Source organism: Dendrobates tinctorius, unplaced genomic scaffold, assembly GCF_039654945.1.
Source record: "Dendrobates tinctorius isolate UK_male_01 unplaced genomic scaffold, ASM3965494v1 ptg000140l, whole genome shotgun sequence".
Classification (NCBI taxonomy): domain Eukaryota; kingdom Metazoa; phylum Chordata; class Amphibia; order Anura; family Dendrobatidae; genus Dendrobates; species Dendrobates tinctorius.
Genome location: NW_027361808.1, coordinates 15,560,862 through 15,632,950, shown reverse-complemented (window position 1 = coordinate 15,632,950; position 72,089 = coordinate 15,560,862).

Sequence of the window (72,089 nt, the reverse complement as noted above, 5' to 3'; positions counted from 1 at the left end):
CCTCCGCAGGTTTTGGGATCCTCAGCTTCAGAGTTGTTGGCCCCTCCTGTGGATGTTGGATAACTTGTAGTTTTAGAAACAACAGTTTAACAATCAGCACATTAAACATTCTCTAACAATCAGGGATGTCTTACAATGGCATGTGCACCTGTTTCAAAATTACCAAGGTAATAGGGACAAGTAAATATCTTCTAAGGGCGCAGACAGACTGCCTTATTACTCGAGCGAGGATTGCATTGCAATCCTTGGACTGGCTGTTGGCTCTCCTAATCTGATCATGACAGTTGCATACAAATATATGCTGTCACACTCTGGTCTGGAGAGCCAACAGCCATCCGAGAATTGCAATGCAATCTTCGCACGTGTAATACGGCAGTCTGACTGGACCCTAATTCTAAACAATGGAGTCTTCATTCTTGGAAAGTAGGCAATGATCTTGAAAATTGAGCAGAATTAAAACCAGGCCTGTGGAGTCGGAGTCGTGAAGTCGGAGCCAGTGTCCATTTTGGTGGAGTCGGAGTCAAAGTAGTAGTCGGTTTAAAATGGACCAAATCCAACTTCTAAAATATATAATAAATTGTGTACACTAGTACAATGCAAGATGTGCTGAACATTTTTTCATACAAACTTGGGAAAGTCATGAAATATTCTATAGTTGTCTGTTTTATTTCTGATCTAAGAAAATAGGCTTTTAGTTGAGATGACTCTGTTCTACAATTTATGTACATGCTCTGTAGTGAAGCATGTATGAGAGTGTCAGAGTTGGGGAAATTGAGGAGACTGGGTCAGAGTTGGCTTACTGACCCCTCAGCCCTGATTAAAACCCAACAGATAATTACAAGCTATATTCTAATATAAAAATCTGAATTTTACTCTATTTTTATTCAATGGTAATCAATTTTAAATTTAATTTCTATAGTATCAATAAATTCTACTTACACACGATTTGAAAACCTTTTACTACATAGTAGTAGTAAAGTTAAGTCCTTTCTCACTTTCTCATTTATCAGTGGATCATTGTATTTGATTTTCCTTCAATACTAATCTTCGTATATTCTACAACAGGTGTCTTTTCTGAGATATTATTACAGTGCATGTATATGGCATATTTGTTATGTATGGTTTGCTTTGGAAACCATTACTGTACATGAGACACAAGCTGCCTTAGGCACAACTGAATGCCAGTACAGTCTGCCAGTTCATGTTCTGAATTCATTAAATGTTTGAAATATAAATTGTGTGTAATCACAAAAAACCCTCTCTGATCTCCTTGTATCTTTACATTCCAGTGTAAATCATGGCTGTCTCTAATTGTGCTAAAGACTCAGCTGTTTTTTTCTCTTTTCATTGTTTCCATGTGCCTTCTAGAACTTTCCACAGCAATAAGGACCCCACCAACCATAAAAATGAAATATTTCCAATTTGCCACAGCTGTAACAGATCTGATTACGGTTGTTGTGTGTTGTGTGTTAGCACCAAATAGCTTACAATGATTTCTAGTTTAGTTTATTTTTCAGCATGAAGCACTAGTTACATAATTATGTTACTTTGTTTCATTTTTGTTAATATGTCATAGTGTCCAAAAGACTAAGATATCTTGATAGATTTTTAGTTTAAGGCTGTGTGCCCATGATGCGATTTTTAAGCGTTTTTGCTGCGATTTTCGGCGCAAAAACGTTTAAAAAACTTGTACAGAACGCACCCCATGCATTCCTATGGCATTCCGCACATGCTGTACTAATGCTGCACTTTTTTCCGTGGCGGAATCGCATTGCGGAAAAAATCGCAGCATGCTCATTCTTTTTGTGGAATTGCACAGAATTGCTGCGATTCCACACCCATAGGAATGCATGAGAACCGCTTACTTCCCGCATGTGGCTATGCCCACCATGCGCAAAGTTAAGCGTCTCATGTGTGGTTGGTACCCATGGTGTGGAGGAGAGGAGACTGTCCTCCAGGCCCTGGGTACCATACCCCTGTAAAAAAAAGAATAAAAAATAAAAAATCGGGGTATATTTATCTTCCGGTGTCACGCGCTGCATTCCCGGCCTCAGCATTCCCAGTAATGCCTTGCGGCAAGGACCTGTGATGATCTAGTCTCGCGTTACTCTAACGGTCTCGTGAGATCATTATAGCAACGCGAGACCAACGTCATCACAGGTCTCGCAAGGCATCGCTGGGAACGGGAGCGTCGCTGAGACTGCGCGGGACGTCGGAAGGTAAATATACCCCGATTTTTTAAATCATTTTTAACATTCTATCTTTTACTATTGATGCCGCATAGGCAGCCTCAATAGTAAAAAGCTGGTCACACTTGTCAAACACTATGTTTGACGAGTGTGACCAACCTGTCAATCACTTTCCAAGCGATGCTTCAAATCGCTTGGAAAGTGCTTGAATTTCGCACGCGAAAATCGCGAACATAATCGCGGTAAAATCGCGCGGGGAAAAAAACGCGAGATTTCTGGGAAGGAGTCCGGATTTGAGTGTCTGGTTTAAAACGCTACGTGGGCACATAGCCTTAAGGTTAAAAATAGATGCAAATCCATCAAGTTCAACCTATAACCTAATATTTTGATCCAGAGGAAGAGCAAAAAAAAAAACATGATGTATATGATAATAGCCCCAAATTAGGGGAAAAATCAGACTAGTTTCCTGGATCAACGTCCTATTTCCAGAATCTAATATACCCTGTTTTATTATATTTTTCAAGAAAGGTATCATGTGTGGCCCCCCTGAGGCTCAGTCGCCACAGAGGTACTTCACCTCCTCCTGAGGTATGGTACCCCACCAACCAGGTAAGGTGGAGACTCCCGACCACACTCCAACACCTGCACCCCACACCACAAAGTAGTGTAGCAAAGCACCTTCGGCAGCTCCCTGCTTGGAGTATAGCAAAGCACCCATTGGTGGCTCCCTGCTTGGAACACAAAACGTGCTGGGAGGTGGGTGGAGTTAGATTATATTACAAAGAGCGGGAAGAATTTAGGAATTCAGTCTTTTCAGGCAGTCATTCAGTCACTGGGAGTGAGTGAGGATGCAGAAGGACAGAGAGTGAGACAGAGAAGATCCCCGGGAGAGGGATGGATGAAAGAAGTGCTGCAGCAGGCCACAGTGACCTGGGTCTGCTGGCACAGGAAAGAGACATAGAAAGGAAACCTGATTGTTCAATAGAAAGAAAGGATTAGTACGGAACATGAGGAGTAAAGGAGAAGAGAGGACGTGGGTTAGAGGAGAACCCTTCCTAGAAGTTCTAAGCTCAAGGCCGGGGCCCGGTCCCCGAGGTTGTATGGATACTAATGATCCTGCAGCAGACACCTGAGGAGTAGAAGTTACCAAAACTTTATTACCACATCAGACTTCGGAGCACAACAGCATCAGAGAAGTGAGCCGGGACTAGGAAGCAAGGAGTCCCTGAAGCAGGCTACAGCTGTCTGCCGTACAAGGAAAGTTCATAAGAACATTGGACAGGAGGAACTCCAGTGTAACTCAGTACTAGGAGTACTTCATATATAGGTGCTGTAAGAGGAGACGTTCAGAAAGGCACATGTTGGCGGAGTGTTGGAAAGGAGTATTCCATCTGGCCTGGAGGTTGACTGAGTCCCTGACCCGGAGGACACGGCACGGAGGCAGGCACCTGTGTGCACAACAGACTGTGAGTAAAGATTTGGAACTACATGCTCTGGTGTCCTCCACTTATTCCTGCGCCAACACACCCGGCACTGCTACATCTTGGTGCCCGCCATTGCCTCACCTACACCTTCCCTTTGCCTCTACATCTACACTGCCCTGGGACTACAGCTCCTCTTGTGGGGAGCTATAACATCTTTGCTGCACCATACCATCAGTCCCAGAGGATCTGCATGCAGCGTCAGCTTAACACCTCCCTTGCCGAACACCACAGGTGGTGTCACAAACCATTCAGCAACTACATTCCACCATTGAATCCCCCTTTTTACATTGGGCGCCCAGGGCCACGGACCGGGTCACCGCTACTGTGACATTCCAATCTGAGAGACCGGTCCGGTACCGTGTACCCCACAGCCCTGGGAGGGCGACCCAAACTTGGCGTCACGAACAGGATAACGAGACCCGATGCCATTGGGTTCTGTGTGCCTAAGACTCAAAGTTTTTGAAAATGTGCAGAACACCCAATTTAATAGACTGTAAAATGAATGCTAAAAATGGCCGCTGGCGCGGTGAAGAAGGGCGTGACAACATGGGTGGTCCTAAGAAAAGACTGCAAACTGTCCTGGGCCTCCCCTGTCTGAACTTCTATGTGACAGCAACATGGCCCACCCCCGAGGGGTTCGTATACTGGCCTGGTATGGAGGAGTTGGAAGAAGACGCCGCCCCCAGAAGGAGGAGCGGAGGCCAGTGGCTGGAAAAGAGCCCAGGAAGGAAGAAGAACGCCAGAATGCCATCATGGAAGGAGAAGGGAGGAGGCCTGTGGAGCGCGTGGAGGTTGAGTTGAATCTCCCCGGCGCCATGGCTGAAGGCTCCAACCCTGTCTCCGGGATGAACCGCCAACAGCTGGAGGACGAGATAAACCAGCTGACGTGCCTCCTGCGACTGAGGCAGGAAGCGCTATGGACATTGAACCTGCAGCGCGCCCAGGAGGGGCCTACACCTGCGGTACCCGCAACACTGGTACCTGTCACCGCTACACTCGATCTCCCCCAGGAAGACCCTGTAGCACCTGAGACGGCTGCAATGACCCCGGCAGAATCTGTGGGCATCTCCCCGCCGCTCCATGCTGCCAAGGGAGCCGAAGCGGAGGAAGAGGACCTCCTGCCTGGACCTGACGCAGCTGCGCAGATCCCACCGGAGACCCCAGCAGTCCGGGAGCCGCCAGTTGTCCCACCGCCGTCTCTGGTATTTACCCGGGCAGCCATGACCATTGCCTCTGCCACCGGGAACCACATCGTGCCTGTACCGGACCCGAGACAACGCCACCGGGAGGCACCAGGTATAGATCCGGGCCCTCCTAACGGGCTACCCCCTGAATTTACATTATCGGAGGTTGGCCTGTGGGAACTTGAAATGGGGATGTTGGATGAGCCGTCCGGGAGCACCAGACTGTTGGAAATGGGGAGTGTTGTGAAATCATTTTCTGGTTTACCTCTGGCTTATGGTGAGGGTGGTGGAGCTGGCTGTGTTGACAGAGGAGTCGTGAGTTCTCCATCCGGGCTCCCTCTAGTGGTGACAATAGGTAATGAAGCTGATCTAAATGGCAGAGACCTGCCACCTGAGGAAGAGGACTGTGAAAGGACATCAGGAGTCTCTGACTGGATTTAAGACAGCCGACTCCCTAATTTTGTGCTGGTGATTTTTCCTGCCCTGAGGTTCTGGTTTCCAGTTCTGTTCCTGCTTTCTCAAGCTAAGTGTGCTCTGCTATTTTTTCACATGAGATCTGGTCTGGTTTACTCAGTTTTTGTGGTCAGCCAGCCCCTACTGGGGCTGTGCTGAATTTCCATTGTTATGTCTCTGTTTATGCCAGTTTGCTTTTTGTCCCTGATCAGATTGGTCTCTTTTTGCTCTGTCTTCAGAATATACCAGAGTGCTGATATAGGGAATTGAAGTCTAGTGACTTCAGGGTTTTTGTTATCGGAAAGTGTTGGGCATTTTTTGGCAGGGTTTTGTGCGTGATTGCAGACAGCATCTTTCCTTTCCTGTCCTTTCTAGTTAGTGTGGGCCCCATCGTTTGCTCAGCCTATTTTTCTATCTGTGTTTGTGTTTTCATCTTGTCTCACCGACAATACATGTTTGGGGGCTGTCTATTGCTTTGGGGTCTGCTCTGGGGCAGTTTAGATTTCCCCTTTTCTTGCTTTTGGCTTATTCAGTTCTCCAGCTGTGATGAGGCATCTAGGATCATCGTAGGTATGCTCCACATCTACTGCTAGTTGTGTGGATAGGATCAGGGGTCTGGAATCTGCTTAGTTACCAACCTCTCTGGTTTTCTGTGGCTTAGCTTGTTTTTGTTTTTCCTCCTCGGTGACTCATTCATAACAGAATCACCAGCCATACTGCAGATTCTAGGGTACTCAAAAGCAGGAAAAAAAAAGTGTCAGAATTTTTTTTATATATGTATTTTTTCCTCTGGGGCAGTAGGAGGATTTTTTCCTTAATGGAGATTAAGCAATTGTTTGATCGAGTGGAGCAGCTCGCTGCTGAAGTGTGGGGAATTTCCACCTATCTCGCTCAGTCACATGCTATTGAACCAAAAATCCCTACTCCTGATGTTTTCTGGGGATCGGTCTAAATTTTTGAATTTTAAGAATAATTGTAAATTATTTCTTGCCTTGAAGCCTAACTCATCGGGGAGCTCTGCGCAGCAGGTTAAAATTGTCATCTCCTTGCTGCGCGGTGATCCCCAGGATTGGGCGCTTTCTTTGACACCTGAAAATCCTATTCTGACTAATGTGGATGCATTTTTTCAAGCCTTGGGGTTGTTTATGATGGACCTAATGCTATTAATCAAGCTGAGAAAGCCCTATTGGCATTGAACCAGGGTCAAGAGTCTGCAGTTATACTGTCAAAAATTCCGAAAGTGAGCGGTCCTTACTACATGGAATGACGGTGCCTTAGCAGCTCTCTTTCGCAAGGGTTTATCAGAAACCGTAAAAGATATTATGGTGGGATTTTCTATTCCCCCTGTTCTTGATGATTTTATGTCATTGGCCATTCAAGTTGATCGGAGTTTTACATGAATGTAAAACTACACAAGAGGTGTTGCCACCTTTTCAACAAATGTCTGAACCTATGCAATGTGATAGTTTTGTCTACGGTGCAACGTCAGGAGTATAGAAGGCGTAATAAGTAGAGTTGAGCAAAACGGGTCGAAAAATTTCAAAAGTCGCCGACTTTTGGTAAAGTCGGGTTTCATGAAACGAAACCCGACCCTAGGGTGAGGTCGGCCACGAGCTCGGCAACTTTAGCGCCAAAGTCGCGTTTCAAAAGTTTGGTTTCCGCCCTTTTTCAGCCAATCAGGATCCACGGACACTGTGGGCAACGTGATGACATAGGCAGGGGTCACCACCATCTTTGAGAAGGGCATGCAAGTGATTGGCTTGCTTTGGGGGGTGTCACAGGGGGTATAAAAGGGCTTGCACGCCGACCGCCATGTTACTCATGCTGATCTCAGAATAGGGAGACCTGCTGCTGCTGATTCTGTAGGGAGAGCGTTAGGCAGGGAAGAAGACACCAAAAACTGCTTCTGCTGATAGCGATTTTGCCTGTACAACACACCAGTCACTGTGTGTGCAGTGCAAGTGGAGGCTATATTTTGCTGGATCAGCTGTGTTGGTTGTTAGGCTGCCTTATAAGGCTTCCTGATAGCTGCATTGCTGTTTTCCCACTGCTCTGCAAACTGCTTTTTTAAAAGCAATCCAAATTTTTTTTTTGTCCTGGTGAGGTACTGAGCGTGCATTTTTTCACACCATACAGCGGTGTACGCTCCTCTCTCAGTACCGTGTAACGGCTGTTATCACGGCCACAGTGAAGCTATCTGTGTGTGACTCTGTAAGAATAAGTCGAGGACATGTTCCGTTCTTACAGACCTCCACCTTCTAGTTTTGTCTGCTTTTCAAACAGTTAAGCATATTTGCTGTTTGATCACATTCAAAACTATAGAGAGACAGCGTGTGTCAGTCCGTATACTTAAAAAACACGGAGCTTGACAATTTTACGGACACCGGACAGCGGTGTACGTGCACGCTCCTCTCTCAGTACCGTGTAACGGCTGTTATCACAGCCACAGTGAAGCTATCTGTGTGTGACTCTGTAAGAATAAGTCGAGGACATGTTCCGTTCTTACAGACCTCCACCTTCTAGTTTTGTCTGCTTTTCAAACAGTTAAGTATATTTGCTGTTTGATCACATTCAAAACTATAGAGAGACAGCGTGTGTCAGTCCGTATACTTAAAAAACACGGAGCTTGACAATTTTACGGACACCGGACAGCGGTGTACGTGCACGCTCCTCTCTCAGTACCGTGTAACGGCTGTTATCACGGCCACAGCGAAGCTATCTGTGTGTCACTCTGTAAGAATAAGTCGAGGACATGTTCTGTTCTTACAGACCTACACTCTAGGGAGATTCCTATTCTGCCCAATTCTATATACACCTTGTAGTTTGTCATACACTAGCCAATTTCTGCCTGTGACATAGCGGTGTGATATTCACTGGTCCTCACACAATCCAACAGTGTCCACAAGTGTGTTCAGAAATTCTACATCTCCCCTGTCCTATAGTGACATTTTTCACACCTGTGACATTGAGCCTGTGACATAGCGGTGTGATATTAACTGGGCCTCACACTACAGTGTCCACAAGTGTGTTCAGAAATTCTACATCTCCCCTGTCCTATAGTGACATTTTTCACACCTGCGACATTGAGCCTGTGACATAGCGGTGTGATATTAACTGGGCCTCACACAATCCAACAGCGTCCACAAGTGTGTTCAGAAATTCTACATCTCCCCTGTCCTATAGTGACATTTTTCACACCTGCGACATTGAGCCTGTGACATAGTGGTGTGATATTAGCTGGGCCTCACACAATCCAACAGTGTCCACAAGTGTGTTCAGAAATTCTAAATCTCCCCTGTCTTATAGTGACATTTTTCACACCTGCGACATTGAGCCTGTGACATAGTGGTGTGATATTAACTGGGCCTCACACAACAGTGTCCACAAGTGTGTTCAGAAATTCTACATCTCTCCTGTCCTATAGTGACATTTTTCACACCTGCGACATTGAGCCTGTGACATAGCGGTGTGATATTAACTGGGCCTCACACAATCCAACAGTGTCCACAAGTGTGTTCAGAAATTCGACGTCTCCCCTGTCCTATATACAACTTGTACCTTGTTTTACATTACTATATAGTTTGTATGATTTTGTGTACATTTTTACCAAAAAATTAGGAAGGCTGGTGGAAGAGGCCGTGGAATTGGGCGGGGGTTGCCAGCTGGCAATGATGGTGTTGGTGGTGGATCTGATTGTAGTGGCAAATGCAAAATAGGACCGAATGCAGGATGTGTTGAGCCTGCATCATCGTCTGGCTCCACAAGGCCTCGAAGGCTTAGTTTTCTAGGAGTTGGCAAACCGCTTTTAGAGCCAGAGCATCAGGACAAAGTTTTGGCTTACATTGCTGACTCAGCCTCCAGCTCTATCGCCGCCTCTTCTGAAGTTGTAAAAAGTTCATGAACCACACCTTTCCTTGTGTCCTTCACCCCAACCAAGATTGAAGAATGACGCAGGCCATACAACTGATTACTCCATGGAGCTGTTTTCACATACCATGCCTGGATTATCAAGTCAAATGGTGAATTACCCAGGCCAAGATGAATCTGACATGGAGTGCACTGATGCACAGCCACTGATAGATGATTCTGCTGGTACATTCAGTCAGAGCACTACATTGTCCTTGCAGTGTAATGAGCCAGATTCTGACCCTGATGAGACTCAGGTGCCCCTTTCCGCATACTATACCACCATACACGGTGACACAGAGGAAGGTGCACATGACATTGAAGAGGAGGTGATGGATGACCCAGTTGTTGACCCAGATTGGCATCCATTGGGGGAAGAGGGTGCTGCTTCCAATAGCTCAGATGAGGAGGAGGAGCATCCACAGCAGACATCGACATCGCAACAGCTGTTATCTGACAGGCCCGGAGCACTCCAAAGACAGGTTCCAAAAATCAAAAGAGTTGCTAGACAGCTTGTCCAGATGGTCAAAATAGCACAGCGTGCTAGGCCGCAAAATGTCTTCCAAAGTAGGAAGAGTGCAGTGTGGCACTTTTTTGAACAAAATCCTCATGATCAGGCCAAGGTTATCTGTAAGAAGTGCGCAAAGACCTTTAGCCGAGGGAAAAATCTAAAAAATTTGAATACCAGTTGCATGCTTAGACATTTAACCAGCATGCACTTGCAAGCGTGGACACAACACCAAACCTCAAGTACCACTTGTGCAACTGATCACAAAGAAGGTAGTCAGCAACCCTACATTGTTTCCCCCACTGTAAGCCCACCGGTTAGCACAGCAGCAAATGTTGAGGTGTCGTTGCAAGGCCAAAGCAGTCGGGGAATCCCACTGTTATATCAATGAAAGACTGAATCTAGGCCATCAGAAAGAACACCAACTTCATCACCATCATCAACCCTCTCTCAGTCCGCCCTGTCCACCGCTAGTTCCACCATATATAAAACAAAACCATACGGAACCAAATGTATATCCCAGTAGAGTCGCCCACTATGTAGTGCCGTCTCAATGGGAAATGGACACTCCAGCATAACATATTAAACAGAGAAAAAAAGGGAGTACAAGTCCAATATCATAAAAATAAGCAAAGTTTATTAAACATGTAGTACTGACAGGTACATAAATGACAAAAGATATATAAAGGATCAGATAAGTATCTGCTGCTTGTTAGTCCTAAGAATTGACAAAATAAAGTGCTTAGTGCCTGTAACAAATATGGCACCTTGAAAAAGAGGCGAAACGCGCGTCGGTGGCGGCGCTGCTTGTGGTCCTTGGTAGAGTTCAATATGGGTAAGCACTATGGCTTGGGATAGTGATTTTTTCAGGATGCGCACCTGTTAGGATCTCTCTTACCTTTATATCCCTCAAGTATGGCCCATATTTGTTACAGGCACTAAGCACTTTATTTTGTCAATTCTTAGGACTAACAAGCAGCAGATACTTATCTGATCCTTTATATATCTTTTGTCATTTATGTAACTGTCAGTACTACATGTTTAATAAACTTTGCTTATTTTTATGATATTGGACTTGTACTCCCTTTTTTTCTCTGTTTAATATAGTTCCACCATATGCAGCTCTCAAGTCCAGCTCACCCTCCCAGAGACTATGAGTAGGTCAAGAAAGTACTCAGTCTCTCATCCGCGTACACTGGGTTTGAACGCCCACATTGCCAAACTAATCTCGTTAGAGATGATGCCCTATCGGTTGGTGGAAAGCGCAGCTTTGCGCAAATTCATGGCCTATGCAGTACCACGCTATGACCTACCCAGTCGCCACTTCTTCTCTCACAAAGCCATCCCAGCCCTCCACCATCATGTGAAAGACCGCATTGTCCATGCACTCAAGCAGTCAATGAGTGGAAAGGTGCACCTCACAACAGATGCATGGTCCAGTCGGCATGGCCAGGGCCGTTACGTGTCCATCACTGCGCACTGGGTTAATGTGGTGGATGCAGGGTCCACAGGGGACAGCGGTGGTGGGACAGTGCTGCCTAGCCCACGGTATAGGAAACAGTTGACTGTAGGCGTTCGACCCTCCTCCTCCTCCAGAAGCGAAAGCTCATCCACAGAGCGCAGTCGTACGAGCACTCCATCTGCAGCTGCCACTGTTGCACACGAGGTGTCCCCCTATCGAGCAGCTAGTGGAAAGCGTCAGCAGGCTGTGTTGCAGATGATGTGTTTGGGGGACAGACACACCGCGGAGGTGCTGGCCGAGTATTTTCAGCGACAAACTGAGTCATGGCTGGGCAGTATACATCTTGAGGCACGCAAGGTAGTTAGTGATAATGGCCGTAATTTTGTGGCAGCCATAGCCCTTTCAAAACTCAGCCACATATCTTGCTTGGCTCACACCTTGAATCTGGTGGTGCAGTGCTTCCTCAACAATTATCCGGAGTTAACAGCCCTGCTCCAGAAGGTGTGAAGACTGTGCGCGCACATCCGCCAGTCGCCTGTACACTCCATTCGTATGCAGAAGCTGCAGCGATTGCTCCACCTTCCCAACCACCGCCTCATTATCGACATAGCAAAAAGGTGGAACTCCACCCTGCACATGGCTGAGCGGCTGTGCGAACAGAGGCAGGCCATAATGCATTTGTGGGAGGATACACGGCCAGGCACTTTGAGAGCAGACATGGAGTTGACAGGTGTGCAGTGGTCGAAGCTGAAAGACCTCTGTGAAGTCCTTCAGTGTTTTGAGGAATGCACACGGCTGGTAAGCGCAGACGACGCCATCCTAAGCATGAGCATCCCAATTATGCGTCTGCTCATGCAAACTTTAACGCACCTTAAGGAGCAGGCGTCTGCAGCCAATGTTGACGAGGAGGAAGAGGAGGAGGGAATCCTTGATGACATTCAGCCATTGTCTGCTCAGGGACCTCTCCTGGATAAGGTGGAGGAAGAAGAGGAGGAGGAGGATGATGATGGGGATGATTACTTAGGGGAGGAGGATGCATCTCGTGGGGCAAGTGAAAATGTTGGCGTGGCAAGGTCTGGTACAGGGTTTGTGCGTGACTGGAGGGATGTGGATTTGCCAGAAAGTGCTCCTCCAACCAGCACTCGCAGTGCATCATTGACACCGGGAACATTGGCCCACATGTCAGATTATGCCTTGCAGATCCTAAAAAGGGACCACGCATTGCCAAAATGATGAACGATGACGACTACTGGTTGGCCAGCATCCTGGATCCACGCTATAAAGGCAAATTACAAAACATCATGCCACACGAGAACCTTGACCTAATATTGGCTAATAAACAAGCAACTCTGGTAAACCGGATGGTTGAGGCATTCCCAGCACACAGCAGCGGTGATGGTTCTCACACGAGCCGTACGGGCCGGGGGCAGCTTGGCAGAGGTGTTCGTGGTGCACACAGCAGAAGTGGCGTTGGAGACAGGGGTTTCATGACAATGTTGTGGACTGATTTTTCAAGTACTGCTCACACAACTGGTAATACTGCATCGATGGAAAGTGACAGGAGACAGCAGTTGTCAACTATGGTTACAAACTACTTTTCCTCCCATATCGATGTTCTCCCGCACAGGTCATTCCCATTTGACTATTGGGCCGCTAAACTGGACACCTGGCCTGAATTGGCACAATATGCCTTACAGGAGCTTGCTTGCCCAGCTGCAAGTGTGCTATCGGAATGAGTCTTCAGTGCAGCTGGATCAATCCTGACAGAAAAAAGGACCCGCCTGTCAACCCAAAATGTGGATGATCTAACCTTCATTAAAATGAACCATGCATGGGTTTCCAAGGATTTTGTCCCACGTTCCCCTGATGACACATAGGGTGACAGAAAAATGGCTTGCTTTGGTCCTTCTCTTCCTGGGACTTGAACAATTTTGCCTTTTGCATCAGCTGAATGTCCAACATCAACATATGCCACTTTCTAAAACTCCCTAACTGTGCTGCCTCTCCCCCCATGGTCGGGGTCACCACCTAGCGCACGAAACCGTGCGGGTGCCATTGCCCTGGACAGGTGGGTAGGCCGACTCTTCGGCGCGGGCACTGGCACAGGGTCCCTCATAGTGCAATCAAGTGTCTCTGACGGTGGTGGTGCACACCCGCCGTCAGACACACCGCCGTACTATGAGGGGCCCAGTGCCAGTACCGACGCCCACGAGTGGGCTCCCCTTGCTTGGGCAGGGCCCCAGCATTTGCAATCTTTACCTCTCCCTGCTCCTCCGCTGTGTAGTCTGGGCCGTCAAATCCATACTGGGCCTGACACCGTCTGAGCCTGCCTCCTGATCTATACAGTAGACATATATTTGTGTACACTATGCTATCCATACATGTTATCCAGGGATACGGTACCCTTTCTCACCTTTGTGCAATCACGTGTAATCCATACTGGGCCTGACACCATCTGAGCCTGCCTCCTGATCTATAGACATATATTTTGAATGTGTACACTATGCTATCCGTACATGTTATCCAGGGATACGGTACCCTTTCTCACCTTTGTGCAATCACGTGTAATCCATACTGGGCCTGACACTGTTTGAGCCTGCCTCCTGATCTATAGACATATATTTTGAATGTGTACACTATGCTACCATACGTGTTATCCGGGGACAGCGTCGGACTGGAACACCTTGGGCCCACCAGAGAAAATCATTCTTGGGGCCCACTATGTAGCTGCATAGAGTTAAATACCAGACCATCAATTGTGCGGTAAAACACGCTAATATCTATAATAATCTATTATATCTATAATATAAGGTTGTACATGTCTTAATTATGTAGCAGGAGTTGGGGTAGCCCCCTCATAGAATATAAAGCAGCCCCCTCATAGAATATAATGTAGACCCCTCATAGAATATAATGCAGCCATCTCATAGAATATAATGCAGCCATCTCATAGAATATAATGCAGCCATCTCATAGAATATAATACTGCCCCCCTCATAGGGTATAATGCACCCCCTCATAGGGTATAATGCACCCCCTCATAGGGTATAATACTGCCCCCTCATAGGGTATAATACTGCCCCCCTCATAGGGTATAATACTGCCCCCTCATAGGGTATAATGCACCCCCTCATAGGGTATAATGCACCCCCTCATAGGGTATAATGCACCCCCTCATAGGGTATAATACTGCCCCCCTCATAGGGTATAATACTGCCCCCCTCATAGGGAATAATGCACCCCCTCATAGGGTATAATACTGCCCCCCTCATAGGGTATAATACTGCCCCCCTCATAGGGTATAATACTGCCCCCCTCATAGGGTATAATACTGCCCCCCTCATAGGGTATAATGCACCCCCTCATAGGGTATAATACTGCCCCCCTCATAGGGAATAATGCACCCCCTCATAGGGTATAATACTGCCCCCCTCATAGTGTATAATACTGCCCCCCTCATAGGGTATAATGCACCCCCTCATAGGGTATAATACTGCCCCCCTCATAGGGAATAATGCACCCCCTCATAGGGTATAATACTGCCCCCCTCATAGGGTATAATACTGCCCCCCTCATAGGGTATAATGCACCCCCTCATAGGGTATAATACTGCCCCCTCATAGGGAATAATGCACCCCCTCATAGGGTATAATACTGCCCCCCTCATAGTGTATAATACTGCCCCCCTCATAGGGTATAATGCACCCCCTCATAGGGTATAATACTGCCCCCCTCATAGGGTATAATGCACCCCCTCATAGGGTATAATGTACCCCCTCATAGGGTATAATACTGCCCCCCTCATAGGGTATAATACTGCCCCCCTCATAGGGAATAATGCACCCCCTCATAGGGTATAATACTGCCCCCCTCATAGGGTATAATACTGCCCCCCTCATAGGGTATAATACTGCCCCCCTCATAGGGTATAATACTGCCCCCCTCATAGGGTATAATGCACCCCCTCATAGGGTATAATACTGCCCCCCTCATAGGGAATAATGCACCCCCTCATAGGGTATAATACTGCCCCCCTCATAGTGTATAATACTGCCCCCCTCATAGTGTATAATGCACCCCCTCATAGGGTATAATACTGCCCCCCTCATAGGGTATAATACTGCCCCCCTCATAGGGTATAATACTGCCCCCCTCATAGGGTATAATGCACCCCCTCATAGGGTATAATGCACCCCCTCATAGGGTATAATGCACCCCCTCATAGGGTATAATACTGCCCCCCTCATAGGGAATAATGCACCCCCTCATAGGGAATAATACTGCCCCCCTCATAGGGAATACTGCTATATAGATATATAGATATAGAGTTAGATAGATATAGATAGAAAGATAGATGTAGAAATAGATATAGAGATAGATAGTAGATAATGGATAGAAAGTAGATAATGGATAGATATAGATAGAAAGATTCATAGAGATAGATAGATAGAGATAGATAGAGATAGATAGAGATAGATATAAAGATAGATATAGAAAGAAATATAGATAGATAGATAGATAGATAGATAGATCGATAGATCGATAGGTAGATAGATATAGAGATAGATAGAAAATAGATAATGGATAGATAGATATAGAGATAGATAGCTATAGATAGAAAGATATAGAGATAGATAGATATATAGATAGAGATAGATAATAGATATAGATAGATAATAGATAGAGATATACAGATATAATAATAATATAGACATATATAGATAGATATAGAGATAAATATATATAGATGGCTATAAATAAAAATAGATATAGAGATATATATAGAGATAGATATAGAGATAGATAGATAGATATAGAGATAGATATAGAGACAGATAGATATAGAGAGATAGATATAGAGATAATAGCTAGATATAGAGATATGTATAGAGATAGATAGATATAGTTAGAAAGATAGATAGATAGATATAGAGAGAGATATAGAGATAGATAGAGATAGCTAGATAGATAGATGGATAAATAGATATAGATGATAGATATAATAGATAGATATAGAGATAGATATAGAGATAGATGGATAGATCAATAGATAGATAGATAAAGAGAGATAGAGATAGATAGATAATGAGATATAGAGATAGATATAGAGATATAGTGTTAGATAGAAAGATAGATATAGAGATAGATAGATATGGATATAGAGATAACAGATAGATATAGAGATAGATAGATAGATATAGAGATAGATAGATAGATAGATAGATAGATATAGAGATAATATATAGATAGCTATAGAGAGAGAGATATAGAGATAGATATAGAGAGAAACAGATATAGATATAGAGATAGATATAGAGATACAGTAGGTAGATAGATATAGAGATAATAGATATAGAGATAGATAGATATAGATATAAAGATAGATAGAGAGCGGTAGATAGAGAGAGATAGATATAGAGAGAGATAGATACAGAGATCGATAAATAGAGAGATAGATATAGATAATAGATAGAGATAGATAGATAAAGATAGATAATAAATATAGATATAACAGATAGATAGAAAGATATAGAGATAGGTAGATATAGATAATAGAGATAGCTAGATAGATAGACATAATAGATAGATATAGATAGATATAGAGATAGATAGATATAGAGATAGAAAGATAGATATAGAGATAGAGCGATAGATAGATAGAGATAGAGAAAGATAGATAGATATAGAGATAGATATAGAGATAGAAAGATAGATAGAAAAACAGAGAGATAGATATAGAGATAGAGATAAATAAATAGATAGATATAGAGAGAGATATAGAGAGAAATAGATATAGATATAGAGATAATAGATATATATAGAGATAGATAGATATAGATATAGAGAGAGATACAGAGAAAAGATATAGAGATAAATAGATAGAGAAAGATAGATATATAGATATAGAGATAGAAAGATAGATATAGAGATAGAGCGATAGATAGATATACAGAGAGAGATATAGAGATAGATACAGAGAGAAATAGATATAGATATAGAGATAGATATAGGGATAGATAGAGAAAGCTATAGAGATAGATATAGAGATAAAGCGATAGATAGCGAGAGATATAGATATAGAGATAGATAGATACAGAGAAAAGATATAGAGATAGATAACGGATAGATAAATAGATAGATAGGTATAGAGATAGATATAGATATTAGATAGAGATATATATATATATAGATAAAGATAGATAGATATAGATGGTAGCTAGATAGATAATAAATATAGAGATAATAGATATAGAGCTAGATAGAGTAAGATAGATAGACATAATAGATAGATATAGAGATAGATAGACATAATAGATAGATATAGAGATATATATAGAAAGATATAGAGATAGATAGATATAGAGATAGATGTAGAGATAGAAAGATAGATATAAAGATAGAGCGATAGATAGAGATAGATATAGAAATAGATAGATATAGATAATAGATAGAGATAGATATAGAGATAGATATAGAGATAGATAGATATAGATAATAGATAGAGATAGAAAGATAGATAGATATAAGAGAGATAGATAGATAGATAGATAGATAGATAGATACAGATAGAGAGAGCGAAAGAGATATATAAAAAAACAAAACAAAACACAATACTCACCTCTCCTCCTCGCTCCCACGCTGATCCCGGCTTCAGTGTCAGGAGCTGCCCCCTCTGCCAGACACACAGCGGGTGCGCGATGTAGTGACGTCATCGCGCACTGGCTGTGAGCCAGGAGCAGAGAGGACTGAGGGCGGTGCCGGCCCTGATTTACAGCTGTAGTCTGCAGAGCAGCTTACTGGGCTGGGGGCGGGGCCTCTGGGGGTGGAGACCTGAAATGATATTCCCTGCTTCGCAGTGAATATTCATTTCTCTTTAGCAGCGGGGACAGGGGCTCCTGCCTCCTGACACCCGCTGCTGCTCCGCTGGCAGGGGCCCCCATAGCAGCTGCATGGTGTGCGACACACCACTGGCTGGGGGCCCCTGGAGCAGCGGGGGCCCTAGGCAACTGCTGGCCCTGTATGCCTGCAGGTGCCAGGGCCCACCAGATGCCAGGGCCCACCGGAGAATCCACCGGTTCTCCGGTGGGCCAGTCCGACGCTGTCCGGGGATACGGTACCCTTTCTCACCTTTGTGCAATCACGTGTAATCCATACTGGGCCTGACACCATTTGAGCCTGCCTCCTGATCTATAGACATATATTTTGAATGTGTACACTATGCTATCCATACATGTTATCCGTTGATACGGTACCCTTTCTCATCTTTGTGCAATCACGTGTAATCCATACTGGGCCTGACACCGTTTGAGCCTGCCTCCTGATCTATAGACATATATTTTGAATGTGTACACTATGCTATCCATACATGTTATCCGGGGATACGGTACCCTTTCTCACCTTTGTGCAATCACGTGTAATCCATACTGGGCCTGACACCGTCTGAGCCTGCCTCCTGATCTATAGACATATTTTGAATGTGTACACTATGCTATCCATACATGTTATCCAGGGATACGGTACCCTTTCTCACCTTATTGCAATCACGTGTAATCCATACATGGCCTGACACCATTTGAGCCTGCCTCCTGATCTATAGACATATATTTTGAATGTGAACACTATGCTATCCATACATGTTATCCGTGGATACGGTACCCTTTCTCACATTTGTGCAATCACGTGTAATCCATACTGGGCCTGACACCGTTTGAGCCTGCCTCCTGATCTATAGACATATATTTTGAATGTGTACACTATGCTATCCATATATGTTATCCGGGGATACGGTACCCTTTCTCACCTTTGTGCAATCACGTGTAATCCATACTGGGCCTGACCCCGTTTGAGCCTGCCTCCTGATCTATAGACATATATTTTGAATGTGTACACTATGCTATCCATACATGTTATCCGTGGATACGGTACCCTTTCTCACATTTGTGCAATCACGTGTAATCCATACTGGGCCTGACACCGTTTGAGCCTGCCTCCTGATCTATAGACATATATTTTGAATGTGTACACTATGCTATCCATACATGTTATCCGGGGATACGGTACCCTTTCTCACCTTTGTGCAATCACGTGTAATCCATACTGGGCCTGACACCGTCTGAGCCTGCCTCCTGATCTATAGACATATTTTGAATGTGTACACTATGCTATCCATACATGTTATCCAGGGATACGGTACCCTTTCTCACCTTATTGCAATCACGTGTAATCCATACATGGCCTGACACCATTTGAGCCTGCCTCCTGATCTATAGACATATATTTTGAATGTGAACACTATGCTATCCATACATGTTATCCGTGGATACGGTACCCTTTCTCACATTTGTGCAATCACGTGTAATCCATACTGGGCCTGACACCGTTTGAGCCTGCCTCCTGATCTATAGACATATATTTTGAATGTGTACACTATGCTATCCATATATGTTATCCGGGGATACGGTACCCTTTCTCACCTTTGTGCAATCACTTGTAATCCATACTGGGCCTGACCCCGTTTGAGCCTGCCTCCTGATCTATAGACATATATTTTGAATGTGTACACTATGCTATCCATACATGTTATCCAGGGATACGGTACTCTTTCTCACCTTTGTGCAATCACGTGTAATCCATACTGGGCCTGACACCGTCTGAGCCTGCCTCCTGATCTATAGACATATATTTTGAATGTGTACACTATGCTATCCATACATGTTATCCAGGGATACGGTACCCTTTCTCACCTTTGTGCAATCACGTGTAATCCATACTGGGCCTGAGAATGGCTGGCGAGCTGTTAAGCAAGCTACAGCACCTGTGGTCTGCACACGTAAGTTTTTCATTTTTTCAGGAATGACGGTTAGGCCTAATTCTGGAACTGCGGTTGACCTGCACTTACTGGGAAATCATCGTTTGCGGGTAATAATTGTAATCCCAGATCCCCATCACTAACGTTGTTCAGCGGGTTATCTGCACCTGTAAGCGACAAACGCTGGCCTTTTCAGTGTAGCGCACATGCAGCCACGGACATGTAAGGGCATGACACACCAGTTATTGGCCAATCTCACGTGCCAGAGACTCGCCTGTCCCTCTAGTAAGCCGGACTCGGACCGCCGGGCATGACGGAGTCTCGTTCATTAACGGAATTAAGCTTGCAATGTGTGTGCATCTTTTTTGTTGCTGGATGGTTGAGGTTGCCCATGTTGAGTCAAATTATGCCGTAGGCTCCACTCCTGGTGGTGCCCTTCTGGACATTCCGTTAAGGTTCAGCTTTGCAACCATACTGCCCACGTAAAACAAACACTTTGCCTTCATGAACGCTGTTTGGAGGGTCGTGACTCGTGGGAAAAACGCCGCCCAATCAGTTAACCTGCTAGAGAGATCCTTCGTTGCTCCCAAGCATGACATAACACTCCCTAGGAGGAAGGTAATGCCACTGTGGCGACCGTACTCCTGGGGGCGACACAAGTGCACTGATGCCCAGCCACTGCTCGATGAATCTGCTGGTACATTGACCCAGACCACTACATTCCCCTCGCACGCTACACGGCTTGAATCTGACCCTGGGGAAACTCAGGTTACCCTTCCCATATACAGTTCCATCTTACACGGTGACAAAGAGGAAGCTGCAGATGAAAGTGCAGGTTCGGCCCACCCGCCGTCAGACACACCACCGTACTATCAGGGGCCCTGTGCCAGTGCCGTCGCCAACGAGTGGGCCCCCCCTGCTTGCTTAGGATCACAGCACTTGCAAGGTTGAAATACTGTGCAGTGAGATGGAAGATGGGGACGACGAGGAGTCCAGACTAGTACAGGGATTCCCTAGCGAGGAGACTTATTTCATTGTTTTCAATGTTGGGACAGCAATTTTTGGGGAGCACTATACTCTGGAGAATGATAGATGGGGCCCACCATACACTGGAACATTCCAAAGGTGGACATCAGACACTGGAGCAGCATTTACAGGGCCCATTATACACTAGAGCATTAGAAATGGGGCCCATTATGTTTGGAGCATTATTTGGGCCCATAAGACAGTGGAGCTTCATCCATGGGGACCAACATATACTGTAGCATTATGTGAAGCTCATCATATACTGTTTCAAACATTATATGGGACCAATGATTCTGTATGGAGAAATAGATGGGCCTCGTCATGAGATGTAAAAAGTGAAGTATTTTTCATTGTACTATACCGCTATTTCTCTGCCGTATGGGTGCATCATGAGTTGTGGTATGTGTTAAAGGGGCGCTCTTTTCCCAGGACACATGAAAACCTGGAGCCAGCCCTACCCCCCCACAACTTTAGCCAAATAACCCCCATTTTTCAGTGCGTAACTAGTATTATGAAGTTAATTAAGGTTGACAAGCTTAAGTAGAAGAATTGATGCTTTTGGCATTCAAATGGGCACTGTAGGTGTGTTTCCTGTCCTCCTCTCACTGCCGACTTTAATTCCCCATTGACTTACATTGGGTTTCGTGTTTCGGTCGGACCCCCGACTTTTCCCTATAGTCGGCCGATTTTGCTCTACCCGACTTTTGGAAAAGTCGGGTTTCATGAAACGAAACTCGACCCTAAAAAAGCAAAAGTCACTCAACTCTAGTAATAAGCTGTGGAGATGCCTCTCATATTATTTCTGTCTGCCCTAAATTAGAGTAACATTTTGCACACACATTTGCTGTGGGTGGCGTACAACCTAAGTTTCTTTTGGCAATTACTCTGATCTGCTCCTTATCCATATTTTCCACCAAGGCTTTTGTGGATTCAGGAGCGGCTTTGAATCTGATGGATTTGGATTTTGCTAAACGTTGTGGTTTTCCTATGATACCTCTGTGGACGCCTATTCCTTTGAGGGGTATTGATGCTACTCCTTTGGCGGAGAATAAACCTCAGTTTTGGACCAAGGTGATAATGCAAGTCGCCCCAGACCACCAAGAAAATTGTAGATTTTTGGTACTGCATAATTTGCATAATACTATTGTTCTGGGTTTTCCCTGGTTGCAAATACATAATGCAGTTTTGGATTGGAAATCTGTGTCTGTGGTGAGTTGGGGCTGTCAGTGTGCTCTTGGTGACACTCCTGTTTTCTCCACCTCTCCCCAGTCTCGTGATGTTCCTGACTATTTGGCTGATTTTTATGATGTATTTAGTGAGAGTAAGTCTGCATCCCTGCCTCCTCATAGGAGTTATGACTGTGCAATTGAGTTGAGGCCTGGGTGTAAATTTCCCCAGGGTCGGCTTTTCAACTTATCTGTACCTGAACACGAGGCTATGCGATCTTATATTAAGGAGTCGTTGGAGAAGGGTCATATTAGACCATCCTCTTCACCCTTAGGTGCAGGTTTTTTTTCGTGGCTAAGAAAGATGGTTCATTAAGGCCTTGTATTGACTATCGTTCCCTTAACAAGATTACGGTTAAATATCAGTATCCGTTACCCCTGATTTATGATTTATTCTCCAGAGTTAAAGGTGCCGGCTGGTTTACTAAGCTTGACCTCAGGGGGGCGTATAATCTTATTCGCATCAAGCATGGGGATGAATGGAAGATGGCGTTTAATACTCCGGAGGGAAATTTTGAGTACCTGGTGATGCCTTTTTGGCTCACTAATGCCCCTTCTGTCTTCCAATCCTTCTTGAATTATATTTTCCGGGACTTTGTGGATAAGTTTTTGATCATCTATTTGCATGATATTCTGATCTTTTCCAGTGATTGGGATTCTCATGTGGAACATGTTCGGACTGTGTTCCGGATTTTGAGGGAGAATTCCCTGTATGTTAAGGGATCAAAATGCCTTTTTGGTGTACAGAGGATTTCATTTTTGGGATTTATTTTGTCTCCATCAACTAATGAAATGGACCCGGCCAAGGTACAGACCATTTATGATTTGGTTCAGCCCACTTCTTTGAAGGCTCTACAGAAGTTTTTGGGTTTTGCTAATTTTTATCGTACATTTATAGCAAATTTTTCTGGTATTGCCAAACCACTGACTGATCTGACCTAGAAGGGCGCTGATGTGTTGAATTGGTCTCCAGAGGCTGTTTTGGCATTTCAGGAGCTGAAGCGGAGGTTTACTTCTGCCCCGGTTTTACGGCAACCTGATGTCTCACTTCCATTTCAGGTAGAGGTAGATGCTTCGGAGATTGGTGCAGGAGCTGTTTTGTCCCCAAAAGATCCGGTGACTTCTAAAATGAATCCCTGTGCCTTCTTTTCCCGAAAGTTCTCCCCATCTGAACGCAACTATGATGTGGGGAATCGGGAATTGTTGGCCATGAAGTGGGCATTCGAGGAGTGGAGACATTGGTTGGAGGGAGCTAGACATCAATTTGTGGTCCTCACTGACCCCAAGAATTTGGTTTACCTGGAGTCGACCAAATGCTTGAATCCTAGACAGGCTAGGTGGGCCTTATTTTTCACGCGTTTTGATTTTGTGGTCTCCTTTCTTCCGGGCACTAAGACTGTTAAGGCAGACGCCCTTTTTAGGAGTTTCTTTGCTGATTCTCCTATTGTGACCAAACCTACTACTATCCTAGGTGAGGGGGTAGTTCTTTCTGCCATCTCGCCCGATTTGAGACGTGCCCTGGAAGAATTTCAGGAGGACAAACCTGAGCGTTGTCCTATGGGAAAATTGTATGTTCCTGACCAGTGGAGGAAGAGAGTGATGTCTGACGTTCATTGCTCCGTGTTGGCTGGTCATCCAGGTATTTTTGGTACCAGATATTTGGTGAGTCGGTCTTTTTGGTGGCCCGCCTTATCTCGTGATGTCAGGAATTTTGTGCAGTCTTGTGGGACTTGTTCCCGGTCTAAACCCTGTTCTTGTTCTAGTGGGTTGTTGATGCCCATGCCGGTGCCCAAGAGGCCATGGACCCATATCTCAATTGATTTTAATTCTGATCTTCCTGTCTCTCAGAGAATGACTGTTATCTGGGTGATTTGTGATAGATTTTCGAAGATGGTCCATCTTGTACCACTCCCAAAGCTGCCATCTTCCTCAGAGTTGGTGCCATTGTTTTTACAACAGGTGGTTCGGTTGCATGGGATTCCTGAGAACATTGTGTTGGACAGAGGAGTCCAGTTTGTCTCCAGATTTTGGAAAGCTTTTTGTTCCAAGCTGGGAATTCAGTTATCCTTCTCCTCTGCCTTTCACCCACAGACCAATGGGCAGACTGAGAGAACAAACCAGACTTTGGAGTCCTATTTGAGATGTTTTATATCTGCTGATCAGGATGATTGGGTCTCATTTTTGCCCTTGGCCGAATTCGCCCTAAATAATAGAGCTAGTTCTGCCACATTGATGTAGCCCTTTTTCTGTAACTTTGGGTTTCATCCTCAATTTTCTTCAGGGCAAGTGGAATCTTCAGCCTGCCCAGGTGTTGACACTGTGGTAGAGAGAATGCAGCAGATTTGGGACCAAGTGGTGGATAAGTTGTCCCTCTCTCAAGAAAAGGCCCAGCGGTTTTCCAACCGGCATAGGACCATTGGTCCCCGGTTTAAAGTGGGTGATATGGTTTGGTTGTCGTCAAAAAATATCTCTTTGAAGGTTGCATCTCCAAAGTTCAAGCCAAGATTTATTGGACCTTATAGGATTTTGGAGATTCTTAACCCAGTTTCTTTTCGATTGGCTCTTCCAGTTACGTTTAAGATCCATAACGTGTTTCATAAGTCTCTGTTGAAGAGGTTTGTTGAGCCAGTGGTTCCTATGGCGGCACCTCATGACCCTGTGTTGGTTGAAGGTAATGTGGAATGTGAGGTAGAGAAAATACTGGATTCTCGTCTGGCTAGATGGAGACTCCAGTATTTGGTCAAGTGGAAGGGTTATGGCCAGGAGGACAATTCTTGGGTCTCTTCCTCTGACAATCATGCCGATAGTTTGGTTTGTGCTTTTCACCGGGCCCATCCTGATCGGCCTGGTGGCGTGGATGAGGGTTCGGTGACCCCACCTCAAGGGGGGGTACACTGTTGTGAACTCATTTTCTGGTTTACCTCTGGCTTCTGGTGAGGGTGGTGGAGCTGGCTGTGTTGACAGAGGAGTCGTGAGTTCTCCATCCGGGCTCCCTCTTGTGGTGACAGTAGGTAATGAAGCTGATCTAAATGGCAGAGACCTGCCACCTGAGGAGGACTGTGAGTGGACATCAGGAGTCTCTGACTGGATTTAAGACAGCCGACTCCCTAATTTTGTGCTGGTGATTTTTCCTGCCCTGAGGTTCTGCCTTCTCAAGCTAAGTGTGCTCTGCTATTTTTTCACATGAGATTTGGTCTGGTTTACTCTGTTTTTGTGGTCAGCCAGCCCCTGCTGGGGCTCTGCTGAATTTCCATTCTTATGTCTCTGTTTGTGCCAGTTTGCTTTTTGTCCCTCATCAGATTGGTCTCTTTTTGCTCTGTCTTCAGAATATACCAGAGTGCTTATATAGGGAATTGAAGTCTAGTAACTTCAGGGTTTTTGTTATCGGAAAGTGTTGGGCATTTTTTGGCAGGGTTTTGTGCGTGATTGCAGACAGCATCTTTCCTTTCCTGTCCTTTCTAGTTAGTGTGGGCCCCATCGTTTGCTCAGCCTATTTTTCTATCTGTGTTTGTGTTTTCATCTTGTCTCACCGACAATACATGTTTGGGGGCTGTCTATTGCTTTGGGGTCTGCTCTGGGGCAGTTTAGATTTCCCCTTTTCTTGCTTTAGGCTTATTTAGTTCTACAGCTGTGACGAGTCGTCTAGGATCATCGTAGGTATGATCCACGGCTACTGCAAGTTGTGTGGATAGGATCAGGGGTCTGCAATCCGCTTAGTTACCAAACTCTCTGGTTTTCTGTGGCTTAGCTTGTTTTTGTTTTTCCTCCTCGGTGACTCATAACAGGGGAGATGGAAGAGGTCCCTACTGAGAAGGGTCCAGCTGGAGCAGACGCGCACGATTCGACACCTTCAGGGCTTAGAGGAGTCCACGCTGCTTGGGGATATCGAAATCCCTTGGCCACAAAGCCCCCGTGTAGCTGCCTACCAACGCCAACAGGCCGCGGCATCCCTAGATGACAGGCCACGCACCAGAGCAGCAGAACCACATGCGAGGGAGGAACAGTATCCATTAATACCAGCTGTTTCTTCTACTGAACTCCTGGTAGCAGAGACACCACCAGCAACCGTTGATATCGCCACCCCTGCTGTAACTCAGGCAGCAGCCATGTCAGATGAGAATCAGCAATTCCTCAACCCATCTGGACACCCAGAGCATCTCCCCTGGAAGAAGCCAAAGCAATCAGCTTCCAGAAGCCCAGGAGGGGATCACCACTTGTAATTTACAGTAAACTAACTTTGTTTCCCAGGAGGGTAGTTGCACCATTGTGCCTGTTTTTCAGTTTTTCTAATATTTTTATATTTTTGATTATGCTATCTGTTGATCCAGTTGTTGCCTAGTTCCATTGGCAGCCTTTACACTTGAACTGTGGAAATCAAGGACGCTGAGTGATCCAGAACTGTACATGTAAATAGTTTGCGCCTCTTTAGGTGCTCTCTCTTGGTTTTATATAGGAACCTTCCCTTGAATAAGGATTACCTCATAATAACGACATTTCAAGACATGATGGCTGGACCAGTGTCTACTCTTTGCACTTATTAATAATGCTTAATATTTTTGAATAAGAAGCTAGACAGTGATAGTGTGAAGTGAAAGTATTAATGACAGATTTTATAAGGTCTAATTGAGAAAGAAATTCAGTGAATGTGTCACAGAGTTTGAATAAAGATGTGAGAGTTAAATAAAAATGTGAAAGACAAACAGAAAAGAAATGTGCCGCTAGCAAATGTGTTGCTCAAGTTGATAGTGAATCTGTTGCTATAGCACTTTGAATTAGGTAGCATAACTTTAAATATAGATAGGTAGTTAACTTGTTTGTAACGTTCAAGAAACAGTGCCTCCCACATTGGGAAGTTTAGTATAAGGAATGTTCGTTATGCAATATAAAAATTTTGTATGTTCCTGTATTTGTGCAACTTTGTTTAACTTGCAGCCCGTGGACGTGCTGTGTTTAACGGGGGATATATGGCGCCCCTGAGGCTCAGTCGCCACAGAGGTACTTCACCTCCTCCTGAGGTGTGGTAGCCCACCAACCAGGTAAGGTGGAGACTCCCGACCACACTCCAACACCTGCCCCCCACACCACAAAGTAGTGTAGCAAAGCACCTTTGGCTGCATCCTGCTTGGAGTATAGCAAAGCACCCATTGGTGGCTCCCTGCTTGGAACACAAAACGTGCTGGGAGGTGGGTGGAGTTAGTTTATATTACAAAGAGCGGGAAGAGTTTAGGAATTCAGTCTTTTCAGGCAGTCATTCAGTCACTGGGAGTGAGTGAGGATGCAGAAGGACAGAGAGTGAGACAGAGAAGATCCCCAGGAGAGGGATGGATGAAAGAAGTGCTGCAACAGGCCACAGTGACCTGGGTCTGCTGGCACAGGAAAGAGACATAGAAAGGAAACCTGATTGCTCCATAGAAATAAAGGATTAGTATGGAACGTGAGGAGTAAAGGAGAACAGATGACATGGGTTAGAGGAGAACCCTTCCGAGAAGTTCTAAGCGCAAGGCCGGGGCCCGGTCCCCGATGTTGTATGGATACTAATGATCCTGCGCAGACACCGGAGGAGTAGAAGTAACCAATACTTTATTCCCACATCAGACTTGGGAGAACAACAGCATCAGAGAAGTGAGCCGGGACTAGGAAACAAGGAGTCCCCGAAACAGGCTACAGCTGTCTGCCGTACAAGGAAAATTCATAAGAACATTGGACAGGAGGAACTCCAGTGTAACTCAGTACTAGGAATACTTCATATATAGGCGCTATAAGAGGAGACGTTCAGAAAGGCACATGTTGGCAGAGTGTTGGAAAGGAGTATTCCATCTGGCCTGGAGGTTGACCGAGTCCCTGACCCGGAGGACTCGGCACGGAGGCAGGCACCTGTTTGCACAACAGACTGTGAGTAAAGCTTTGGAACTACATGCTCTGATGTCCTCCACTTATTCCTGCGCCAACACACCCGGCACTGCTACATCTTGGTGCCCGACATGGCCTCACCTACGCCTTCCCTTTGCCTCTACATCTAAACTGCGCTGGGACTACAGCTCCACCTGTGGGGAGCTATAACATCTTTGCTGCACCATACCATCAGTCCCAGAGGATCTGCATGCAGAGTCGGCTTAACACCTCCCTTGCCGAATACCACAGGTGGCATCACGAACCATTCATTTAATCAACTACATTCCACCATTGAATCCCCCTTTTTACATTGGGCGCCCAGGGCCACGGACCGGGTCACCGCTACTGTGACATTCCAATCTGAGAGACCGGCCCGGTACTGAGTACCCCACAGCCCTGGGAGGGCGACCCACATGCCCTCCTTGACCTTTTTTAGTGAATCAATCATTACAACATAATGCAACAAAGAATTCCACAGTCTCACTGCTCTTGCAGTAAGGAATCTACATCTGTGATTATGATTAAACTTTCTCTCCTACAGACATAGAACATGCCCCCTTGTCACCGTTACAGGTCTAAATGTAAAAAGATCATTAACAAGATCCCTGTACTACCTATTCATATATTTGTACATTATAGAGATGAGGGAACAGATTTGGAGGACACTCATCCAGTGGCCTCATTAGTATTTCATGACTGCCTGATAGTACCCCTATGAATTGCCTTATATGTTCATTTCTTCTGATTAGTAGGTTCAGCAAGACGATATGTATGCATCACATCGCAATGATGACATCCCACTGAGCCTACTAATCAGAACAGACAAAACTGATGCCAGCAGGTAGGAAGTGGTTCTCACAGTGCTCCTTCCTGTAGCTATCGAATACCAATTTGACCATTGAAACAGCGTCCTGTGAATTGATTTGCACATTTCTAGTATATTCTATTTTCAAAACTGAATAACGTTAAGTTTGATAACCTGTCTTTCAACTGAAGCCCACCCCTTTCTCTTAATAAGCTGAATTGATTTTCTCTGGTCCGTGTTCATATTGCGGTTTTGATATAATTTGTTAAATATTCAGGATTGAGAGTCCTCAGTAGTTGATACCTTTTAATGGCTAACTGAAAAGATGGTAACAAATTGCAAGCTTTTGAGACTACTCAGGTCTCTTCATCAGGCTATACTAATACAAAATCTGAAGTCACATATTTATGCACAATACAGCCTAGAAAAAATGCAATAGATAAGACAAGTGACGTGAAGCAGAACTATCAATATGGGAGAGGGAGAAACATAAATATAAACATTGGACCAGTTCATAGATAAGGAGTCCGGATGTTTTATGGTCCTCTGATTGGGGTCTAGTTCTGTGTTGTGAAGCCCACACACGGTTTGAAAAGGAAATTCCTTAATTGATGTAAAAAGACATAAATCCATGCGACACATTCATTCCAGCACTGAGAGTGTCAAAGTTCGTCATAAATTTGTACTCCCAAACTCGTCTCTCTCTCTGAGAATTGAAGTTACCCTTCAATACCAGTAATATGATATGAAATTAATGGTATTGAAAGGTAACTTCAATTCTCAGAGAGAGAGACGAGTTTGGGAGTACAAATTTATGACGAACTTTGACACTGTCAGTGCTGGAATGAATGTGTCGCATGGATTTATGTCTTTTTACATCAATTAAGGAATTTCCTTTTAAAACCGTGTGGGGGCATCACAACACAGAACTAGACCCCAATCAGAGGACCATAAAACATCCGGACTCCTTATCTATGAACTGGTCCAATGTTTATATTTATGTTTCTCCCTCTCCCATATTGATAGTTCTGCTTCACGTCACTTGTCTTATCTATTGCATTTTTTCTAGGCTGTATTGTGCATAAATATATGACTTCAGATTTTGTATTAGTCTAGCCTGATGAAGAGACCTGAGTAGTCTCGAAAGCTTGCAATTTGTTACCATCTTTTCAGTTAGCCATTAAAAGGTATCAACTACTGAGGACTCTCAATCCTGAATATTTTTCTATCTACTGGCTAACACGGTACAAAGATATACATCTTTCCTGATATAATTTTTCTTTAAATTTTTCACAAAACTACTAATACAGTTCCATAATGTGTAATCAGAGTTTTATTCCTACAATTTTTGTACATGTTTAGGTAACTCTGGTGGATTCAAAGGCTTTTTTAAGTTAACTAATCTGTAGGGATGAGCGAACTTGCTCCGTGACACTCAGTTATCACTCAAATATCACAGTGCTCGGATGTGCTTTTTACTCAGCGAGCAGTGATGAGCGAGCGTGCTCGTCACTACTTGTTACTCACTCTAGCATCGGTGTGCTCGGGATGCTCGTTACACAGTATTTTTTTTAATGATCAAGCAGAAGCACTTTGCTATTTCATTCATCTACAACAGCAGCCCTTCTTAGGGCTAATTATAATCAATATTAATACTGCTGTTTGCAGCAATTAGTGCGATATTGTGGTGAAGGGATAGTGTAGGACATGATAGGGGTAATTGCCCTTTCTTTCTACTTTAACTCATACCAAAAGCCCTTCTCAGAGCGAATAATTTTCTTTTTGTGCTTAATCCTGAAAATTGCTCTGAGCAGCTAAATATCATACACCATTTTTACTGCGGCAGTTGTTCGTCAAAAGCATACAGCCAGGCTTGGATCTCAATAGCATTGGTATATTGCTCCTGCAGTGTAACCAGTCCATCTGAGGTGTGCAAAATTTTCCGACTATAGCAATACTGCAAAGTTTTTTCAGCAGTGAAATATTATATGTCATTTATTGTGCACCAATTGTGCACCAAAAGCATGCAGCCATACTTGGTTTGATCTCAATAGCATTGCTATACTGATACTGCAGTGTAACAAGTCCATGTGAGGTCGGAAAATTTTCATGATCTAGTATTCCTGCCAATTTTTTCAGCAGGCAAATATTATGCGCCATTTATACAGCACCATCTGGGCATCAAAATAAAAGACAGGTTTTTAATCTATAGTTGCTTCAGCGCAGTAACAAGTCCATGTAAGGTGGGCACATTTTTTCTTGTGCTAGTATTCCTGCCTTTTTCTTTAATCTGACAAAAATTATACTCCACTTCTACTGCACTAGTTGTGCCTCAAAATAAAAAGGCCAGAGTTGGTTGGTTAGAAATAGCATCGCTATATTGCTTCGGCATTGTAACAAGTCCGAATGAGGTAGGTAAATTTGCCTGTGCTAGTTAGTATTCCTGCCAATTTTTTTCAGCAGACAAATATTATGCACCATTTACACTGTGACAGTTGTGCATCAAGACATAAAAGACAGACTTGGTTTGTTAGAAATAGCATAGCTATATTGATACTGCATTGTAAGAAGTCCATAGAAGGTGGGAAAATTTTCCTGCAGTTGTAATACTGCAAAGTTTTCTCAACAGTGATATATCATATGTAATTTTAAATTGGCAAGGTGCATGATAAAGGATGGGTAAGTGGATGTGATGCTGATGGTGAGCATGGGCAAGATGAAACTGTGTCCCCGATGTGAGCACAATAAATACAAACATCATGTCGACCTAGCTTCCTATCCCACTTTGTAGGAGGGCGTGGAACACCTCACTTGAAGCCAGGCCAGTGTGAAAAGGTTGTTGGAAGGATAGTAGATAATGTTTCCAGTCACTTTACCAGCAGCACCCTGTCTTCCACATGGTCAAGTCTCTGGAGCCGTGCTTCTGGACCACATATTCCTCACTCTGATCTTCCTTCTTCCACCATGTGGAGTGTCTGGAAACAAGTGATCCCACACTTGGACACTCCAAAGAGCTGTTCACATTTCTGTTTATAGATTCTGGCCACTCACCCTGCAAGTTTCAAGAGTGACATTGTAAGAGGGTGAAGCACAAAAAGACTCAGAGGGGGGTTACCTTCTCCGCTCCTAATCTGGAACCACTTGGCCAGACAGTAGGGTTGCTAGGGGGAAGACTTTCTGCCCTGGATGTGCTGGATGTGGTGGCTGCTGGGAGGAGGGAGGAACAGGAAGGAAGGCAGGCTGAGAGCATGCGAAGCTCAGAGCAGCGTGTGCAGGGGACAGGGCAGGTCGCGGCTGCACACAGGGGAGAAGAGAGAACTCCCGGTCAGAAGGCACAGTCAGGAGGACGTGTCAGAAGTATTGCTGACTGTGAGTACTTGGAACTGGAGTCTGCAGTGATGAGAGAGGCACGCTCTGACCCCTTTGCATAGACAGTGACCCCAGGCCCCGCGGTGTTAGTGCAGAGCCCCTGACTCCTGTTGTGAAACCTAATGATAGACGATGCATTGTTTCTCCAGGAGAGACTGTAGTGTGGAAGCAAAAGACTCAGAGCAGAGGGGACCCAGTTTGCCTAGTACCCCTTCTGCCTCCTGCGGTAACCCCCGAGACCCCGGCTGTGTGTTACTAAAGACTACAGAGTTCAGAGAGACTGGAGACGACAAGTGTCGCTGTTGTTCGGAGCTTACGTTGGAGAAGACGACCCTGCAAGCAAGTCCTCATCAGACTGTTAAGTTCTTCCCAAAAAATTCCATTTATTACTGTTTACACTGCCTGTTTCAGAACTTGATCCACTCTGCATATACTTGCACTGTTATATTGCCAGTATACATCCCTGTAAATAAACCCTTTAACTCTTGGTATGTCAGCTCCGTGGTGACATACCTGACACCTGTACTTTGTTACAATATGACGAGATCGCTTGTAGCGATGCCCAAATATTTGAGCAGCCATGCTCACAAGAAGGCGACAGTGGGAAAATGCAATTACTGTCACAAGAGGTTAATAATAAGGCACAATTGCCAACAAGTGATGTTAAGTCAGCAAGTCAGGAGGACGGACCAGGGTGTGGAAGTAGAAGACGAGGTGGTGGACGATGGAGTCACTGACCCAACTTGTTAAAGTGACATGCAGTTTGAGGACAGCGGAGCACATTGGGAGGAAGCCATAGCACCATAACAGGTAGGAAGAAGCACTGGGGTGGACAGAGAGACACGGTGGGCAAATTTTCCCCAGAGCACCAACACGGGTGAAGTTGCTAAGCCAAGGGTTAGGTGCTTCCGAGTCTGGCACTTTTATAAAAATATTAGTTAACCCAAAAAAGAACATTTGCAACATCTACCATGCTAGCATCAGCAGGGGCAGCAAGCTACCAGCCTGACCACCACCAGCATGCTGAGGCACAAGCAAGCAAAGCAACTGACTACATGGGCCAAATGCCAGGATCCAGAAACAGTGTCTGTTGTGACACTACTGCCTCTTCCCCTGTTCTAAGTGCATGCCAATCCCCTTTCCATGATGTAAGTGAAGATGCCTCCAGACCTGCACCTGTCGTTGCAACGGCACACTTGCAACCATCATCAGCAACCACATCCATGTCCTTGTCCCAGCGCAGCATTCAGTTTTCACTACCCTAGTCCTTGGAACGCAAGGGTAAATATGCATCCAGCCAGCCACCCACGGGCCACAATACTAAACTTTTCCAGACTGCTTGCCCTGAAAATGTTGCTGTTTAGGCTTGTGCAGACGGAATCTTTCTGCAACCTCATGATGGTGGGCGTCCTTCGGTACTCGATCCCCAGCAGCCACTATTTCTCACAATGTGCCATCCCAGCCTTACACAACCATGTGTCCGATAACATCAGCCGTGCCCTGACCAATGCTGTTACTGGGAAGGTCCACTTAACCATGGACACCTGGACAAGTGCTTGTGGCCACATTTCCCTGACAGCACACGGGGTGATCATTCTGGAAGCCAGGACTCCGCTTGACCCTGGAAAGGAACACGTGCTACCAAAACAGAGGATTGCCAGCACTGGTTCAATCAGGGTTTCCCCAACCTTCTCTTCCTCAGCCTCCGTCTAAGAAATGTCAACATCAGTCACAAGCTGGAAACACTGCAGCACAGCTTCAGCCAAGCGGCAACAGGCTCTGCTGAATCTAATCTACTTGGGTGACAAACCCGCACACTGCCCCAGAGTTGTTAAAAGGTCTAACAGACCAGACTGATCTGTGGCTCTCACCTCTGAATCTACAACCAGGCATGGTCATCAGTGACGATGCCCGCTACCTGGTGGCAGCTCTGAATCTTGGCAACCTCGCATGCGTACCATGCCTGGTCCACGTGCTCAACTTAGTGGTTCAGCGGTTTCTCAAGTCCCACCCATAATTGCCTTGGAAGATGCTGAAGATGCTTTGCCTAAAGTACCAGTGTCCTCTGATTTCTCTGCACCTTACAACTATTGGATATAAAACCTAGACACGTGGCATGAACTGTCTCTCTATACCTTGGAGGTCCTGGCCTGCTCTGACGCTAGCGTATTGTCAGAGGAGTTTTTAGTGCCGCCAGGGGTATTATAACTGATAGGGACATCCGTCTGTCAACTAAAAATGTTGACAAGCTGACTCTTATCAAAATGAATAAGGGCTGGATTGGTCCAGACTTCTCAACACCACCGAATGACAGCAGCAGAACTTAAACTCAAAGCAATTTTTTTTTTGTTCTATTCCCATGCACCCCTTCCCACCCATACTTCAGGATTTTGTCTCTTTTGTGTTGTCCTCCTCCTTCACCATATGAACAGTAAGAGCATGTTACCCTCACTATAAATTTGTAAAGTGTGTTGCTGATGCCCGCATTAAGAATTGTGAGAGGCATACCACTAACATTCTTTGATATACTGTATAAGTACATGGGTCGCCCTCCCAGGGCTGTGGGGTACTCGGTACCAGGCCGGTCTCTCAGAGGGAGGTGAAAGAGCAGCGGTGACCCGGTCCGTGGCCCTGGGTGCCCATGTAAAAGGGGTTTGAGTGATGGGAATAAAGTTTGAGTGATTCGTGACGCCACCTGTGGGGTTCGGCAAGGGAGGTATTAAGCCAACGCTGCAGACAGATCCTCTGGGACAGATGGTGGGGTGCAGCAGTGATGTTAAAGCCCTCCACAGGCATGGCCGTTGGTCCCAGGGCAGTGTAGATAGGTGTTGGGGACGAGGGTGCAGTGTATGGCCAAAGGATGTAGTAGTGCCGGAGAGTTGGTAGGAAGGAGGCAAGGACACAACAGGCTGCAGTTTCTTTACCTTTACTTGGCAAATGCAGTCCAGGGTCCCGATTACAGATGACACAGGAGCAGGCTAGCCTGGAAGCAACTCAGGAATCTCTCTCTCAGATGGGTTATGTAGTCTCCTCTCTAGCGCTTACTTGAGGTACATGCAGTACTGTGTTACACTGAAGTTCCTCCTTCTTCCCTTTTGGATCTACCTCGTATGGCAGACAGCTGTAGCCCTCTATTTCTCTTGGCTCACCCTTCGCTGTTGTGCCTCTGAGTCTTAAGTGGGAATAGAGCATTTACAGCTTCCTATTCCTCTGGTTTCTGTTGCAGGACCTTCAGTATCCATACAACCGTGGAGACCAGGCTCCAGATCATGTGCTATCACTGGGAGGGGGCTCTCTATCCTCAGGTCAAACTCCAGCCTCTCTCCACACGTCTACACTCGTTGCCCTCCTCACACCAACTAACTAATTTCCCCTCCTGGCCCCCAGAGAGAAAATCTTCCCCTTAGTATTGATTCAGAGCTCCCTCTGCTGGCCTGCAGTGGGAACTGTGTTGCATGACATGGTTAACTGCTAGAGAGACCCTTCATCGCTTCCAAGCCTGACATCACCCTCCTTGTAGGAAGGCAACGCCACTGTGGCGACCATGCTCCTGGGGCACCACATTCCCCCCTAGTGCAATTCAGCACTCCTGGGCTGATGAAAAACAAAAACCAAAGGCTCCAAAAATAGTCCTGTGATGATAAGTTCATGCATCAATGTCCATTGTCCTTTCCTGGGCAAATGGTGAACTATGTACAAAGTTAGTGACCACACCTAGTCCAGTGGCCAAAATGTCCATAACACAAATGGGACAACTCAACAAGGAAATTTCTTACAGAATATCTGTTGGCACAAAACTTGAACAGTTTCATATATATACCCAATTTCAACATTTACATGAACTGACCTATACACAATATCTGATGGGCAGTATGCCTTGTGTAGTATGAGTAGATCTACGTAACACTGGTGTGGTTGGGAAACTCACTGGTTGCGTGGTGCTAACTACTGGTGTAGTGTGTGATGTACTGAATACACTACTGGTGGTTCTGCATAACACAGGGATACTAGACTTCCTAGGACCACTTCTATTCACTGTAGGTAAACTAGGTAGTAGCTGTCTGCGAACTCTTAGACTCACCATGGGTATGACAGATTCACCACTGGCAGGGTGAGGATTCTCTGGCTCCACTGCTGGTGTGGCTTCCACTGCTTGAACTTCCTGATTCTCAGAGTTCTCATGAGTCACTTCTTCTTGTACTACCAGTTGGGGAAATGTCAACACTGGCACCACTATGGCATCATTTACTTTAGTCCAATTTGCAGGGGATTCTCCAAGTGTAGTGCTGACCTTTTCTTCTTCTATGGGTTGGATGTTATTTTGTTCTTCCATTCTTTCCTTTAACTGGTCAGGGCATAATTTCAAATGATCTCTCGATATTGCTGCTGAGGTTTCTCCTCCATCTTTACTAATAAGGCACACCTTGGTATTGTCGAAGTTTGATGGTAAGACGGTGTAGGGTTCAGCTTCCCATTGGTCATACAATTTATGCATCCTTCTTTTCCTCTTTAGGACTTGTTCTGATGGTGACAAGGGAACTGTGGGTGCATGTTGATTGTAGTGCCTCTCTTGTTTTTGTCTTGCCTGAGCTAGACTCTTTTCCACACACTCTTGTACTCTACGGTACTGTTGCTGCCGTTCTGTATCAAAGTCAGCATCTGGGAATGTGACCTCAGGTGTAAGACTCCCATATCAAAATCAATAGGCAGCTTACCAGGCCTCGCTCTCATTAGGTAGGCTGGAGTGCAGTTGGTGGAGTTCATAGGAATGTGATTGTAGAGGTCAACCAGATCTGGCAACTTTTCTGGCCACAGATTCCTCTCTTCCAAAGGCAAGGTCTTCAGTAGGTCGATCACCACCTGATTCATCTTTTCACACATGCCATTGGTCTGTGGATGGTACGGTGTTGTCCTGAGTGCGGATTCTCCCGCGGATTTTTCCGCACAAAAAAACGCAGTCCTTGGCAGAAAACGCAGACGTTTTGATGCATTTTTGCCGTTGATTTGATGCCGTTTTTCAGTGTGGTTTTGCCTGCGGATTTGTATGCGTTTTTGGAGGCTAAATAAAGATATGTTAGTTAACAAGAAAAAAAAAGATTTGTGATGTCATTTCTGGTCCAACCTCCTCATTTATATTGGTCCAACCCACACTCCATTACACACAGATAGATAGATACAAAGATAGAAAGATAGATTGATAGATAGAAGGATAGATAGATAAATATGGGATAGATAGACAGATAGATATGTGGCGCCCCTGAGGGTTCAGTTGCCACAGAGGTACTGCACCTTCTCCTGAGGTGTGGTGCCCCACCATCCAGGTGAGTTGGAGGCTCCTACCCACGCTCCAACACTCGCATCCCACACAACACGGTAGTTCAGCAAAGCCACATTGCGGCTCCCTGCTTGGAGTGTAGCAGAGCACCTTTGGTGGCTCCCTGCTTGGAACACTAAACGTGCTTGGAGGTGGGTGGAGTTTAGAATACATAAAAGAGTGGGAAGGTTTAGAATTTCAGAGAGAGTTCCGAGTCAGTCAGAGAGGAGTGAGGAGAGAAGATCCCTGGGAGAGGGATGGAGGAAGGAGGTGCTGCAGCAGATCTCAGTGACCTGGGTCTGCTGGCACAGGAAAGGAAAGAAAGAGAAAGACATTGAACAGAAACCTGATCTTCCATAAGAAGGAAAGACTAGTACGGAACGTTTGGAGTAAAAGGGAACATAGGACGTGGGTTAGAGGAAGAACCCTGCCTAGAAGTTCTAAGCGCAAGGCCGGGGCCCGGTCCCCGAGTTTGTATGGACACTAATGGTTCTACAGCAGAAACCGGTGGAGTAGTGGGCTGTAAATGCACTACTCCCATCTAAGACTTGGGGGCACAACAGCAACATTGATAGTGAGCCGGGATTCAGGAGTAAGGAGTCCCCGAAGCAGGCTACCGCTGTCTGCTGTACAAGTAGAGTTCTTGGGAACATCTGTCAGGAGGAACTCCAGTGTAACTCAGTACTAGGAGATCTTCACAATTAAAGGCGCTATAGAGGAGACGTTCAGAAAGGCACATGTTGGCGAAGTGTTGGAAGGGAGCGTCCTATCTTGCCTGGAGGTCAACTGAGTCCCTGACCCGGAGGACACAGCACGGAGGCAGGCACCTGTGTGTACTACAGACTGTGAGTAAAGCTTTGGAACTACAAGCCCTGGTGTCCTCCAGTCATTCTTGCACCAACACACCTGGTAACGCTACATCTGGGTACTAGCTTCTACACTGCCTGCGCCTCTCAGCTACCCCTACATCTACACTGCCCTGAGACTACAGCTCTACCTGTGGGGAGCTTCACCATCTTGGCTTCAACACACCACCAGTCCCAGAGGATCTGCATGCAGCGTCGGCTTAACATCTCCCTTGCTGAACACCACAGGTGACGTCACGAACTATTCATCAATTCTATTTCATTGTTCTTTCACCCCCTTTTGCCATGGAGCCCCAGGGCCACGGACCGGGTCACAGCTTCCGTGACAACTCCCATTGAGATCAGCGGGCCCGGTGCCGAGTACCCCGACAGCCCTGGCGGGCGCTCCATTCTGGCGTCACGAACAGGATGACGAGACCCGATGCCATCGGGTTCTATGTGCCTAAGATTTGTTGGACTTAAAACTTTTGAGAATGTGCAGAAGACCCAATTTGATAGACTGTGAAATGAACACTAAAAATGACCGACAGCCTGGAGAAGAAGGGCGTGATCATATGGGTGGTCCTAAGAAAAGAGCGCGGACTGTCCTGGGCCTCCCCTGTCTAAACTTCTATGCGACAGCAACTTGGCCCACCCCCCCCAAGGGGTTCGTATCCTGGCTTGGTATGGAGGAGTTGGAAGAAGACGCCGCCACCAGAAGGAGGAGCGGAAGCCATTGGCGGGAAAGAAGCCGAGACAGGAAGAAGAAGAACGCCAGAACGCCATGATGGAAGAAGAGGGAAGGAGGCTTGCGTAGCGCGGGGAGGTTGAGCTGGATCTCCCTGGCGCCATGGCTGAAGGCTCGGACTCTGCTTGTAGGCTGAATCGACGGCAGCTGGAGGAGGAGATTGCCCGGCTGACCCAATGTTTGCAGCTGAGGCAGGAGGCCTTGTGGAGGCTGAACTGGCAGCACTCCCGGGAGGGGCCTTCACCTGCGGTACCCGCCGCTGCTGCACCGGAGCTTCCTCAGGCAGACTCCATGGAGCCTGCAGCCGCCACCACACCACCGGCAGCATCCGGAGCCCCTTCGCTGCCGCCACAGGAGGAATTGTATGAGGCCCCGGGAGCCGAAGCGGAGGAAGAGGAGCTCCCGCCCGGACCTGACGTGGCTGCGCAGGTCCCACCATAGGTCCCGTAGGCCAGGAGCCACCATCCGCTCCACCGCGGCCTGCTGCCACCGGCCAGCTCCAACCTGCACCGGAGCAGAACCCACACCGCCTAGAGGCTCCAGGTATGTTTGATGTCCCTGCACCTGGGAAGGCCTTGGGGTGTACCGCGGTCGCAGCGGCTGGCCAGGCCGTGCTAGATATGGTCTGGGACCGGGATACCAGCCCCCAGGGGGGAACACCAGAACCCCTGACAGTGGCGCCGCTGTACAAAACTAGTCTGGATCGGTCTCGAGAGGAACGGGAGGATGAGGAGAACTAGGCTAGCTGCCAAGCGACTATACGGCAACTGGCAGCTGAACACCGAGTCAGAGAGCAGCGGAGGTTAGCTGTACTGTGCCCTGATTTGGACCGGAAGGAGCAGGTTCGTGCCGGTCACTACAGTCCCAGAAACGCGGCAGGTTGGGGCCGCGTCCTGAATGTAAACTCTGAGAGGGAGTTCGGCTTTATCCATGACCCTAGCCAAACCTCCGATCTGTTTTTCATCCGGAGAGATGTAGAACCTCACTTGAGAAAAGGGCACCCTGCCAGAAACCTAAGCCAGGGAGATTATGTGACCTTCACTAGACACGAGGGACTGAGGGGATGGTATGCAATGAACATTAGACGGATCCCGGAAGATCTCATAAAGACCTACAGGCACCAGTCACCTGCTACCTTTGCATCAACAGTTATTGAGAAGACTGTGTTTGTACCTACCCCTATGTGCAACGTAACTTCAGTACCAGTCCCACAGCCAAAAGTACGGAAAGCCGCAAGTTTCACCCCGCTGGAGGAAGAATACCTGAGGTCTGCCAATGTGTTTCTCTCATCTGGAAGCAGTTCCAGTCCAGAAGCCCCAGGAGGGGACAATCACTAGTTAAAACGCTCTTCACTTTAACTCTCGTTACCCAGGGGGGTATTTGCACAGTTGTGCTTTGTTTTCCCATTTTTTGTACCAGTTTTCTATTTTTTGGCTATCATGCTCTAGTTTTGTTTTCCAGTGTTGCCCAGTTGTATTGGCAGCCTTCACACTTGAACTGTGGAGATCATAAACACTGAATGGTCGAGAACTGTTATTGTACATAGTTTGCACCTCTTTAGGTCCTCTCTCTTGGTTTTACATAGGACTCTCTTCGTAAAAGAAGACCTACCTCGTCATAGGGACATTTCCAGACACGATGGCCGGACCAGTGTCTACTTTTGCACTTAATGATAATGCTTAATGTTATTTCCTGAATAGAAACTAGAAAGTATTAGTATATGAAGAAAATCCTGATTACAGATTTTATGGAAGTATCTTGAGAAAAAGACATAGTGAATGTTTACAGAACTTTGAATAAAGATGTTGATAATGTTAATTTAGAATCGAAACTACAGGTGACGAACCAGGTATCCACGGTTGTCATCCTATGTCTAGAAGAGACAGTAGAAAGAGGAAAATGTGAAAGATAGCGGAAAGGAGATGTGTTGCTAGCAAATGTGAATTGATATTGAGTTTGTATCAGGATCCTGACAGCGCCGGCGTACAGCCTCCACTGAGCAGGGACTCACCTGCACTGTAGGGACCCCTGGGGACCAGAATAGCCAGAAAGTAAAGGTGCACAGGACCTTAGTGATGAAGTTTAGCAAGCTGGCACGGGACCTACGGTCATGTGACTGCAAGGGGGCCGGGCTTAGCGTCCTGCTTTCAGAGAAGACAGCAAACTCAGAGTCAGGCAAAATGGAGGTCGTTCACAGTACGGACAGCGTGGTACAGGAGGGGTAAACAGACGGGAGGTCAGACAGAGCCAAAGGTCATACACCAGAGGGCGACGCGGCACCATGGGGACCAGCAGAGAGAAGTTGGGTCACAATCTGTGAGTCATACACGAGAGGTAGCGCAGTACAAGAGGGACAGGCAGGACTCGTAACAGGGACAGAACCGAATCAAAACCAAACAAGCAAGCAAGATATCAGGCACAAGGCACACGTACGCACAAGGTCAACTAACTCAGCTGAGGGCAGGAGTATAACTGACACCGGACCTAGGTGAGCAATAAATAGCCGCCCTCTGCCAAGGAGAGGCGGAACAATTAACCCCCAATCAGACCAGGACGGGCCAAAGCGAAACCCCGTCCTGGATCATGACAGTACTCTCCTCTCAATGGGGGGCCACTGGACCCCCAGGTCTCTCAGGGTACTTGGCGTGAAAGTCCCGGACCAACCGATCCGCATGAACCGATCGAGCAGGAACCCACGAGCGTTCTTCAGGACCCTAGCCTTTCCAATGTACCAGATATTGAAGGGCACGACGGACCAACCTGGAGTCGACAATTCGTTCCACCTCGTAATCCGACTGCCCGTCTACCAAAACAGGTGTTGGGGAAGCTGATGATCCCCCCCCAGCGGACCTCACAGGTTTCAAAAGGGCCTTATGAAAAACATTTGGGATCCGCAGAGATGGCGGGAGATGCAACCGAAAAGCCATCGGGTAAACTGCCTCGGTAATTTCATAAGGACCGATAAACTTGGGTCCAAGCTTCGCAGAGGGGACCTTGAGTCTTATATTCTTGGTGGACAACCATTCCTTATCCCCCATCTGCAACACCGGTCCCGCGGATCATTTTTTGTCCGCAAAAAATTTAAACTTGTCCTGGGCCTTCGTAATATTACTCTGGACCTCTCACCATACCTCCCCCAACCGCTGGATAGTCCCAACCGCTGGATAGTCTCATCCGCCCCAGGACACCCAGAATTCAAATGGGAAAATTCTCCAAAATGAGGATGAAACCCATAATTGCAAAAAAAAGGAGATGTTCCCGTAGACTGGTTAACATGGTTGTTAAATGCAAACTCAGCCACCGGTAACACAGAACACCAATCATCTTGTCAGTCTGGAGTCAAGCAATGCAGAATTTGCTCTAGAGACTGATTGGTCTGCTCGGTCTGCCCATTAGTCTCTGGATGATAAGCAGATGAAAAGGACAGACCAATACCCAACCTTTTACAAAAATCCCTCCAAAATCTGGAAACAAATTGCACTCCTCTATCAGACACCACATTCAAGGGTACCCCATGCAACCGCACCACATGCTCAACAAACAATCTGGACAATGTTTCCGCATTAGGTAGAGCTGCCAAAGGTACAAAATGTGCCTGTTTACTAAACCTGTCCACCACAACCCAGACGACGATATTACCTTTGGAGGGGGGAAGGTTGGTGATGAAATCCATGGACAAATGCGTCCATGGTCTCTCAGGAATTGGCAGTGGTACCAATTCCCTGGCCGGCCGGTTATGGGGGGTTTTTGCACGGGCACAAACATCACAAGCAGACACATATTCCCCAACATCAGATGCTAAAGCAGACCACCAGAATACTCTAGCAATGGCCTTCTGGGTAGCCGAGATCCCTGGATGTCCACCCAGAACTGAGTCATGGAACTCCCGGAGGACCTTAAGGCGAAGCTGAGCTGGCACAAAAAGTTTGTCCACCGGCTTAGCCGGCGGTGTAAGAGACTGGGCTTCCCGAATCTCTTGTTCCAACATATTCGAAATACCTGCCACCACCACCCCAGGCTGAAGAATGGAGGATGGAGGTTCCGGGGGGGACACCGGATCTAGACTGCGTGACAAGGCATCTGCTCTGACATTTTTAGATCCTGGCCGAAAAGTGATCGAGAAGTTGAATCGGGAAAAAAAAAGTGACCATCTAGCCTGTCTAGGAGTCAACCTCTTAGCTGACTCAATATAAGCTAGGTTTTTGTGGTCCATAATTATGGTTACAGGATGGACAGCCCCCTCCAAAAAATGCCTCCATTCTTCAAAGGCCAACTTAACGGCCAGAAGTTCTCGATTTCCCACATCATAGTTTCTCTCCGCAGGAGAGAATTTCTTTGAGAAAAAGGCGCAAGGTCTTAAATTGGTCAAAGTGGCGTGTCCTTGGGACAATACCGCCCCTACCCCCACCTCTGAGGCATCTACCTCAACAATAAATGGTTCAGACGGATCCAGTTGAACAAGAACCAGGGCCGACATGAAACATGTTTTCAAAAACTGAAATGCCACTACCGCTGCGGTTGACCAATTCTTGATATCGGCCCCCTTTTGAGTCTTGTCTGTGAGGGGTTTAACCACCTGTGAGAACCCATTTATAAATTTGCGATAGTAGTTGGCAAATCCTAGGAAACGCTGCAGCGCTTTCAAATCACAAGGTTGAACCCACTCGACAATGGCCTGCACCTTATTAGGATCCATGCGATACCCTTCAGCAGACACGATGAACTCCAGAAACGACAGTTCCTGAACAAAAAACAAACATTTTTCCAGTTTAGCAAAGAGACAGTTCTTCCGGAGCCTTTGGAGAACTGCCCGAACATGACCAATGTGAGTCTGTTTATCAGGAGAATAGATCAATATGTCATCCAAATATACCACCAAAAAAATCCAATAAAATCAGAGAACACGTGATTTATGAAGTTTTGGAAGACCGCTGGAGCATTCGTCAAGCCGAAAGGCATGACCAGATTTTCAAACAACCCTTCAGTAGTGAGAAAAGCGGTTTTCCATTCATCTCCGTCTCGGACTCGGATAAGGTTATACGCTCCCCGTAGATCTAATTTTGAAAAACACTTAGCTCCGGACAATTGTTTGTATAAGTCAGGAACAAGTGGAAGGGGATACGTATTCCTCACAGTTATCTTATTTAACTCACGAAAATCGAGGCATGGGCATAAACCACCGTCTTTTTTCTTTACAAAAAAGAACCCCGCCGCCACAGGAGAAACAGAAGGATGAATGTGTCCCTTACGGAAGCTCTCGGAAATATACGCCTTCATTGCAGCCTGTTCTGGACCCGAAAGGTTATACAAGCGGGCCTTGGGCAATTTAGCACCTGGAACCAGGTCAATGGCACAATCAAATGGGCGGTGTGGTGGTAAAACCTCTGCCTCTTTTTCGGAGAAAACGTCCGTATAGTCTATCAGGCACTCCGGAATACCTTCCAGACCCACGGACGACACAGACACAGTATGAAGACATTTCTCAGTACAAAAGGGACCCCATTTAACAATGTCCCGACATTCCCAATTAATTACAGGATTATGCAACTGTAACCAGGGGAACCCCAACACCAGTCCCGCTGGCAGGTTGTCCATCACAAAACATGAAATACGTTCCTGGTGCAAGGAACTCACTTTAAGGAGAAACTCTTCAGTACGAAACATTATGTCATTTTTTACCAGTGGTGTTTTGTCAATGGCCACAATGTGAATAGGAGTCTCCAACCTAACTGTCCCTAACTTACACCTGGATACCAAATCAGAGTCAATAAAGTTAAATGTTGATCCGCAATCCACGAAGGCAGAAGTGGATGTGGAGACATTCCCACAACAAAGTTCCACCTGCAACAACATTTTAGAGAAGGCAGAAAAAGGTACCTGAGAGCCTGGGTGACCTCCACGACAATCACCCGGGCTCAGTCGCTTGGTTAGTGGACGGGAGGGGCACATCTTTCTCCAATGTCCAGAATCACCACAGTGAAAACAGTCTTTTCCCACGCACCGTGGTCTCCTTTCATTTTCCTTGAGGTCGATGGTTCCCATCTCCGCGATCTCCAGAATAGGACTGGGTCCCCTTCCTTGGGAGAATAACGGTCTTTCACTTTGCATCACTCCCCTCGCCCGTAGCCGGCAATCCATTCGGACAGCCTGTGTCATAGCCTCCTCCAGGGAATCAGGCGGAGGGTGGAGAGCCAAGGCATCTTTCCGATATTCAGACAGGCCTCTACGGAACAAACCCTGGAGGGCGGCATCATTACAACAGACCTCAGCAGCCCAGCGTCTGAATTCTGTACAAAACCACTCGGCTGAGTGCTTTCCCTGGCACACACTCATCACCATGTCCTCAGCAATATGCATACGATCAGGCTCATCATAAATATGCCCCAGGGCCTTAAAAAATGCATCTACCGTCATACGCTCAGGGGCCGTGGTCGGAAGGGGGAAATCCTAAGCTTGAGGGGGTCCCCTTAACAGAGACATAATGACCCCCACTCTCTGACTTTCATCCCCAGAAGAGTGTGGTCTTAAGGAAAAAAAAAAGCTTACAGCTCTCCTTGAAAACTCTGAACTCTTTTTTATTTCCAGAAAAGGTATCTGGTAACTTCACTGGAGACTCAGGGGAAACTAATGTAATATCCCGAGCCCCCGATGAAAAAGCCCTCTGCACAGTGTCAGCAATCAGCTGCTGAGACTGAGCCAGGACTTGTTGTTCTCCAAGGAGTTTCTGAGACATTTGGGTTAGGTGTTTAACCTGCTCAGAAAGAGCATGCATAGGATTCATCACACACACAGGTGAATGGAAGTAGAGAAAAAAAAAATGGTATCGGTCAGTTATAATATCAGGATACTGACAGCGGCGGTGTACAGCCTCTGCTGTATTGTTAACTCTGTTTAACTTGCCGCCCGTGGACGTGCTGTGTTTAACGGGGGGAGTGTGGCACCCCTGAGGGTTCAGTTGCCACAGAGGTACTGCACCTCCTCCTGAGGTGTGGTGCCCCACCATCCAGGTGAGCTGGAGGCTCCTAACCACGCTCCTACACTAGCATCCCACACAGCACGGTAGTTCAGCAAAGCCACATTGCGGCTCCCTGCTTAGAGTGTAGCAGAGCACCTTTGGTGGCTCCCTGCTTGGAACACTAAACGTGCTGGGAGGTGAGTGGAGTTTACAAAACATAAAAGAGTGGGAAGGTTTAGAATTTCAGAGAGAATTCGAAGTCAGTCAGCGAGGAGTGAGGAAAGAAGATCCCTGGGAGAGGGATGGAGGAAGGAGATGCTGCAACAGATCTCAGTGACCTGGGTCTGCTGGCACGGGAAAGGAAAGAAAGACATTGAACAGAAACCTGATCTTCCATAAGAAGGAAAGACTAGTACGGAACGTAGGAGTAAAAGGGAACATAGGACGTGGATTAGAGGAAGAACCCTGCCTAGAAGTTCTAAGCGCAAGGCCGGGGCCCGGTCCCCGAGGTTGTATGGACAGTTGGACACTAATGGTTCTACAGCAGACACCGGTGGAGTAGTGGGCTGTAAATGCACTACTCCCATCTAAGACTTGGGGGCACAACAGCAACATTGATTGTGAGCCGGGATTCAGGAGTAAGGAGTCCCCGAAGCAGGCTACAGCTGTCTGCCGTACAAGTAGAGTTCTTGGGAACATCTGTCAGGAGGAACTCCAGTGTAACTCAGTACTAGGAGATCTTCATACTTAAAGGTGCTATAGAGGAGACGTTCAGAAAGGCACATGTTAGCAGAGTGTTGGAAGGGAGCGTCCTATCTTGCCTGGAGGTAGACTGAGTCCCTAACCCGGAGGACACAGCACGGAGGCAGGCACCTGTGTGTACTACAGACTGTGAGTAAAGCTTTGGAACTACAAGCCCTGGTGTCCTCCAGTCATTCCTGCACCAACACACCTGGTAACGCTACATCTGGGTACTAGCTTCTACACTGCCTGCGCCTCTCAGCTACCCCTACATCTACACTGCCCTGAGACTACAGCTCTACCTGTGGGGAGCTTCACCATCTTGGCTGCAACGCACCACACGTCTCAGAGGATCTGCATGCAGCGTCGGCTTAACATCTCCCTTGCCGAACACCACAGGTGGCGTCATGAACTATTCATCAATTCTATTTCATTGTTCTTTCACCCCCTTTTGCCATGGAGCCCCAGGGCCACGGACCGGGTCACAGCTTCCGTGACAACTCCCATTGAGATCAACGGGCCCGGTGCCAAGTACCCCGATAGCCCTGGCGGGCGCTCCAGATAGATAGATGGATAGATACATCTATCTATCTCATATCTATCTATCTATAGATATAGCCATAGATATATCTATAGATATATCTATAGATACAGTATTTCCATAGATATTTCCATAGATATATCTATAGATATATCCATAAATATTTCCATAGATATATCTATAGACATATCCATAGATATATCTAAAGATATATAGCCATATATATTTTAAGAAAAGAAAAAAAATGGGCTCCCGCGCAATTTTCTGCGCCAGAGGGGGAAAACTGACGACCGGGGGCCAATATTTGTAGCCTGGGAAGGGGGTAAGACCCATGGCCCCTTCCCAGGATTAGTGTGGAGCATTCCGATACCACAAGTATCGGGTATCGGCCGATATTCGCGGTATCGGAATTCCGATACTGAGTTCCGATACTTTTAGCATATCGAATACTGGAATCGGAAGTTCCCACAATGCTATGAGCCAGGTTGATTTGATTCAGCCAATGACAATCCTCAGAAGTGTGAGCACATCCTGTTAGGCATGTAGGCATGTAGGCATGTAAAGTACTGGCATGGCTGTGATTGGCTGCTGAAATGATGTCATGATGCACTATAAAAGCCGCCACCGCCATTTAGGGTTCACTCTGCTGTGAATTCAGTTAGGGACAGGATGCTGTTCAAGACTCTGAGGGACAGTTAGAGATAGCGATTTTCCAAATCATATTGTGCTTTACCCAGGCTACATAATAAACCACTGTAGCTTTCTTTTGCCTTACAGCAGTGTTCACAGCTGTCTGCAAGGTCTGTGTTAGTGCAGCTCACGCTGTGTAGTGTGTCCTGCAGCCACGTCTGGTTGTAGGCCGCTCAGCGTGTGTCACTGCCTCATACATATTTTTCTTTTTTTGCTGCTCATTTTTCATTCTCCTACTAGTGTGCATCCATCTGTATCCATCTACATTGGTTGGTTGCAAACACTATAGGAGTAGACAGCGGAGCCTCTCTGCAGCCTTTCAGTGCTAGTGCCCAGTTTTCTGCACTGTTCACGGCTGTCTGAGAGGTCTCTGTGTGTGAGTGCAGCTCACGCTGTAGTGTGTCCTGCAGCTACGTCTAGTTGTAGGCCGCTCAGCATGCTTCACTGCCTCACACATATTTTTCTTTTATTGCAGCTCATTTTTCATTCTCCTATTAGTGTGCATCCATCCGTATCCATATACGTTGGTTGCAAACACTATAGGAGTAGACAGCGGAGTCTTTCTGCAGCCTTTCAGTGCTAGTGCCCACTTATCTGCACTGTTCACGGCTGTCTGAGAGGTCTCTGTGTGTGAGTGCAGCTCACGCTGTAGTGTGTCCTGCAGCTACGTCTGGTTGTAGGCCGCTCAGCGTGCGTCACTGCCTCACACATATTTTTGTTTTATTGCAGCTCATTTTTCATTCTCCCATTAATGTGCATCCATCCGTATCCATCTACATTGGTTGGTTGCAAACACTATATAGGAGTAGATAGAGGAGCTTTTTTTTCTGGCTTGTGCCCTTCAGCCGCAGCCAGATTAGTATTACCCTATTTTTTGGAGCCTCATCTTTTGCATTGTAGGTTACCTTCCTGCATTGTAATAGCTCCAAAAAGTTACTGATACTATCGCTTTCAAATCTTTGGTCACATCCTTTTTGTTTTTTTGAAAAAAAAAACAAAGTAAAGTTCACCAAACACTCCATTTGACAGTTGTGTAGGCCACATTAGCTCATATTAAAGTGTAGTCCACACACTTTATAAAATTAGCGTTTCTTATACCTGTTAGCAGCTGTTCAGAAATAAGCACACTAAGCCCCCCCTTTGTACTTTTCTGCCTATCTTTATCAGTCTACCAAGATGAAGAAGGAAGGGAGTAAGGCACGTGGGCATGGGCGTGGAGTTTCAGCAGGGAGAGGACGTGGGAATTCTGCAGGGAGAGAACGTGGGGATTCTGTGCCTGCTGCGGGCACAAGTGAGTCAGCATCCCCCAGTTTTACCAGGCAACAGTCCTTTATGCGCAGCTTTGTAGAACCTCGCTGTACCCCACTGCTGCGGGAGGAACAAATTGAAGCCGTTGTCGGATGGATGGCAGCTAACGAATCGACTTCAATGACTTCCACGTCCTCTCAGGGCCAGAGCACTGAAGAGCAACCATCTGTCTCTTCACCACCTGCCAAATTGCCCAGGCAGTCAGAGAGCCCTGGACAGGAGCCATCAGTCTCTACTTCTGTTCTCTGAATCTGTTGGTTTGGAAAGAGGGGGCCAGCCAAGCAGCATTCAAGAATGTGAAGAAGAGGGAGTATGCAGTGATGCGCAACTGCTTTGTCCCTCTAAATCTGAAGCGGCCGGTGGGCCAGTGCCTATGGTCAGCACACCTCAGTACGCATCAGATGATGACGAGACTCAGGTGCCACTTTCTGGTGCGTACGGTGCTGGCGAGACTACCGGGGAGAAGCAGGTGTTTGAAGAGGGGAGTGTAGATGATGAGGTCCTTGACCCATCATGGCGTGAGGAACAGGAAGGTGGTGGGAGCAGCTCTGAGGAAGAGATTCCCCGAACGGCCAAAATAGGAGGGAGAGGGAGGGGGCAGACTTGGTTGCCTGTAGCCTCCATTTAGGCACCCGTTAGGAGCATTCCTCTTCCAAAAGCCAAAACGGGCGCTCCCAAGACTTCCAGTGCGTGGTCCTTTTTTGACACAGTTGCAGATGACATTTGCTTTGTCAAATTCAAGCTGTGTCATCAGAAAGTCAAAAGAGGGAAAAGTGTCAGCAATCTCAATACCACAAATATGTGGAAACATGTGCGGACCAAGCACGTGGAGGAGTTACAAAGACACACTGAAGACGTAGGCCAACCTACAGCACCACCTACCACCTCTTCAGCTCGTGTTGTAGCCTCTTCCTCCAGCTCACACACAGCTGGTTCGGCTTCCTCACAGGATCGCCATGGAAGAACCTCTGGCACTGTTGTCCAGAGACCCAGTGACATTCCACCCACAGCACCACGTTCCCTGTCATCCTCACACTCCCAGGCCACTCTACAGCCATCAGTAGCACAGGCATGGGAGAAAAGGCGGCCATACTCGGCAAACCATCCCTGAGCACAGGCTCTAAATGCTGGCATTGCCAAATTACTGGCCCTTGAAATGCTCTCATTCAGACTGGTGGAGACTGACACCTTCCGGAACTTCATGGCATTGGCAGCCCCACTATACACTATGCCCAGCCGCTTTTATTTCAGCAGGCAAGCAGTCCCTGCCCTGCAAAAGCATGTGAAGGGAAAAATTAAACATGCGCTACTAAACGCCGTCAGTAGCAAGGTCCACCTGACCACCGATGCGTGGACCAGTACCCATGGACAGGGACGATACCTTTCACTCACTGCCCATTGGGTCAATGTTGTGGAGCCGGGTACAGATCTTGAGAGTGGCGCTGTACGTGTTCTGCCAACTCCAAGGATTGCAGGAATCCAGTCTGTACACATTGACTCCTCCTCATACTCCAGTTCCTCAGAATCAGCGCTGCAGGAGTCTGTTATGACCAATATGAGCACAGCCGTGACCAAACGTCAACAGTAGAGTTGAGCGACTTTTGTTTTTTTAGGGTCGAGTTTCGTTTCGTGAAACCCGACTTTTCCAAAAGTCGGGTCGAGCAAGATCGGCCGATTATAGGGAAAAGTCGGGGTCGTCCCGAAACACGAAACCCAATGTAAGTCAATGGGGAATAAAAGTCGGCAGTGAGAGGAGGACAGGAAACACACCTACAGTGCCCATTTGAATGCCAAAAGCATCAATTTTTCTTACTTAAGCTTGTCAACCTTAATTAACTTCATAATACTAGTTACGCACTGAAAAATGGGGGTTATTTTGCTACAGTTGTGGGGGGGTAGGGCTGGCTCCAGGTTTTCATGTGCCCTGGACGAAAGAGCGCCCCTTTAACACATACCACAACTCATCATGCTCCGATACGGCAGAGAAATAGCAGTATAGTACAATGAAAAATACTTCACTTTTTACATCTCATGACGAGGCCCATCTATTTCTCCATACAGAATCATTGGTCCCATATAATGTTTGAAACAGTATATGATGAGCTCCACATAATGCTACAGTATATGTTGGTCCCCATGGATGAAGCTCCACTGTCTTATGGGCCCAAATAATGCTCCAAACATAATGGGCCCCATTTCTAATGCTCTAGTGTATAATGGGCCCTGTAAATGCTGCTCCAGTGTCTGATGTCCACCTTTGGAATGTTCCAGTGTATGGTGGGCCCCATCTATCATTCTCCAGAGTATAGTGCTCCCCAAAAATTGCTGTCCCAACATTGAAAACAATCAAATCAGTCTCCTCGCTAGGGAATCCCTGTACTAGTCTGGACTACTCGTCGTCCCCATCTTCCATCTCACTGCACAGTATTTCAATCTTGCAAGTGCTGTGATCCTGAGTAAGCAGGGGGGGCCCACTCATTGACGACGGCACTGGCACAGGGCCCCTGATAGTATGGTGGTGTGTCTGATGGCGGGTGGGCCGAACCTGCACTTTCATCTGCAGCTTCCTCTTTGTCACCGTGTAAGATGGAACTGTATATGGGAAGGGTAACCTGAGTTTCATCAGGGTCAGATTCAGGCCGTGTAGCGTGCAAGGGGAATGTAGTGGTCTGGGTCAATGTACCAACAGATTCATCGAGCAGTGGCTGGGCATCAGTGCACTTGTGTCGCCCCCAGGAGTACGGTCGCCACAGTGGCATTACCTTCCTCCTAGGCAGTGTGATGTCATGCTTGGGAGCAATGAAGGATCTCTCTAGCAGGTTAACTGATTGGGCGGCGTTATTCCCACGAGTCATGACCCTCCAAACAGCGTTCATGAAGGCAAAGTGTTTGTTTTACGTGGGCAGTATGGTTGCAAAGCTGAACCTTAAAGGAATGTCCAGAAGGGCACCACCAGGAGTGGAGCCTACGGTTAAATTCGACTCCACCTGGGAAACCTCAACCATGCCAGCTACAGAAAAGATGCACACATTGCAAGCTTAATTCCGTTAACGAAGGAGACTCCATCATGCCCCGCGGTCCGAGTCCGGCTTACTAGAGGGACACGTGAGGCTCTGGCACATGAGATTGGCCAATAACTGGTGTGTCATGCCCTTACATGTCCGTGGCTGCATGTGCGCTACACTGAAAAGGCCAGCGTTTGTCGCTTACAGGTGCAGATAACCCGCTGAACAACGTTAGCAATGGGGATCACTGATTACAATTATTACCCGCGAACGATGATTTCCCAGTAAGTGCAGGTCAACCGCAGTTCCGGAATTAGGCCTAACCGTCATTCCTGAAAAAATGAAAAACTTACGTGTGCAAACCACAGGTGCTGTAGCTTGCTTAACAGCTCGCCAGCCGTTCTCACGCCCAGTATGGATTACACGTGATTGCACAAAGGTGAGAAAGGGTACCGTATCCCCGGATAACATGTATGGATAGCGTACACATTCAAAATATATGTCAATACATCAGGAGGGAGGCTCAGACGGTGTTAGGCCCAGTATGGCTTGCACGTGATTGCACAAAGGTGAGAAAGGGTACCGTATCCTCGGATAACATGTATGGATAGCGTACACATTCAAAATATATGTCTATACATCAGGAGGCAGGCTCAGACGGTGTTAGGCCCAGTATGGCTTGCACGTGATTGCACAAAGGTGAGAAAGGGTACAGTATCCCCGGATAACATGAATGGATAGCGTACACATTCAAAATATATGTCTATACATCAGGAGGCAGGCTCAGACGGTGTTAGGCCCAGTGTGGCTTGCACGTGATTGCACAAAGGTGAGAAAGGGTACCGTATCCCCGGATAACATGTATGGATAGCGTACACATTCAAAATATATGTCTATACATCAGGAGGCAGGCTCAGACGGTGTTAGGCCCAGTATGGATTGCACGTGATTGCACAAAGGTGAGAAAGGGTACCGTATCCCCGGATAACATGTATGGATAGCGTACACATTCAAAATATATGTCTATACATCAGGAGGCAGGCTCAGACGGTGATAGGCCCAGTATGGATTGCACGTGATTGCACAAAGGTGAGAAAGGGTACCGTATCCTCGGATAACATGTATGGATAGCGTACACATTCAAAATATATGTCTATACATCAGGAGGCAGGCTCAGACGGTGTTAGGCCCAGTATGGATTGCACGTGATTGCACAAAGGTGAGAAAGGGTACCGTATCCCCGGATAACATGTATGGATAGCGTACACATTCAAAATATATGTCTATACATCAGGAGGCAGGCTCAGATGGTGTCAGGCACAGTATGGATTTGACGGCCCAGACTACACAGCGGAGGAGCAAGGAGAGGTAAAGATTGCAAATGCTGGGGCCCTGCCCAAGCAAGGGGGGCCCACTCGTGGGCGTCGGTACTGGCACTGGGCCCCTCATAGTACGGCGGGGTGTGTCTGACGGCGGGTGTGCACCACCACCGTCAGAGACACTTGATTGCACTATGAGGGACCCTGTGCCAGTGCCCGCGCCCAAGAGTCGGCCTACCCACCTGTCCAGGGCAACGGCACTCGCACGGTGTCGTGCGCTAGGTGGTGACCCCGGCCATGGGGCGGGAGGCAGCACAGTTAGGGAGTTTTAGAAAGTGGCATATGTTGATGATGGACATTCAGCTGATGCAAAAGGCGAAATAGGTCAAGTCCCAGGAAGAGGTGGACCAAAGCAAGCCATTTTTCTGTCACCCTATGTGTCATCAGGGGAAGGTGGGACAAAATCCTTGGAAACCCATGCATGGCTCATTTTAATGAAGGTTAGATCATCCACATTTTGGGTTGACAGACGGGTCCTTTTTTCTGTCAGGATTGATCCAGCTGCACTGAAGACTCTTTCCGATAGCACACTTGCAGCTGGGCAAGCGAGCTCCTGTAAGGCATATTGTGCCAATTCAGGCCAGGTGTCCAGTTTAGCGGCCCAATAGTCAAAGTGGAATGACCTGTGTGGGAGAACATCGATATGGGAGGAAAAGTAGTTTGTAACCATAGTTGACAACTGCTGTCTCCTGTCACTTTCCATCGATGCAGTATTACCAGTTGTGTGAGCGGTACTTGAAAAATCAGTCCACAACATTGTCATGAAACCCCTGTCTCCAACGCCACTTCTGCTGTGTGCACCATGAACACCTCTGCCAAGCTGCCCCCGGCCCGTACGGCTCGTGTGAGAACCATCACCGCTGCTGTGTGCTGGGAATGCCTCAAGCAACCGATTTACCAGAGTTGCTTGTTTATTATCCAATATTAGGTCATGGTTCTCCTGTGGTATGATGTTTTGTAATTTGCCTTTATAGCGTGGATCCAGGATGCTGGCCAACCAGTAGTCGTCATCGTTCATCATTTTGGCAATGCGGGGGTCCCTTTTTAGGATCTGCAAGGCATAATCTGACATGTGGGCCAATGTTCCCGGTGTCAATGATGCACTGCGAGTGCTGGTTGGAGGAGCACTTTCTGGCAAATCCACATCCCTCCAGTCACGCACAAACCCTGTACCAGACCTTGCCACGCCAACATTTTCACTTGCCCCACGAGATGCATCCTCCTCCCCTAAGTAATCATCCCCATCATCATCCTCCTCCTCCTATTCTTCCTCCACCTCGTCCAGGAGAGGTCCCTGAGCAGACAATGGCTGAATGTCATCAAGGATTCCCTCCTCCTCTTCCTCCTCATCAACATTGGCTGCAGATGCCTGCTCCTTAAGGTGCATCAAAGTTTGCATGAGCAGACGCATAAGTGGGATGCTCATGCTTAGGATGGCATCGTCTGCGCTTACCAGCCGTGTGCATTCCTCAAAACACTGAAGGACTTTACAGAGGTCTTTCAGCTTCGACCACTGCACACCTGTCAACTCCATGTCTGCTCTCAAAGTGCCTGGCCGTGTATCCTCCCACAAATGCATTATGGCCTGCCTCTGCTCGCACAGCCGCTCCACCATGTGCAGGGTGGAGTTCCACCTTGTTGCAATGTCGATAATGAGGCGGTGGTTGGGAAGGTGGAGCAATCGCTGCAGCTTCTGCATACGAACGGAGTGTACAGGCGACCGGCGGATGTGCGCGCACAGTCTTTGCACCTTCTGGAGCAGGGCTGTTAACTCAGGATAATTTTTGAGGAAGCACTGCACCACCAGGTTCAAGGTGTGAGCCAAGCAAGGTATGTGGCTGAGTTTTGAAAGGGCTATGGCTGCCACAAAATTACGGCCGTTATCACTAACTACCTTGCCTGCCTCAAGATGTACACTGCCCAGCCATGACTCAGTTTGTCGCTTCAAGTACTCGGCCAGCACCTCGGCGGTGTGTCTGTCGCCCAAACACATCATCTGCAACACAGCCTGCTGACGCTTTCCACTAGCTGCTCGATAGGGGGACACCTCGTGTGCAACAGTGGCAGCTGCAGATGGAGTGCTCGTACGACTGCGCTCTGTGGACGAGCTTTCGCTTCTGGAGGAGGAGGAGGGTCGAACGCCTACAGCCAACTGTTTCCTATACCGTGGGCTAGGCAGCACTGTCCCACCACCGCTGTCCCCTGTGGACCCTGCATCCACCACATTAACCCAGTGCGCAGTGATGGACACGTAACGGCCCTGGCCATGCCGACTGGACCATGCATCAGTTGTGAGGTGCACCTTTCCACTCACTGACTGCTTGAGTGCATGGACAATGCAGTCTTTTACATGATGGTGGAGGGCTGGGATGGCTTTGCGAGAGAAGTGGCGACTGGGTAGGTCATAGCGTGGTACTGCATAGGCCATGAGTTCGCGGAAAGCTGCGCTTTCCACCAACCGATAGGGCATCATCTCAAACGAGATTAGTTTGGCAATGTGGGCGTTCAAACCCAGTGTACGCGGATGAGAGACTGAGTACTTTCTTGACCTATTCATAGTGTCTGGGAGGGTGAGCTGGACTTGAGAGCTGCATATGGTGGAAGTAGCGGTGGACAGGGTGGACTGAGCGAGGGTTGATGATTGTGATGGAGTTGGTGTTCTTTCTGATGGCCTAGATTCAGTATTTCGTTGATATAACAGTGGGATTCCCTGACTGCTGTGGCCTTGCAACGACACCTCAACATTTGCTGCTGTGCTAACCGGTGGGTTTACAGTGGGGGAAACAATGTAGCGTTGCTGACTACCTTCTTTGTGATCAGTTGCACATGTGGCACTTGAGGTTTGGTGTTGTGTCCACGCTTGCAAGTGCATGGTGGATAAATGTCTAAGCATGCAACTGGTATTCAAATTTTTCAGATTTTTCCCTCGGCTAAAGGTCTTTGCGCACTTCTTACAGATAACCTTGGCCTGATCATGAGGATTTTGTTCAAAAAAGTGCCACACTGCACTCTTCCTACTTTGGCAGACATTTTGCGGCCTAGCACGCTGTGATCTTTTGACCCTCTGGACAAGCTGTCCAGCAACTCTTTTGATTTTTGGAACATGTCTTTGGAGTGCTCCGGGCCTGCCAGATAACAGCTGTTGCGATGTCGATGTCTGCTGTGGGTGCTCATCATCTGAGCTATTGGAAGCAGCACCCTCTTCCCCCAATGGATGCCAATCTGGGTCAACAACTGGGTCATCCATCACCTCCTCTTCAATGTCATGTGCACCTTCCTCTGTGTCACCGTGTATGGTGGTATAGTGTGCGGGAAGGGGCACCTGAGTCTCATCAGGGTCAGAATCTGGCTGCGAGGACAATGTAGTGCTCTGAGTGAATGTACCAGCAGAATCATCTATCAGCGGCTGTGCATCAGTGCACTCCATGTCAGATTCATCTTGGCCTGGGTAATTCACCATTTTACTTGATAATCCAGGCATGGTATGTGAAAACAGCTCCATGGAGTAATCAGTAGTTTGTCTGCGTCATCCTTCAATCTTGGTTGGGGTGAAGGACACAAGGAAAGGTGTGGTTCATGAACATGAGCCTCCAATGACGACTCAGTGCTTTTACTTTTTACAACTTCAGAAGAGGAGGCGATAGAGCTGGAGGCTGAGTCAGCAATGTAAGACAAAACTTTTTCCTGATGCTCTGGCTTTAAAAGCGGTTTGCCAACTCCTAGAAAACTAAGCCTTCAAAGCCTTATGGAGCCAGACGATGACACAGGCTCAACACCTCCTGCATTCGGTCCTATTTTGCTCTTGCCACTACCATCAGATCCACCACCAACACCATCATTACCAGCTGCCAACCCCCGCCCAATTCCATGGCCTCTTCCACCAGCCTTCCTCATTTTTTGTAGAAATGTAGACAAAATCCAACAAACTATATAGTAATGTAAAACAAGGTACAAGGTGTCTATAGGACAGGGGAGATTTTGAATTTCTGCACACACTTGTGGACACTGGACACTTATGGATTGTGTGAGGCCCACTGAATATCACAGCGCTATGTCAAAGGCTCGATGGCACAGGTGTGAAAAAAGTGACTACAGGATAAGGGAGATTTTGAATTTCTGCACACACTAGTGGACACTGGACACTTTTGGATTGTGTGAGGCCCACTGAATATCAGAGTGCTATGTCACAGGCTCGATGGCACAGGTGTGAAAAAAGTGACTACAGGATCACAGAGATTTTGAATTTCTGCACACACTAGTGGACACTGGACACTTTTGGATTGTGTGAGGCCCACTGAATATCAGAGCGCTATGTCACAGGCTCGATGGCACAGGTGTGAAAAAAGTGACTACAGGATAAGGGAGATTTTGAATTTCTGCACACACTAGTGGACAATGGACACTTTTGGATTGTGTGAGGCCCACTGAATATCAGAGCGCTATGTCACAGGCTCGATGGGACAGGTGTGAAAAAAGTGACTACAGGATCACAGAGATTTTGAATTTCTGCACACACTAGTGGACAATGGACACTTTTGGATTGTGTGAGGCCCACTGAATATCAGAGTGCTATGTCACAGGCTCGATGGCACAGGTGTGAAAAAAGTGACTACAGGATAAGGGAGATTTTGAATTTCTGCACACACTAGTGGACACTGGACACTTTTGGATTGTGTGAGGCCCACTGAATATCAGAGCGCTATGTCACAGGCTCGATGGCACAGGTGTGAAAAAAGTGACTACAGGATAATGGAGATTTTGAATTTCTGCACACACTAGTGGACACTGGACACTTTTGGATTGTGTGAGGCCCACTGAATATCAGAGCGCTATGTCACAGGCTTGATGGCACAGGTGTGAAAAAAGTGACTACAGGATCACAGAGATTTTGAATTTCTGCACACACTTGTGGACACTGGACACTTATGGATTGTGTGAGGCCCACTTAATATCACAGCGCTATGTCACAGGCTCGATGGCACAGGTGTGAAAAAAGTGACTACAGGATAAGGGAGATTTTGAATCACTTGCATGCCCTTCTGAAAGATGGTGGTGACCCCTGCCTATGTCATCACGTTGCGCACAGTGTCCGTGGATCCTGATTGGCTGAAAAAGAGCGCAAAACAAACTTTTGAAATGCGACTTTGGCGCGTAAGTCGCCGACCTCGTGGCCGACCTCATCCGAGGGTCGGGTTTTGTTTCATGAAACCCGACTTTGCCAAAAGTTGGCGACTTTTGAAATTTTTCGACCCGTTTCGCTCAACTCTAGTCAACAGGCCGTACTGAAATTAATTTCTTTGGGGAATCGAAGCCACACAGTGCAGGAGCTCTGGAATGCCATCAACCAGGAGAGCGACGTTTGGTTTCTGCCAGCGAATCTCCAGCCAGGCTTGGTAGTGTGTGACAGTGGCCGAAATCTGGTGGCAGCTCTGGGCCTAGGCAACCTCACTCACATCCCATGTCTGGCACATGTGCTCAACTTGGTCGTGCATTGCTTTCTGAGGGACTATCCGGATCTTGATGCACTGCTGCACAAGGTCCGCATAGAGTGCGCTCACTTGCGGCGTTGCAGCACGGCAAGATCGCGCCTTGCAGCTCTGCAGCGCCGATTACGCCTTCCGGAACATCACATTATATGCCATTACTAGTAGTGGGAATGTGGACTGAGCAGGAGACATTGCCGGACACACCTCAGGGGATCAACTGTCGTGACTGAGCCCCAGTAACACAGCAACAAGTGTGGATTGTGCAGAAGCCACTTCTGAGCAGCAACTGGCGGTGTTGGAGGCCAGGGGAAATACTAGAGACAGTGGAGCCAGAGGCCTAAGTGGAGCACGGTTACAATCAGTAGTAGTCTGTAACCTATAAAAAAACTTGCTTCAATTAGGCCTCAGCCTTCTCCATGATTGATCCAGGGCTTCAACACAGCCAGTTGTCGCTCGGAAGTGCTGTCCGCACAGAGAAAAACATTAGCTCCTGTGTTAGTGGGGTTCAGAAACGTCAGCTGCTCCCCTGCTGTGTGGACGGCAAAGTCTCCTGCTGCCTCCACATTCAAACTACATCCGATTTTCTACTTGCTCCAAGTAGGCCTCAGCCTGCTGCATGATTGATCCTGGGCATCAACACAGCCAGTTGTCACTCGTAAGTGCTGTCCGCACAGAGAAAAACATTAGCTCCTGTGTTAGTGGGGTTCAGTAACGTCAGCTGCTCCCCTGCTGTGTGGACGGCAAAGTCTCCTGCTGCCTCCATATTCAAACTAGATCATATTTTCAACTTGCTCCAAGTAGGCCTCAGCCTGCTGCATGATTGATCCTGGGCTTCAACACAGCCAGTTGTCGCTCAGAAGTGCTGTCCGCACAGAGAAAAACAATAGCTCCTGTGTTAGTGGGGTTCAGAAACGTCAGCTGCTCCCCTGCTGTGTGGACGGCAAAGTCTTCTGCTGCCTCCACATTCAATCTACATCCGATTTTCTACTTGCTACAAGTAGGCCTCAGCCTGCTGCATGATTGATCCTGGGCTTCAACACAGCCAGTTGTCGCTTGGAAGTGCCGTCTGCACAGAGAAAAACACTAGCTCCTGTGTTAGTGGGGTTCAGTAACGTCAGCTGCTCCCCTGCTGTGTGGACGGCAAAGTCTCTTGCTGCCTCCACATTCAAACTAGATCATATTTTCAACTTGCTCCAAGTAGGCCTCAGCCTGCTGCATGATTGATCCTGGGCTTCAACACAGCCAGTTGTCGCTCGGAAGTGCTGTCCGCACAGAGAAAAACAATAGCTCCTGTGTTAGTGGGGTTCAGAAACGTCAGCTGCTCCCCTGCTGTGTGGACGGCAAAGTCTTCTGCTGCCTCCACATTCAATCTACATCCGATTTTCTACTTGCTACAAGTAGGCCTCAGCCTGCTGCATGATTGATCCTGGGCTTCAACACAGCCAGTTGTCGCTCGGAAGTGCTGTCCGCACAGAGAAAAACAATAGCTCCTGTGTTAGTGGGGTTCAGAAACGTCAGCTGCTCCCCTGCTGTGTGGACGGCAAAGTCTTCTGCTGCCTCCACATTCAATCTACATCCGATTTTCTACTTGCTACAAGTAGGCCTCAGCCTGCTGCATGATTGATCCTGGGCTTCAACACAGCCAGTTGTCGCTTGGAAGTGCCGTCTGCACAGAGAAAAACACTAGCTCCTGTGTTAATGGGGTTCAGTAACGTCAGCTGCTCCCCTGCTGTGTGGAATGCAAAGTCTCCTGCTGCCTCCACATTCACACTACTACTGATTTTTAACCGTGCTCCACTTAGGCCTCTGGCTCCACTGTCTCTTGTATTTTCCCTGGCCTCCAACACCGCCAGTTCCTGCTCAGAAGTGGCGGCTGCACAATCCACACTTGTTCCTGTGTTACTGGGGCTCAGTCACGTCATTTGGTCCCCTGATGTGTGTCCGGCAATGTCTCCTGCTCTGTCCACATTCCCATTACTAGTAGTAGTAAGTGGAGCACGGTTACAATCAGTAGTAGTCTACAACCTTTATAAAACTTGCATCAATTAGGCCTCAGCCTGCTCAATGACTGATCCTGGGCTTCAACACAGCCAGTTGTTGCTCGGAAGTGCCGTCTGCACAGAGAGAAACACATGCTCCAGTGTTAGTGGGGTTCAGCAATGCCTGCTGCTCCCCTGCTGTGTGGATGGCAATATCTCCTGCTGCCTCCACATTCAAACTACATCACATATAAAACTTGCTGCAATTAGGCCTCAGCCTACTCCATGATTCACCCTGGGCTTCAACACAGCCAGTTGTTGCTCAGAAGTGCCGTCTGCACAGAGAGAAACACATGCTCCAGTGTTAGTGGGGTTCAGAAATGTCAGCCTCTCCCCTGCTGTGTGGACGGCAATATCTCCTGCTGCCTCCACATTCAAACTACATCACATATAAAACTTGCTGCAATTAGGCCTCAGCCTGCTCCATGACGGATCCTGGGCTTCAACACAGCCAGTTGTTGCTCGGAAGTGCCATCTGCACAGAGAGAAACACATGCTCCAGTGTTAGTGGGGTTCAGTAATGCCTGCTGCTCTCCTGCTGTGTGGACGGCAATATCTCCTGCTGCCTCCACATTCAAACTACATCACATATAAAACTTGCTGCAATTAGGCCTCAGCCTACTCCATGATTCACCCTGGGCTTCACAGCCAGTTGTTGCTCGGAAGTGCCGTCTGCACAGAGAGAAACACATGCTCCAGTGTTAGTGGGGTTCAGTAATGCCTGCTGCTCCCCTGCTGTGTGGACGGCAATATCTCCTGCTGCCTCCACATTCACACTACTACTGATTTCAAACTTGCTCCAATTATGCCTCTGGCTCCACTCTGTCTCTAGTATTTCCCCTGGCCTCCAAGCCCGCCAGTTGCTGCTCCAAAGTGGCGTCTGCACAATCAACACTTAGTCCCGTGTTACTGGGGTTCAGTAACGTCAGCTGAACCCCTGATGTGTGGGAATGTGGATAGAGCAGGAGACATTGCCGGACACACATCAGGGGAACAGCAGACGTTACTGAACCCCAGTAACACAGGAACAAGTGTTGATTGTGCAGACGCCACTTCTGATCAGCAACTGGCGGGGTTGAAGGCCAGGGGAAATACTAGAGACAGAGTGGAGCCAGAGGCCTAGTTGGAGCACGTGTAAAATCAGTAGTAGTCTACAACAGATATTAAACTTGATGAAATTAGGCCTCAGTCTACACCCTGATTGACCCTGGACTCCAACATTGCCAGTTGCTGCTCAGAAGTATCTTTGGCACGGGTGCTCCCTCCTGCTCAGCCTGGTTCCAGCACGCCTGCTGTTTCCGGGTAGTGTCAACATCACTTTGCCACCAATACGTTGTCCTGTCGTGTTGCGGTCGGGTTAGCCGAGTATATGGTGCCTGCAGTTTAGGTGCTTCCTATATGGGCTGCGGGTTCTGGTAATAAAGGCTGGTTCCGTAGTGCCAATAGGACAAGCACCTCCTGTAGGACTGTGGGTTTCGGTAACTGTGGCCGGCTCACGGCCTGGCAACTTTGTTTATCATGGGTACCTTCTGCTACCCATCCGGGTTCCAGCACCATCAGCTGGTTCTCGGCAGTGCCTTTGGCCTAGGTGCCTACTTCTCGGTATCCGAGTTCCAGCAACATCTGCTGGTCCTTGGTAGTGCTTTGTAGCACAGGTACCTCCTGCTTAGTAACCGTGTTCCAGCACCATCAGCTGGTCCATAGTTGTGCCATTGTCTCTTGTTCCTTCTGCTGCCCCTCCGGGTTCCAGCACCGTCAGCTGGTCCTCGCTAGTTCCATTTGCTCTTGCAGCTTGTGCTACCCATCCAGGTTCCAGCACCGTCAGCTAGTTCTCAGCAGTGCCTTTGGCCTAGGTGCCTCCTTCTCGGTATCCGAGTTCCTGCATCGTCTGCTGGTCCTTGGAAGTGCTTTCTAGCACAGCTACCTCCTGCTTAGTAACCATGTTCCAGCACCATCAGCTGGTCCACGGTTGTGCCATTGGCTCTTGTTCCTTCTGCTGCCCCTCCGGGTTCCAGCACCGTCAGCTGGTCCTCGCTAGTTCCATTTGCTCTTGCAGCTTCTGCTACCCATCCGGGTTCCAGCACCGTCAGCTAGTTCTCGGCAGTGCCTTTGGCCTAGGTGCCTCCTTTTCGGTATCCGAGTTCCAGCAACGTCTGCTGGTCCTTCGGAGTGCTTTCTAGCACAGGTACTTCCTGCTTAGTAACCGTGTTCCAGCACCATCAACTGGTCCACGGTTGTGCCATTGGCTCTTGTTCCTTCTGCTGCCCCTCCGGGTTCCAGCACCATCAGCTGGTCCTCGCTAGTTCCATTTGCTCTTGCAGCTTCTGCTACCCATCCGGGTTCCAGCACCTTCAGCTGGTTCTCGGCAGTGCCTTTGGCCTAGGTGCCTCCTTCTCTGTATCCGAGTTCCAGCAACGTCTGCTGGTCCTTGATAGTGCTTTGTAGCACAGGTACCTCCTGCTTAGTAACCGTGTTCCAGCACCGTCAGCTGGTCCACGGTTGTGCCATTGGCTCTTGTTCCTTATGTTGCCCCTCCGGGTTCCAGGACCGTCAGCTGGTCCTCGCTAGTTCCATTTGCTCTTGTTCCTTCTGCTAACCATCCGGGTTCCAGTACCGTCAGCTGGTTCTCAGCAGTTCCTCAGCTGTCTTGTACCTTCTGCTACTTTTCCAAGTTCAAGCTTGTGGAAATGGTTTTTTGTTCTCACTCTGGATCTCCCTGACGACAACCCTGAAGATGACGACCCTGAAGACCACCCCGAAGAAGACCAAAAAGATGACCCTGAAGAAGATGACCAAGAGGACAAAAAACATGAAGACAACCACCAAGATGCAGAACAACAAGAGACAGAAGACCAAGAAGCAGAAGAACAAAAAGCAGAAGAACATTAAGTATAAGACTAAAAACCAGAGGAAAAGATATTATCTAAATTATAAGCAGAAGAAGACTAAGCAGTGTATGGGGGTGAGTCCGTTTCTCCTCCTGGAGCCGCTGGAAAATGCCTGCTGCTGCATGCCAAACTGAAAACGGACAAATCCTGTTATAAATCTTTTGTGAAAGGCAGAATGGAAGGTGTAATCTTCAAACTTTTATAGATAACAACTATAGGAAGAAGATGAAGAAGTAGAATATGAAGAAGAATAATCGTTGAATAAGAAGAATATGAATAATGTACCAAAAAAGAATAATAGGAAGAAGGTGAAGAAGAAATAGATGAATAAGGTGCAGAAGAAGTTGATGAAAAAGATGCTGCTGATGCTGCTGCTGAGGATCATGAAGGAGAAAGTGTGGGAGAAGTAAAAAAGAAGGTGAAGAGCATGGAAGTAGTGAAACATACATATCTGACAAAATATAAAAGAGGTTAACATAGTCAATATCTTTGTAACTCCGAATGTCTTAAAAAAACAAAAATAATTCCTGCTATTCCATTTGATTGGGCTAAACCTCTATGCCTTTAATGTCTCCTCCACCTCCCCCAAAACATTCTACATTATTCTTAGTTGTTTTTCTTCATGTAGAATTAACCTACAAGGAAAGAAAGGGGGTTTTTTAATTCCGATATTTTGGTCCCATTGACTTGAATGGGACTTCCGGGATCGGAATCGGCGATACCCAATACGTTTTGGATATCGGCCGATTCAATCCGATCCGATATTTCTCAATATCGGATGGTATCGCTCAACACTACCCAGGATATCATCCCGCAGCTGTCTGCATAGCCTCTACTGGCTATTAAAATAGGGGGACCCCCCCAAAAAATGACGTGGAGTCCCCCTATATTTTGTATCCAGAAAGGCTATGCAGACAGCTGCAGGCTGATATTCATAGCCTAGGAAGGGGCCATGGATATCGCCCCCCCGGCTACAAATACCAGCCCGTAGCTGCCCCAGAAATGGCACTTCAATAAGATGCGCCAATTCTAGCACTTAGCCCCTCTCTTCTCACTCCCGTGTAGTAGTGGGATATGGGGTAATAAGGGGTTATTGTCACCTTGCTATTGTAAGGTGACATTAAGCCCGGTTAAAAATGGAGAGGCGTCAATAAGACAACTATCCATTATTAATCTTTTGAAAGGGTTAAAAAAAACACACACATAAGAATAAAGTCTTTTGATGAAATAAAACACAACACGGTTTTCATCTTTTTATTTGACTCCCAGATCCAAGCGACGCCCTCAATGTCCTAGGAAAAAAAAGAAAAATAATAAACCAACCGTATGCTCCCTGTCCGACGCAGTCCAATTAATAACGAGGGTCCCACGACGATCTCCCCTATAGAACAGTGACATCAGCAGATGTGACCGCTCTATAGGGCCTCCCAGTGATGAACACACAGGAGAGAATGCCTCCTGCAGTGCATCACTGAGGTTACCTGAGTTCAGAGTCTCACTTTACAGCACTGCTGTGTGAGAATTAGGGTTAGGGTTGCGGGACCTCTTTCCCGGCGGAGGGATACACAGCGGAGGAGTTCCTGCACCTGTCATTCCATTACTGGAACCCCTGGACAGCGGTCGCATCAGCTGATTTAGCTGTTCTCCACGGGAGATCGTCGTGGGAACTTCGTTATTAATTGGACTACGGCGGAAAGGTAAGTATAGGTTGGTTTATTATTTTATCTTTATTACAGGTGATCGATGGCTTCGGGGAATTAGGTGTGTGCGGTGAGTACATACTCTATGTCAGGGGTGGGGAACCTTTTTCCATCTGGGGGCCAATTGGAAATTTCTACCATCATTCAAGGGCCACGCAAAAATGATCACTTTGAAAATTCCCCGGTATATTTAGTCAAACAATTAATTACGGTAACTCACTCTTAATGTCACGGCTGGAGCTTCTTCTCCATCACTCAGGGCTATATATATCACAGGTGGTAGGATATACAGTACTCGGGGGGATATACAGCACTTTCGGGGTATATGCAACACTAGGAAATATACACATCACTTGGGGGCACATACAGCTGTGGGGGATATATAGCACTGGGGGGGACAGGGATCATTGGGGAGGCTCATAGATCACTGGGCGGGACAGATCACAGAGGGGTGACACGAAAATCACAGGGGTAGGTCAGATCACAGGGGTGCATATATCTGGGGGGCACATAGCTTTGGGTGACATCACAGGGGGCACATGGGAGCACAAACATCTCAGGGGGTACATAGCAGGGGGCACATAGATAACGGGGCACAAAGCTGGGAGCCACAGATATCACAGGGGTGCACATAGCTGGGGACACAGAGATCACGGGGCACAAAGCTGGGGGCACAGAGATCACGAGGGGCATATAGCTAGGGGGCACAGATCATGGGAAAAAAATCACAGGGGGCACATAGATCACAGGGGATACAAAGCTGAGAGCCAAAGATATCACAAGGGTGCACATAGCTGGAGGCACAGATCACAGGGAGCATAGATATCACATGGGGAAACAGCTAGGGGGGGCACATAGATGGAGGGCACAGAGATCACAGGGGGGGCATATAGCTGGAGTGGCACAGATCACAGGGGGGCACATAGCTGGAGGGCACAGATCACAGGGGGTATATATAGGTGGGGGACTCGGATCAAGTTAAAAAAATATAAGGAATAATCCCGGCTATCCGGGTAGGGACAATGGTGACCAGTGCCCACCATGCAGGTGGGGGTCCTCAGGCAGGATTCTGGCTTTTCAGGTCAGGTTCTTCCCACAGGCTGGAGGATGTAACAGTATTCATAAGATAATGTCTTCCTATAGGGGTGGATGAAAGGGAATCCTGCACGTGTGATGGGGGCTCCCACCAGCGCTAGAAGGGACAACTTTCAAAGTAACACTTGTTCGGATTTCGCCCCCCACCTCCTGCCCAGCCTGACCCCCATTCACCACAGAAAATAAAGGGACGTAGACAGCGGTGGGCACCGACACACCATTGTGCGCCCCCACAAGAAACCGGCAGAAAGTTGAGCTTTTCAGAAGTCTGAATGGAGCCGTGGGAGGGCAGCACAACAAAGGTGGTCAGTCACCTACTGGGCAGCACTGGAGCCCTGCTGACCTACAGGATGTAGTAGAGCTGCTTCTGTGAGGGCAGCAGAGCCGGGTTTGGCATTTGGCACAGCTGCAGGTAACAGACACAGAATCAGATGCTAGCAGCCATCAGAACACTGATGTGTCCACTACCACCGAGCTGGATCCAGCCTCAGAACAATGGACGAGGTCTGGATCTGTGCACGCAGGAGCCTTCTCCGGTCCCGGGCACAGCAGCGTGCACCCCCGGAGCCTGGAACCGGTGCTAGCCCCTGGAGGCTGCACAAAGTTTCCCAGGATTGCTCCATCCCTCCGGCTCTGCTGCATCTGTGGGAACCAAGTCGGCTCTCACTCTTACCCTTTGAGCAGCTCCCTCAAGGCTGGGGGAAGTGCGGCTCTAGCTGGAGGAGGTGAAGTTCCGGGCTCACATGAACCGGGAGACTGCAGCTCACACTGCAGTGATCGCAGCACTACACCAGCGGAGGAGAGCATTTGGGGGTTAAAGGGCCAGCAGCTGACAGAATACAGCTGCCGCCCTAGCATTGGGGACTCCAGGGACCTGCCCGTGGGCCGCATGAAAGGTCACTGCGGTTCGCAGGTTCCCCACCCCTGCTCTATGTTATGTGTTGTATGTTATATGTATGTTCTGTATGTTATATCTTCTGTATGTTATATTTGTATGTTCTGTATCTTATATGTATTGTTATGATTTGGTCACCGAGGAGGATTACGGGAAATTAGCTAAGAAACCAGAAAGGTTGGCAACTTAGCGGACTGCAGCCCCCTAAACCTAACAACACAACTAGCATTAGCTGTGGGATATGCCTACGATGCCCTAGACGCCACGGCACAGCCAAAGAGTTAACTAAGCCTAAAGCAAGAAAAGGGAAAGCCAAACTGCTCCGGAGTAGAAACCCAAAGAAATAGCCCCCAAACATATATTGTCGGTGAGACAAGATGAGTCACAAACGCAGGCAGAAAATAGAACGAGCAAATGATGGGGCCCAAACTGTCTAGATAGGACAGAAAAGATACTGTCAGCAATCACGCAAAAAACCTAAAAAATCCAACACGTCTGATATACAAAAACACTGAGGCCACACAACCTCTCCCCCGCTAGATCAGCATTCTGGTGTGAACTGGAAGCAAAGCAAAATGTACTAATATAACAGGGGATTAGCAATACTGAACAGAATGGCATAAGCTGTGACATATGAGCGGAGTCCAGCACAAATCCCAGCAGGGAATAATGCTGAACCCACACAGCAAAGCAAAAAGCAGAGAAAGGCAAAACTATATCAAATGCAAAAGATCCAAACAAATAACTTATCTGAATGATGCAAGACCAAGGAGGGGAAAAAGCAGACTTCACAATGGACAGGAAAACAAACAAATCACCAGCAGTAACTGAAGGAAGCTTACTCACTTAAATCCTCCCAGTCAGTAACCCCTGACTTCCAATCATTGTCTTCAGGTGATAGACTTCTGTCAATACGACCAGCTCAACTACCCGCGGCAACCACCAGAGCGAGCCCCGACTCAGAAGTCAGATCAAGAGAGTTCACAACAATGTATGTTCTGTATGTTATATGTTGTATGTACTATATCTTATATGCATGTTCTGTATGTTATATGTTGTATGTTCTGTATCTTATATGTATGTTCTGTATCTTATATGTTGTATGTTCTGTATGTTATATGTATGTTATGTATGTTCTGTATGTTATATGCTATATGTTCTATATCTTATATGTATGTTCTGTATGTTATATGTTGTATGTTCTTTATCTTATATGTTGTATGTTCTGTATGTTATATGTATGTTCTGTATGTTATATGTTGTATGTTCTGTGTGTTATATGTATGTTCTGTATGTTATATGTTGTATGTTCTGTATGTTATATGTATGTTATATGTTGTATGTTCTGTGTGTTATATGTATGTGTTGTATGTTATATGTATGTTCTGTATGTTATATGTTGTATGTTCTTTTTTTTACATTCAACACATTAGCCGGATGATGGGACTACTACTGTCCCATCACTGGCTAAGGTGTCACTCACAGTCAGGGTAGCAGACATAGCTCGATGGGACTTGTAGTCCCATCGTAGGATGCCTGTATACACACACACACACACACACACAGCACTGCAGCCCCCCCGCACAGCCCACAGTCCCCCCCGCACACCCGCCGGACAGGGCAATGACCCACGGACAACCCCGTAGCCCCCCCGCAAGACCCCGCCAGCCTGATGACCCCTGGACAAGCCCGGTAACCCCCCCGCACAGGCCCCGCGAGACGCCCTGACCCCCTGACAGCCCAATGAGCCCCGCACAGGCCCGGTAACACCTCGCACAGGCCCAGCCAGACCCCCCGACAGCCCGATGAGCCCTGCACAGGATCGGTAACCCCCCACAAGGCCCCGCCAGACCCCCGACAGCCCGATGAGCCCCGCACAGCCCCGGTAACCCCCCAGAAAGCCCCGCAGACCCCCACACTCACACATAGCCCGCATACACATACATGCCCAGTCACCGCCCACACACCATACACGCACACTGTCATGCCTACACTCCGCCCACACTCTTCCCCCTCCCGATCTGCAGCATTTCATCCGCAGCAAAACCGCAGATCTTTTTGTGACCTGCAGTTTTGCTGCAGATCAATGCAAGTCAGTGGGTGCAGAAACGCTGCAGATCCTCCCAAAGAATTGACATGCTGCAGAAATGAACCCGCAGCTAATCTGCGCTGATATTTCCGCAGCATGTACACAGCAGTTTTTAATTTCCATTGCCTAACATTGTTCTGTACATGACTTGCGGATCTTCAGCGGATCCGCAGAAGCAAATCCGCTGCGGATCCGCGAGAGAATCCGCACTCTGTGCACATACTCTTATACTTGGTGGTTAGTCACAAAGCCTATACTTAACAATTAGATCATCATTAGCTAGCACTAATGGCCCTGTAAATTTTGCAATGTGTGTTAGATGGAATCATTGCTCTGGGCACAATATCTGTTGTAAACAGTGATTTTCCTGGCAAATGGAAAGACATAACCATTCTGAAGCCACAACTTTTTTTCTTGCACTATTATGAACAGGCTTATTCCTAAGTACAGGGTGGGCCACATATGGATATACCTAAATAAAATGGGAATGGTTGGTGATATCAACTTCCTGTTTGTGGCACATTAGTATATGGGAGGGGGAAACTTTTCAAGATGGGTGGTGACCATGGTGGCCATTTTGAAGTCGGCCATTTTGGATCCAACTTTATTTTTTTCAATGGGAAGAGGGTCATGTGACACATCGAACTCATTGAGAATTTCACAAGAAAAACAATAATGTGCTTGGTTTTAAAGATAACTTTATTCTTTCATGAGTTATTTACAAGTTTATGACCACTTATAAAATATGTTCAAAGTGCTGCCTATTGTGTTGGATTGTCAATGCAACCCTCTTCTCCCACTCTTGACGCACAAATTACATCTCTCTCTGGCACAACAATATTCTTTCTGAGCAACTTGATGCTCAGGTCTATGCGATTAGGGTCCTCTCATCCAAATATTGACGGAAAGCACCAAGCAAAATAGTGTCCGGTCCTGAAGGAGTTAATAAGGGGTAAAGTTGAATGTAAACAAGATAACAAGATAATGATTTAGTATCAAAGAGAGGTGATATGATTAGACAGTGTGAGATGCCTGTAAAATATAGTTTTGTGTGTGTAATTGTTTTTGCCCATCTTAAGAGTATAGTTGGACTAGTGTCTTGTAAAAGAGTATTGTAAAGCCTTAAGAAACACAGTAGGTAGTGATGGATGAGAGTGGTTGGCACTGCACGGTGCTTCTGGTGCTTGAGACGCTTGGCACTTGATAATGTAACCGTGCACTCAGTTGCTCCTTCCTGCATGTTTGGTGCTTGATGTTCAGTCTCTAAACATGCGAGGATTGCCTGCCAATCACGTTACTGCTGTAGTCATGTTGGCTACTGGCATTGCTGTGATTGGAAGGCCGCATAGCATCATCGAGTCTTTATGTTTGGCACATTATACCCAGAGATAGTGTAGGGAGAGTTTCTGCTGCATAAGGGACAGTGTGTCATATAGCGTTCTAGTACCTGCTGATGCAACATTAAACCACAGCCTTTTTAGGTCTAATTCAAATGGATTATCTCTATATATAAAACTGAATGTGTGTGTATCACCAACCAATCACGAAGCATCTTTCATTTCAACAGAGCTGTTCAAAAGAAGCTGAGCTATGATTGGTTGCTATGAGCAAGTTTTCCCACTTGACTACATCTCAGCAGACACTGACATGGTGGGAGAAATCTAGCATCCCTGGGAACATAAGCTCCCAGCCATTGTCTGCCCCCCAAAAAGGAGCACATAGCACATGACAGAAATGAATCCCCCCCTCCTGTGCCCATAAACACATCATACATCCTCCATCATATAGGCACATCTTCCCTCTTAGGCCTCTTTCACACATCAGGTTTTCGCCGTCAGGCGCGATCCGGCGCTTTTGACAAAAACCGGATCCGGCGAAATGCAATGCCGGATCCGGTTTCCCCCCCATTGACTTGCATTAGAGCCGGATCGAGCCGGATGGCCATGCGTTTCATCCGATTTTCGCCGGATCCGGCAATGTGACGCGATCCGGCGTCTGGAAAAAACGGCTACTGTAACGTTTTTTGTCTCCGGCGGAAAAGCCGGACACGCCAGATCC